At 36.4% G+C, this 72,089-nt stretch overlaps 1 non-coding gene across 1 annotated transcript; it reads left to right on the top strand.

Moving 5' to 3' along the window:
- Window positions 1-47,788: 47,788 nt before the first annotated feature.
- LOC131171655 (small nucleolar RNA R71) lies at window positions 47,789-47,895 on the top strand. Its single transcript, XR_009142313.1, has one exon. It is a non-coding gene; the product is annotated as a small nucleolar RNA R71 (small nucleolar RNA).
- Window positions 47,896-72,089: the final 24,194 nt, after the last annotated feature.

The following is a 72,089-nucleotide window of genomic DNA, read 5'->3' as shown; positions in this document are numbered from 1 at the left end:
GCCATCTGTCTGTGGGTGGAATGTTGTGCTAAAGTTCAATCTAGTTCCTAAGGCTCTCTGAAGACTACCCCAGAATCTAGAAGTGAACCTAGGATCTCTGTCTAATATAATCGATACTGGCACTCCATGCAGTTTTACAATCTCATTTATGTACAATCTGGCCAATCTCTCCAAACTATAATCCATCCGGACTGGCAAAAAGTGAGCAAACTTGATCAGTCTGTCAACTATAACCCATACTACATCATGACTATTCTGTATCCTCGGAAGTCCCATCACAAAATCTATAGTTATCCGTTTCCATTTCCACTCTGGTATTGGCAATGGATGTAATAAACCAGTTGGCACTTGATGTTTTGCCTTCACTTGTTGACAAGTTAGGCATTTGGAGACAAAATCAGCTACATCCCTTTTCATACCCATCCACCAGTAATGCTCTTTCAGCCCTCTATACATTTTAGTTCCACCTGGATGCATAGAAAAAGGAGACTCATGTGCTTCCTTCATAATAATCTGTCTCAATTCCACATCATTAGGAATGCACATTCTGCCCTGATGTAGTAGTAAACCATCATCTCTCACAGAAAATTCAGGTTTCTTGCTCTGCTGGACTTCTTTCAATAGCTTCTGATATTTTTCATCACTCTGAGCAGCCACTTTGACCTGATCAATCAACACTGACTGTATATGCCATGCAACTACTGTTTGTCCCTCATCATCAATCTCCAAACTAGCATGCTGTGCTTTCAACTCATGTACCATGGATAAAGGAGAAACTCTGAGACTTGCCATAGTCTTGCGACTTAAGGCGTCAGCCACTACATTTGCTTTCCCTGGCTAATAGTCTATTAAGCAATCATAGTCATTAATCAATTCTAATAATCTCCTCTGCCTCAAGTTCAATTCCTTCTTAGTGCCCAAATACTTCAAGCTCTTGTGATCTGTGTAAATGTAGCATTTCTCCCCATACAAGTAGTGTCTCTAGATCTTCAGAGCAAAAAAAATAACTACAAGCTCCAAATCATGTGTTGGGTAGTTCCTCTCATGCAGTTTCAGCTGGCGTGATGCATAAGCAATGACATTCCTATCTTGCATCAGTACACAGCCTAACCCATTGTGAGAAGTATCACTATAAACTGTGTATTCTTTACCCGGGGTAGGTAAAGTAAGGACTGGAGCTTCAGTTAAACACCTCTTCAACTCATCAAAACTCTGCTGGCATTTATCTGTCCACTGAAATTTTACATCTTTACGAGCACTTAGTCGGTGGAGAAGCTAACATAGAAAACCATTTCACAAACCGTGATAATATCGGCTAAACCTAAAAAGCGTGAATTTACGTGATATTCTGGTGGCTTCCAATTAAGGATAGCTTCTATCTTGCTGGAATCTACATTGATCCCTTCAGCTGACACAATATGTCCCAAGAAAGAGATTTCTTTTAGCCAAAATTCACATTTCGACAATTTGGTGTATAGCTATTTCTCCCTCAAAGTCTGCAGTATAATCCGCAGATATTTGTAGAATGCACTACTGAACATAGGGGTGTTACAGTCACACCTTATCCCTCGGTAAGGCATAACATGATCCCGTAGTATACCTAATGAATTATCAAACTTCGTCTACTGATAACCCATTAAATATACTACGAGGGATTTTAAACCTTTTCTTTTTTCTTTTTACAGTGGTAAGCACTTTTAACAAGTGTTAAAAATTTTCTTTGACTGAAGTGAAACCAAATAACAAATCTGAAGTATCAGTAATTTTTATAAGAATTTCAGCAGAGTGCCATCTGTATTTTGAATAAAACAGTCCTTCAAAAACCTGTTAAAATACTTCCAATATATTTTTTCAATCCCAAACTCCAATACGGCTCAACACAAATCAATTTTCTCAACATTTGTCAAACTCAATTCAACATCAATTTTTAGTATTTCCAAAGATATACTACAAAATGACTGAGTAGTTCAAAAGCTGAGATAAGAAATAAATATATTACAACTTTAGTTTACAACTGCTCAAGACCAAGTACAATATATACATACAGTGCACATACATTATAACAAAAATTACAAAAAGGTGGTATACTCAACATACCCGGATGAATCCCAAAATGTAGCACAAGCAGCCTACTCTGCTGCTCTGTCTGTCTGTCTACCTGTGACAGCAATGAAAAAGCTATCGTTAAGCCAATGTCTCAGTGGTGCACAACATTAAGAAAATGCAATTTAAAACCATAAACCATAAATCATATAAACTATGGATACTTAAAATCATATTTAAATTCAAAAGACAAAGAATTTCATAAAGAATTAAACTCCATTTCACAATGTCTCAATGAATATCAATAAATCACACACACAGCTTAATCATGTTTCCAAAGTCCAATTCGTCCCAAAAGCCAATGGCTAATAAGGAATAACATAGCTAGCTAGCAATTATATGAGTACTCATCCTATTTGTCCTCAACTGACACACACCTCAACACTTCAGCCAGAGAGGGAATTCAAAGCCAATTCATCCCACTAGACAAGCTAGCGAGGAATTCAATCAAATATACATGATAGCTGTGATTTCAAACCATTTACAATATTTTTCAAGCAATAAGTATCCATCAAATTCCATTCAAACAATTTTTTTACAATTTAAGCAATAACATATAATTTGTCATAATTTATTTCAATTGAAAATTCAAAAGAAATAACTGTTGTGTACAAACCTCTGATGAGTAGCCTCTTGACCTTGACTCAGTGGTTCTTTGCCCTTCTCTGAGTCTTTGCTAACTGAAACACACAATTTAAAGTGTTTCAGTACTCAGTTAAATTGTTTCTAACAATAAGGTTCAATAATTAAATTTATTTAATACTATTACTTTCATTAGTCAACTTATAATGTTGACCTTTAATGCACTCTAGGGGAATAAATTTTAATGTTACCAATGTATCACATTTTAAAGTCCTTTAGTGTTGGTATATGTTACCAATTTCATTTTCAAGTGTATTGCATTTTATTGCAATTTATCGAATTTTGGTATGCTGTTTTGACCAAGCCGGATGATCTAGTTCCCTCGACTTTCGGGTTCTGGTCAGAATTGCAAACTTGTAGGTCTATGTCTTAGTGAAATTTTGCCATAAATTTTAGGTCATTTGGAGTTTACGAGACCAAGTTATGGTCATTTTACTATTGCTGAACAGATTGCACTAAAATGGCAAACTTAGGTCATTTTTAGGTCATTTCCGATTCTGGCAGTTTTTATACCCGAAATTGTGCAAGTATTTTGACTTGCTTATGGTCATTTCTGGGTTTTATGATCTCTACAAAAGATGTATCCCTATGTCTAATCTTTCCAACCATATAAATTTCAGGTCATTTGGACCTGGTTTGAGTGAGTTATGGCCAAAATACTGACTGCTGTTCAAATGGTCAATTTTCAGGTTTGCAAAGTCACTAATCCAGATTTGGTCAATTTTCATGTCACTTTTTCAACAGAATTTAGGTAGGCTTTCAACATGAAAGTTGGCACATTTTGTGCCTAGTTTCACCTCCAATTAGCCTCATACCAATTGGAGTCACACACTTAGTGTAATAGGCTCATTTCCATACTACCCTTTACATGTCTCTCAAACACCAATCCAAATACACATTAACCTTGTTATAAGTCCACTTCTCTACCAAATTCTAAATTGGTACTAACCATAATCACTCAACACATCACATTTAGGTCAAATTGGGTAGAATATAACAACTCAATATACCAAATGCAATCTTAATTCACAAAGTCCAAACCCAACAATATATACACATAAACACTCCTAATTATTACATATAATTTCCACTACCAAATTACATACATTTTCACTATTATATCATATACATAAGCTACCACTTTTAGTACCATAATTCAACAACTTTTCATGAATTTAAACACTTCCAATCTTCACCATGAGGCTGCCCAAGTAACACATATGCATCAAGCTTCCATTTTAACTTTTCAAACTTACAATTCAAACTATATACATGGTAAATCATTCCTATACATTTAAACACTTAATTCAACACCTCAAAACACCATTTACATGAAGAAATAATTCATTAACCTTGATATTCCATGGCTGCCAAAAATAATACCTTCCAATAACTCATTAAAACCTCAAAGTTTCTTCATAAATCAACTCACCATAACACCCACACAAACTTTAACAAAGAAAGGATGAAGAAATGGTTACTTACCTTTTGTGAGCTTAGTTAAACTTCACCTATTCCTCTTAAAATTACTATTAAATTCTTCCTTGTGATGTTGTGAACAACTTTAATGAAAGAACTTAGTGGAAAAGATGGCTTAAAGTGGATTGCATGAAGCTTGTGGGAGGTTCGGCCATGGAGGATTTGGGAGCTCTAGTTTCGGCTGGTTGGTCCAAAGGTTGAAGATGATGATATCTTATGTCCCAAATGTTGTATTTTAATGTCCCTTAATTCCCCTTAGTGGAGCACTAACTTAGTTTTAAGATTTAATAATCCAAAGTTTCACAATTCACACATTTTATCTCAATTCTTTTACTATTCCTACAATGTACCATAATTTTAATTTTCATGATATTTTCAAACTTTAATATCATTTATTTTTAAAGGAAATTTAGGTCAAAAGGCAACTCGGGGTATCAAATGATCAAAATGCCCCTCTTCGGTTTGTATTCCTAATTTTTCGGTAACACCGATTTTTGTCGATTTCTTCATTTTTCATTTTTCTTTGTACTAATTAATTAATTTTTCTTTGACATTTCCAATGTCATTTATACTTCAATAGATGTTTATTTAAGTCTTAAAAATATTTCCCAAGGTTCCTCACGGTCTAGGGCGACTCAACGGCCCACGCCGCAACTTCCCGGTGTGTTCACCCATCGCTACGGTTTTTGGCTCGTTTAACTTATTTACATTTGATTGCTCTTATTTTTCCTTTGTTTTACTTGTATTTTCCTCTATTGCATTTCATTATTTCATGTCTCCTCACTACTATTTAAGTGTAGTTCCAGGCATTCTAGCTATCCAGACAGACACTGGTCATCGGAACGGTAGAACGCACTATCAAATATAGGGGTGTTACAATTCTCCCCCCCCCCCCCCCCCCCTTAAAAATAAATTTCGTCTCGAAATTTTACCTAGTTTTAGTCTCTAAACAGCTATGGGTGCTATCTCCTCATGTCTTCTTCACGTTCCCAAATAGCTTCCTGCCCTGAATGATGGTTCCACAACACTTTAACCAGGGGTATCTATTTGTTCCTTAGCTAATTCACCTCATATGCCAGAATCTCTATGGGTTCTTCTTCATATGAAAGGTCTGGATTTACCTTACTCTCTTTAACTGATAGAATATGAGATGGGTCAAATCTCTCCTTAACATGGACACATGGAAGACACTATGTATCCTTTCTAGCTCTGGAGGTAATGCCAACTGATATGCCAAAGGACCCACTCTTTCCAGAATCTCATATGGTCCGATAAAGCGAGGACTCAGTTTCCCCTTTTTGCCAAATCTCATAATCCTCTTCCAAGGAGAAACTTTGAGGAATACCTTATCACCCACTACATATTCAATATCTCTTCTCTTCAGATCAATATAGGACTTATGACGATGCATCGATATTTTCCTCTGTCTGTGAAACAATTTTTACCCCAATCATCTTTCTTTCACCTACTTTCCCGATGCAGCCTTGAGTCGATCTCTGATCAATCTGATATTTTCCTCTGTCTGCTGAACAATTTCTGGCCCAATCATCTTTCTTTCACCTACTTCATCCCAATATAGGGGAGTTCTGCACTTCCTGCCATACAAAGCTTCAAATGGAGGCATCCCAATGCTTGATTGGTAGCTGTTGTTATAAGCAAACTAAATCAGAGGCAAGTGTGTATCCCAGCTATCTTCAAACTCAATCACACAAGCCCTTAGCATATCCTCTAATATCTGAATTACCCTCTCAGACTGGACATCTGTCTATGGGTGGAATGCCGTGCTGAAATTTAATCTAGTTCCTAGGGCTCTCTGAAGACTACCCTAGAATCTAGAAGTGAACCTAGGATCTCTGTCAGATACAATCGATACTGGCACTCCATGCAGTCTTACAATCTCATCTATGTACAATCTGGCCAATCTTTCCAGGCTATAGTCCATTCGGACTGGCAAAAAGTGAGCAGACTTGGTCAGTCTGTCAACTATAACCCATACTGTATCATGACTTTTCTGTGTCCTCGGAAGTCCCATAACAAAATTCATAGTTATTCGTTCCCATTTCCACTTTGGTACTGGCAATGGATGTAATAAACCAGCTGGTACTTGATGTTCTGCCTTCACTTGTTGACAAATTAAGCATTTGGAGACAAAATCAGCTACATCCCTTTTCATACCCATCCACCAGTAATGCACTTTTAGCCCTTTGTACATTTTAGTTCCACCGGGGTGCATAGCAAAAAGAGACTCATGTGCTTCCTTCATAATGATCTGTCTCAATTCCACATCATTAGGAATGCACATGCTACCTCGACGTAGTAGTAAACCATCATCTCTCATAGAAAATTCAGGTTTCTTGCCCTGCTGGACTTCTTTTAGTAGCTTCTGATATTTTTCATCATTCTGAGCAGCCATTCTGATCTGATCAATCAACATTGGCTGTACATGCCATGCAACTACTGTCTGTCCCTCATCATCAATCACCAAACTGGCATGCTGTGCTTTCAACTCATGTACCATGGACAAAGGAGAAACTCTGAGACTTGCCATAGTCTTACGACTTAAGGCGTCAGCCACCACATTTACTTTCCCTGGCTGATAGTCTATTAAGCAATCATAGTCTTTAATTAGTTCTAACCATCTCCTCTGTCTCAAATTCAATTCTTTCTGAGCGCCCAAATACTTCAAGCTCTTGTGATTTGTGTAGATATAACACTTATTCCCATATAAGTAATGTCTCCATATCTTCAGAGCAAAAACAATAGCTGCTAGCTCCAAATCATGTGTTGGGTAGTTCCTCTCATGCGGTTTTAGCTGGTGTGATGTATAAGCAATGACATTCCGATCTTGCATCAGTACACAACCTAACCCATTGTGAGAAGCATCACTATAAACTGTGTATTCTTTACCTGGGGTAGGTAAAGTAAGGACTGGAGCTTCAATCAAACACCTTTTCAATTCATCAAAACTTTGCTGGCATTTATCCGTCCACTGAAATTTTACATCTTTCTGAAGCAGCTTGGTCAGTAGAGAAACCAACATAGAAAACCCTTTCACAAATCGATGGTAGTATCCAGCTAAACCCAGAAAACTGCGAATTTCAGTGATATTCCTAGGTGGCTTCCAATTAAGGATAGCTTCTACCTTGCTGGAATCTACCCTGATCCCTTCAACTGACACAACATGTCCCAAGAAAGAGATTTCTTTCAGCCAAAATTCACATTTCGACAATTTGGCATATAGCTGTTTCTCCCTTAAGGTCTGTAGCACAATCCGCAGATGTCTGTCATACTCCTTTGCATTCCTCGAATATATCAAAATATCATCAATAAACACCACCACAAACTGGTCGAGATATGGTCTAAAGATAGTGTTCATCAGATCCATAAAAGCAGCTAGAGTATTAGTTAGCTCGAATGGCATTACCAGAAACTCATAGTGGCCATATCGAGTTCTGAAATCAGTTTTTGGAATACTCTGCTCTTGTACTTTCAACTGATAATAACCAGATCACAAATCAATTTTGGAGAACACAGCTACACCCTTCAACTGATCAAACAGATCATCGATGCGAGGCAATGGATATCTGTTCTTTATTGTCACTTTATTCAACTGCCGGTAATCAATACATAAGCGAAGAGTGCTATCTTTCTTCTTAACAAATAATACTGGTGCTCTCCAAGGTGACACACTAGGGTGGATGAAGCCCTTTTCAAGTAGTTCTTACAATTGTACCTTCAACTCCTTCAATTCTGCTGGTGCCATTCTATATGGTGTTATGGAGATTGGATCCACACCAGGCATAACATCAATCTCAAACTGCACTTCTTTTTCCGGAGGTAATCCTAGTAACTCATCAGGAAACACATCTGGAAAGTCATAAATTGTAGGGATGTCCCTCAATGCTGGACCTAGTTTGAGTGAGTTATGGCCAAAATACTGGCTACTGTTCAAATGCTCAGTTTTTAGATTTGCAAGGTTGTAAATCTGGATTTGGTCATTTCTTTAGGTCATTTCTAGGCAAAATTTTGGCGCATGAAAATTGGTCCATTACAAGTCTAATTTTACCTCCAATTGGCCTCATACCAATTGGGGTCACACATTTTTATTTGTGGCTTAAATTATCTACTGTTTTCAACACAACACAACCTGCACATGAAATAACACTTCCAATTGTCATTCCTCCTCCTCCCAAAACTACAATTCTGAATTCATAGCACTTCTATATCATTCATCACGTCTCAATTTTGTCATTTTGGGCAGAATATACCAATCCACAATACACCAAATACAATCCTAATTCACAAAGTCAAAGTTCACATAATTTACACATGAAATCACCTAACTAATACATGAAATTCCCATAATAATTTACATACACCTACATTAATCCCTTAGTACCATAATTCATCAAATAAATTCATGAAATCAAGCACTCTTCCATGAACCACAAGGCTACCCAATTGTACATATGCTTCCATCTTCCATATACACTTCACAACCTTACTTCAAAGTACCCATTCCAAGCATACACATAACACCAAACTATTAATACATGTAATAAGCCTAATCAACTTCATTACCCATTAATTACATGTAAAAACAAATTAAACTCCTTTAAAATCCATGGCTGCCAAATTTATGCTTCATCATTAATCATCAATTTCTCTCAAATTTCTTGTCAATTCAATTCATCACAACCTTAAAACAAAGTTTAATGAAGCAAGGGATGAAAAACTAGCACTAACCTTATTTTGAGCTTGATCAAACTTCATCAAATGCTGCCCTTTTTGCTCCCAATGTGTTGCCCATGATGTGTAGAACAACTTTAGTGAAGAAACTTAGAGGAAAAAATGGCTTGATCATGGGTTGATGAAGCTTGCTTCATGGACGTCCATGGAGGAAAAATGGAATTCATTTTCAGCCATGGTTGTGCAAAATGAAGAAACTGAATATTGAAGTGGTCATTGCTGTCCACTTATGGGTATTTATACCCCCACTAAGGTCCACTAATTGTCCACTAATAATAATTAAACATTAGTTTAATCTAAGGTTTCAATATTTGCAAACTAATCCCCCATTTCTCTTTTAATTGCACTTCATTTTTAATTTCATTTTTCATGGAGTTCCAAAAATTTAACACCAATTATTTTTAATGGACATTTAGGTCAAAATTCTATTCTAGGTGTCAATGACCAAAATGCCCCTCTTCGGTATATATTTCGGATTTTTCGATACTACCGATTAACTCCTTGTACCGCCAATTTCTTTAATTTTCGTTTTTCGTTTATACTGACTTACTAACTTTTCTTTGACATTTCGAATGTCAATTACATCTCAGTAAACCTTTAATTATGTCCCAAAAATATTTCCCGAGGTCCCCCGCTGTAACACCCCGAACCTCCGAGTTATGAATAGTACCATTTTTGGGTGGCTTCCAATTAAGAATGGCTTCAACTTTGCTTGGATCCACCTGGATACCTTCTGCAGATACAATATGCCCCAAAAATGAAATCTCCTTTAGCCAAAACTCACATTTCGACAGTTTGGCATACAACTGCTTCTCCCTCAAAGTCTGCAATACTATCCTCAAGTGCTTATCGTGTTCCTCTGCATTCTTTGAGTACACCAAAATATCATCAATGAACACCACAACAAACTGGTCCAAATATGGCCTAAAGATAGTGTTCATTAGGCCCATAAAAGCAGCTGGAGCATTAGTCAACCCGAATGGCATTACCAAGAACTCATAGTGGCCATACCAAGTCCTAAAGGCAGTTTTAGGAATACTTTGCTCCTGCACCCTCAACTGGTAGTAGCCCGATCTCAAGTCAATTTTGGATAATACAGTTGCATCCTTCAACTGGTCAAACAAATCATCAATCCATGGCAGAGGATATCTATTCTTTATGGTCACCTTATTCAATTGTCTGTAGTCTATGCATAGGCGGAGAGTACCATCCTTTTCTTCACAAATAATCTGGTGCTCCCCAAGGTGACACGCTAGGCGGATGAAACCCTTATCTAACAATTCCTGCAATTGTACCTTCACTCTTTCAACTCGAAAGTGCCATCCTATAAGGAGTGATGGAGATTGGCTCCACACGGGCATAGTCTCAATTTCAAAGCGCACCTCTCTTTCCGGAGGCAATCCCGGTAATTCTTTCGGAAAAACATCCGGAAAATCCCATACTGTAGGAATATCTTTAAGATCTGGACTCCCCACCTGGGTGTCTATCACATGAGCTAGATAAGCTTCACATCCCTTTCTAATCATCTTTCTAGCAAGTGCAACTGAAATGATGTTGGATGGCAATAACTGCCTCTCCCGTGTATCACTACATCGCATACTCGGGAAGACCAAAAGTGATTTGTCTTGATACTGATCGATCTTGGCGTGATGCCTGGCTAACCAATCCATGCCCAAGATGATATCATAATCTCGGAAGGGCATGTCAATTAAGTCTGACAGGAATGTATGTCCTTGGATCACCAAAGGACAATCCTTATACAATTTGTTCACCCTAACCTCTTGTCCTAAAGGACTAGTCACTAGCACATCATAATCCAATTTCACATAAGGAATAGCAATAGAGCATGCAATACTGGCACTAGCATGAGAATGTGTAGAACTAGGGTCAAATAGCACATATACATCTCTATCAAAAATGGAGAAAGTACCAGCCACAACATCTGATGTCTCAGCTTCATCCCTCTGGCACATGGTGTACACCCTGACTGGTGCACCACTCTGCTCTGGTTGGCTCACTGTGCCCTGACTACCAGAAGTGTTACCTCTACCCCTGCCTCTGCCTCTACTAGTTGTCTGTTGTCCTCTAGAAGCAGAACCTTGAACAGATCCCTGAGTGGTAGTAGGCGGTCCAGATCTGCGGGCACTAGTGCAATCTTTAGCAAAATGCCCACTTCCACCACAGTTGTAACAGGCTCCTATGGCCTTATAACATACTCCTCCATGAGTCCTGCCACAAGTTTCACAAGCACGGGTAGGAAAGGAACCCCTAGATATCTGCTGTCCGGATCTAGGTGGCCTCTGCCCTGAGAATCTTCCCCTACTAGATCCTCTGTTACTTGGACTTTGACCTGTAGGCTTACTGCTATCCTCTTTTTCAGTGATTACCTTCTCAAATGCCCCTTCCAGTTCTATCATTTCCAATTCAAGGGCCTGTGATATCAACCCAGAGAAGTTGTCATGTCGAAACCCAACCACTTGTAATCTCAAACTAGGCCTCAAACCAGCCTCAAACCGTTTGCATCTGTCTCTACTGGTAGTGAGTAGGCTTCCAGCATAGTGGCTGAGGCGAGAAAAGTCTCTCTCATACTCGGCTACAGTCTTGTTCCCTTGCTTCAAACTAAGAAACTCCTGTAGCTTCATATCCACATAGGCATCATGAACATACTTCTGTCTAAACTCCCTTAAAAAGTCATCCCATGTCAAGACCTTTGGCGGCTCGAAAGCGTGGGAATGGTCTTCCACCACTCATATGCATCTCCATGTAGCAAGGAAACTGAATATTCAAACTTCAACTCATCTGTGCAGTGCAATTTCTTGAAAACCCTCTCCATCCATTCTAACCATTGCTCAGCTTCCAATGGGTCTACTGTACCCTTGAACTCTGTTGCCCCATACTTCATTAACTTGTCATATTGTGCAGTGGGGATGGTGGTTGCCTTTGGAGGTGCTTGCATAGGAGCTTGGACTGGTATATTGCCAGCCATTTGCTGAAATAGTGCAGCCATCTGCTGAGCAAACTGAGCAGGAAACTGCATGGGTGGGATGGGTGCAGTCGATCCACTGGCATTCTGAGGAGCTGGGGCTTCCCCTTGTACCTCAGCTGCTACTGATTGCTCTACTGTGTGATCACCCTCTTCCATATTGAATCACAAGGAATTCTACTCCCTGAGCAACCAACACAAGGAGATTTCCTTCCATTAGTCCATATTTATGATGTAATGCACTATATGTATCAATAATGACAATTGAGCAGTTGTACTTATCAAAAATTTTCAAACATGCAATTTCAAAACTTGTATAAAAACCAAAGCTCTGATACCACTAAAACATGTCACACCTTATCCCTCGTAAGGCATGACAGGTTCCCGTAGCATGCCTAATGAATTACCGAACTCCACCTACCGATAACCCATTATTTATGCTACAAAGGATTTCAAAACAAACCATAGCTTTTTATCTTATCAATTCTTTTGCGGAAAACTGTATGTGAATAGTTAAAATTCCATGCAAACATTCATTGGAAATAATGATACAAAATAATTACATATTGCAAAAGTTACATTTTCATAAGTCTCAAAGTAAAATACAAAATAATTACAAACTCAAAATGTGATAGCAATGCAAGGTTTTTAAATACAAATTGCTCAACGTCCGTACATCCATGCATATAGGTATAAAATACATCAAAAGGAAATTACAGGGGTATGACTACAATATATACCTACAAACAATACCAAAATACTGCTTCCAAGTCTCTCACTTGGCAGCCTTCTCCTTTCCCTTACCTGCGACAGCATAAAAAAGCTATAGCTGAGTATATCACTCAGTGGTGCACAACTAATAACTTTAAAACTTAAAGTAAAACATAATTTGTCAAAGCATAATAAATCACATTTTTCTTAAGCATGAAAACTTCACAATAGTTCTAAGTTCATAAGAGCCATTTATTGGAATAACATTTCAAATGAGAAATCACACTTCATAAATCACAATTCACAAAGCATTAGTGTTGCCAACATCAACACATAGTTCAGGCCATGACACAAAATTTCACGATCAGTGCCGTGTTGTACACCACGACAAAGCAATCTCAACCTCACTAACCGTTATTAATGAGGGAAGGGCTAGCTAGCTAATGAGTACTCATGTAGTCTTATCCCACTAACCATTATTAATGGGAGACATAATCAATATCAATTATAAAACCCCAAGTAGCCGTTACTACTGGGGAGTTCCGAAGGGACTGTCATGCTAACTGTGGTTTCAAAACAACTTTCAAGAGTTTCTAAATCAATAATCATGTTTGCAAAACAATAGCATATTCAAATCATCATAAAATCCATAAAAGGGGTGGCAACACACAAATTCCTCAAATACAAGAGAAAAACATACCTCATTCAAAATAAACTCATTTCAAATCAAACTCATTCAAATAAACTTATTCAAATCAATTTACGAAGCTAAAACAAAGAAAAATGTTAGTTGTGCACAAACCTTCAATGCTCTCCTTTATTGTTACCTACTTCTCCTTGTCAGCTCCAACTTCTTTTTCTACAGAAAATACACAAATATAATAACTCAATACCAATCTCAATTGCTGCCAAGAACTCATTATATGCATGTCTAATGCATCCCAAGTTAGCTTTGAAAATTTTAGAATATTTTGGTTTTGGGACAACTTGGTGCCCCAATCTTTGAAACCAATTTTTACCTAGTTTCGATCATAATTTGGTGAGGTGTTCTTCATGAAAATTGTTCATTTAGGTCTTAACTTTATTTTTCTTTTTGAATCGCCTAATTCGGAGCTGTGTAGCTCAAGTTATGCCCAAAAAACCATTACTGTTTACGTCACTGTTCATGCTGCAGATTTTGTTCTGGCAGATTTATCTATCCAACTTCGTTCAGCAATTTGACCAAGTTAAGTCCATAATTTGGTCTAATGTTCTTCATATGAAAAATTCTACTATGTCTTAGGTTTCCATCGGTTTAAGAATTGCCTAAATCGGAGTTTTCTAGAGAGAGTTATAGCCTTGCAAAGTTTACTGTTCATTTGGTCAATTTTAGGTGCCCAGATTCTGGCAGATTCGGTGACCCGAATTCGTTTCGCAATTTGATTGAGTTAAGTTCATAATTTGGCCTAACATTCTTCATATGAAATATTATACTATGTCTTAGGTTTCTATCGGTTTAAGATCGCCTAAATCGGAGTTTTCTAAAGAGAGTTATAGCCTTGTAAATTCTACTATTCATTTGGCAATTCTGCAGTTTTGCAGATTCAGTAACTCAAATTTGCTCAATAATTTGATTGGGTTAATGGCATAATTTGGGTTTGTGTTCTTCATGAAAGTTTTAGGTCTATATCTCATCTAACTACTGGTAAAATTTCAGGTCATTTTGACTTGCCTAGCTCGAGTTATGACCCAAACACAATTACTGTTCATGTGTACTGTTCATACTGCAATTTTTAAGTTTGGTCAGTTTGTTCACTAGGTTTTGGTCACTTTTTGGGCATGCTTCCTAAATGAAAATTGTGTCATTTAGTGCCTATTTTCAGTCTCAATTGGTCCCATACCAATTGGACTTGTAAAATTTCATTTTTGGTCCCTCAAAGTTGACTTTTGGTCATGCTTCATACCCAATCCGAATTTGGCTTTGATTTAAACACTTCTCACACACTTAATTAGGTCACAAATGGCCATTTATTTCCTTAAACTATGTCAAAGACATCATTTAGCACTTCTTCACATTTTTGGTCTCTAAACCCTAATGTTCAAAACCTTAATTTTTCTCCCATTTGGCCAAAACCTTAGTTTAGGTTCCATATAAGTTTTCTTTCATTTTCTTATGAAATTTCATCATAAATTAACTTCATTCCAAGCTTATACAACTAATCTAACATGAAAAGAAAATTACCTCTTGTTGATTTCTTTCCAACTTCACTTTTCTTCCATTTCTTGTTCTCCTTGCTTTTAATCTCTTAATCAAAGATCTCTTTGATGTTTTCTTTTAGTGGGCTATGGAATTTATGAAGGAAATTTAAGGGAATTAAAACTTGGGAGGGGAAATCAATGAGGGGAAGAAGTGGAAGAAGAAGAGAAAAAGAGAGAGAGAGAAAGAGAGAGGAGAGAGTGGTGGCCTCTTATGAAAAAAAGAAATGAAGAAGACATTTGTCTTCTTATTTGTATATATATATATATATATATTTATATATATATATATATATATATATATATATATTTATCCCCAAAATTAGCTTATTAAAATTATAAATTTTAATTGTGCCATAAGGATAATTAAACTTAAATTTTTATTCCCCTTTTTTTTTACTTAATTTTTCCGTTTAATTAAATAATTAAATTTAACTATCAAAAGCCCATAAGTCTTTCATTTTAATTTTGTCATAATGGAAATGAAAGTTTAAGTTTTCATTTCTTAAATTTTCCCTTGCATATTTTTACTTGAATTTTTCTTCAATTTTTACCCCATAATTCATTTCATTAATTTTATTTAATTTAATTGACATTTTGGTCAAAAGTCAACTCTTGAGGTGAATTGACCAAAATGCCCCTCATCGGGTCATAATCCTTCTTTTTATAATACCCGATGAGTCCTTAGCTTTTTTGTTCACTAGAATTTTTATTGTGTCTATCTCAATTAATTTTCTATTTATTTTTGGTCCTCAATGTGTCTTTGAATAGTATTAGTCATGGACCAAAAATGGTACTATTCATAACTCGGAGATTCGGGGTGTTACACCCGTGGTCCAGGACTAGTCAACGGTTCTCGCCGTAACTTCCCGGTGCGGTCACTCATCGTTACGGGTTTAGCTCGTTTAACTTAGTCACATTTTATCTCTTTTATTTTTTCTTAATTTTTCTCATCACATATTTCATTATTTTATACTTTCTCACTATCATTACAGTGTAGTTCTAGACATTCTGACTTTCCGGGGCAGACATTAGCTGTCGGAATAGTAGGACGTACGGACTACGAAAATGAGGATGTTACAACTCTTCCCCTCTAAAAAGGAATTTCGTCCTCGAAATTCATCGAATTTAAACAACTGAGCTTATAGTTATCTCATAATTTTATTCACTCTCCCATCATTGTTTTCTTTTGCCTTTATTATCTCTACTCATGAAAGTCTATTTTTCATTAGTTCTCTGATTTCTCATACTGGAATCCTTACTGGTCCTTCAGTCTCTTTTACTAATTCCAACTCTGTTAAATTACCCTTTGTCTAGGTATTCTGCATTTATCTCATACAAAACTTATATCTTGATATCATCATGCTTATTTAATAACTATCACTACACATGAACTCCATCAGTGGAAGTTATCTATTCTTGCATCCGGAGAGAGTATTAATACAATTTCTAAATGTATTCTCAAATACCTAAATCATTCCTTTTTGACAAAAATATCAAAATAATTATAAGACTCCATATCAATGTCTAGATATCTTTACCCAACTCAGTTCAACGTACTGGTGTTCTGCACTTTTTCCCTTACAGTGTTTTATAGGGTGCCGTTTGTATGCTAGCTTGACACTTATTATTGTATACAAATTCTTTTAGTGGGAGGTATCTGTCCCATCTCTCCTTGGATTCAATGACACAAGTTCTCAGTATATTCTCGAGGGCTTATCACATATTACAGTTTATTATTATCATTTCATTTCATTGTTTACAGGAACTCAATGAGTTTCAGAATTTACCTGAATTACTCATTTCGACTGTCAATCCGTCTGAGGATGATAAGTCGTACTGATATCTTTAAGCTTATAGCAATTACTGTGGTATAGGGAATTCACATTAATGTAACCGAGTCACTGACTCTAGCCACCTTACAAGTGTAGTCTTTCGATAGCCTAGTTCTGAAGTTTTAAATTTCTGGCTCAAATTTTCACATTTATTTCCCGTAATAGTACTCTATTCGGGTGTAACTATATCAATTTATAGATTACTTACAAATATTCTCATTTTATTGTACCACAAGGAAGCACGTAGCTCTATACAATAATCCCATGTCGGTACTGTAATTTGCAGCTTACAATACAAACATCAAGAATATTGCATAGTCACTACGTTATAACCTCGTGGACTAGGTTTTCTACTTTTTTTTCCAATGCCCTCTGCGACTCTGAGTCCGTATCTTAACCTTGAATAATCAAAAGTAAACATATCTGCATTAGTGTCACCTCAACTCTTTTGAATGTAATGCATGTATGCACACTCGTTCTTTTTACTTATCTGTGCCTAGGAATGCCCAAACCGTGCTCTGATACCGCTAAATGTAACACCCCTCACCCGTCTACAGTGTAGCCGAGCAAAGTGTGTCACACGGAGTGCTGGAGCACCTGATCTTATCTGATTTCATTACAGTTCTTGATTTATTTATTCAAAAACTTTATTTAAGGTTTAGGCTATTTTTTCTTTTATCAAAATCCAACTAATTTGGAAATTTCAAAAATTTTAACAACAATCCGGCAGAGTGCCGGCTGTAATTTGGACTAACAGTTCTTCTAAACCTGCCAAAAATAATTTTAATATATACTCAAATTCATAACTCAGATTATCTCAAAGCATTCTCATCAGTTTCTCAAACTCAGATTCATTCTCAAAATTTCGCAAACTCAATCTCATTCAGAATCATTATGATTAGATACTCAATTCAGATATCAGAATTATTATATTTCATTAACTTATATAATTTGCCAATTAAGTATATTAATTTATCAAGTACAGGATATACAAATGAAATTACAGTTACTAATTCACATTATAATATAAGCAGTAATTATAATGTACATATTAGAAAACATACTTAAAATGAGCCCTATCTACATGCATTACTGAGGAGGTGACAACCTTGTACTCTTCTGACACTTCTACAGATCTGGACTCCAAAAATTCCGGTCGACAGTCTATTGGTTTTACCTTCAGTACCTGTGCGAGGAAGCAATTCCATCGCGCTAAGCATTTCTGCTTAGTATTATAATAATATAATAAGAAATAATATATACAAATAAAGAAAGAAATAAATCATAATTCGGATACTTAGGAATTAATTTAATTTAGTATGGTATTTCTAGTATCAACTATCTTATATACTAGTTTGTTCCTCTTTGGAAGTGCTTAGTTTATAACCTTTTAGTAAATATACTCAGTATACAAATTATTCTAACTATATTGTATTTTAAGTGTCTATGGTTCTGCAAATTGTATTTTTGTTATATTTCTATTGCTAATCTCTTTTTCTCATTTCATTCAATACTTAATTTAATTGTACTAAATTTCATTATACTTAACTGTTTGAATTGAATAATGTTTTAATTGACTGCCCGTGTAGTCTATACACTGACCAGACTGGATAAACGAATATACTGGCACTGGGTACCTAGTACCTCGGGCCATCACACCATCGATCACAAAGTATCTCCTGGTGTGTAAACAGTGTGGCCCAAAAGCCATATAATCAATCAAGTATTAAGCCAAGTATAATAACACAATCCATATAGTCATAGGCTATTAAAATCATAGTATGGCACAATAAGCCAGAAAACACAGTACGATGTGAAGCCATTTACAGAACAACTATCAGAATCCTATTGGCATACCAATCTATCCAAACTAGTCAACTAGGCAAACTAGGGCATATTATAAGATTAAATATTTATTTCTTTATTTTTAGGGTTTACTGGTCATTATACAATTCACTGGTCAATGAAAATGTTGACCTTTTTATACGTCATGGATAAGTTGATTCTAGTATCAACATGTTACAATTTGCATTTCAATATGCTACCAATATAGCGCAATTTACAATTCTCACAAGTTGGCATTTATTGCCAAATTACTTCAAGGCTTCATTGTATGTTAATGTCAAATTTTCAGTTTTAGTATGCTAGATTGGTCTAGCTTAATGTCCTATTTCTCTTGATTTTTAGCTTCTGGTCAAAGAAGCAAAAGTGTAGCTCTATGTCTTATAGAACTTTTGGCACAAATTTTAAGTCATTCTGAGTAGTATAGACCAAGATATGGTCAATTTACTAAAGCTAGACAGATTACATCTTTAGTGCAAAATTTGGTCAATTAGGTCAAATTCAGTTTTGGCAGTTTTGGTATCCTAACTTGGGCAAGCAATTTGACTTGGTTCTGGTCATTTCTGAGCTTTGGTGTCTTCATAAGAATTGTAGCTCTATGTATAAGCTTTCCATGGTATAAATTTCAGGTCATTTGGACTTGGTTTGAGTGAGTTATGGTCATTTTAGTGACTACTGTTCATATGGTAAAATTCTGGGTTGCAATGGTTCTAGATAGTTTTGTTACCTCAAATTCTGTGATCTTCACCAAAGTTGTAGCTCTATGTCTAACCTTTCCATGGTATAAATTTCAGGTCATTTGGACCTGGTTTGAGTGAGTTATAGCCAAAATACTGGCTACTGTTCAAATGCTCAGTTTTCAGATTTGCAAGGTTGCAAATCCGGATTTGGTCATTTCTTTAGGTCATTTCTAGGCAAAATTTTGGCATAACTTATACATGAAAATTGGTCCATTACAATTCTAATTTTACCTCCAATTGGCCTCATACCAATTGGGGTCACACATTTTTATTTATGGCTCAAATTATCTACTATTTTCAACACAACACAACCTGCACATGAAATAACACTTCTAATTGTCATTCCTTCTCCTCCCAAAACTACAATTCTGAATTCATGGAACTTCTATATCATTCATCACATCTCAATTTTTTCATTTTGGGCAAAATATACCAATCCTCAATACACTAAATATAATCCTAATTCACAAAGTTAAAGTTCACATAATTTACATATGAAATCACCTGACTAATACATGAAATTCCCACAATAATTTACATACACCTACATTAATCCCTTAGTACCATAATTCATCAAATAAATTCATGAAATTAAGCACTCTTCCATGAACCACAAGGCTGCCCACTTATACATATGATTCCATCTTCCATATGCACTTCACAACCTTACTTCAAAGTACCCATTTTAAGCATACACATAACACCAAACTATTAATACATGTAATAAGCCTAATCAACTTCATTACCCATTAATTACATGTAAAAACAAATTAAACTCCTTTAAAATCCATGGCTGCCAAATTCATGCTTCATCATTAATCATCAATTTCTCTCAAATTTCTTGTCAATTCAATTCATCACAACCTTAAAATAAAGTTTAATGAAGCAAGGGATGAAAAACTAGCACTAACCTTATTTTGAGCTCGATCAAACTTCATCAAATGCTTCCATTTTTACTCCCTATGTGTTGCCCATGATGTGTAGAATAACTTTAATTTAGAAACTTAGAGGAAAAAATGGCTTGATCATGGATTGATGAAGCTTGCTTCATCAACGTCCATGGAGGAAAAATGGAATTCATTTTTGGCCATGGTTGTGCAAAATGAAAAAAATGAATATTGAAGTGGTCATTGCTGTCCACTTATGGGTATTTATACCCCCACTAAGGTCCACTAATTGTCCACTAATAATAATTAAACATTAGTTTAATCTAAGGTTTCAATATTTGCAAACTAATCCCTCATTTCTCTTTTAATTGCACTTCATTTTTAATTTCATTTTTCATGGAGTTCCAAAAAGTTAATTCCACTTATTTTTAATGGACATTTGGGTCAAAAGTCGATTCTAGGTGTCAATGACCAAAATGCCCCTCTTCGGTTTATATTTCGGATTTTTCGATACTACCGATTAACTCCTTGTATCGTCGATTTCTTTAATTTTCGTTTTTCATTTATACTGACTTACTAATTTTTCTTTGACATTTCAATTGTCAATTACACCTCAGTAAACCTTTAATTATGTCCCAAAAATATTTTCCGGGGTCCCCCGTGGTCCAGGGCTAGCCAACGGTGCTCGCCGTAACTTCTTGGTGCGGTTAGCCATCGCTACGGGTTCGGCTCATTTAACTTAGTCACATTTTATCTCTTTTATTTTTCCTTAATTTTTCTCATCACATATTTCATTATGTTATACTTCCTCACTGTCATTACAGTATAGTTCTAGACATTTTGACTTTCCGGGGTAGACATTAGCTGTCGGAATAGTAGGACGTACGGACTACGAAAATGAGGATGTTACAGTCACCTCAGGCTTTTATATTTTCTTGGTAGGGCCATGTATGTCTAGATTTTGTCTCTTTGTTCATTGTACATAAAAACATGATGTATTTCATTTTGAATTGTAATTAAACTTTGAGATTGTAATGAAAACTTGTAATTTATTATCTATAAATTTCTATATGAATGCAATAGATGATACTTTTTGAGATCTCATAAATAATTGTGAATGACATGATAAAGGATAATATGATATGGAAATATGTGAAATGAATATGAACATGTTAACAGGTGATTAGTGGAACGCACCAGATGCTAATAAAATAGAGGAAACTCTGTCCAAGTCTCCATAGAAATAAGTTATATAAAAAAAAAGTCTACACATGGATTACATGCCTTTAAATGATATTAAAAGTTTACAATGGACATGATAAGTCAAGATAGGGTGCTCCAGCACCGAATGTGGCACTTCTTGCTTGGCTATATAGTAGACGGGTAAGGGGCATCACATTTAGTGGTATCAGAGTAGAGGTTTAGGCGGTCCTAGACCTGATAGTTAGAAATAGATAGAGTGCATCACATGCATAGGCCTTTAAATATAGTCGAGGTAACACTAATACAGATATGTTCTTTGTCTATTTTATAGGATCGATGGTATCTAATCCTTCAGAGCACGGACCTCCAGGACTGATAGAAGAGGAGGTAGAGTGTCACGCATCTGCACCTGCTCCTAGTAGGGAGCGAAGCAGTAGAGTCGAGTCATCCCATGGTATTACAGGGAGAGCACAGTAGGCCTTCTTGGAACAGATGACTCAGCTGCTCCGTCAGGTCACCGGAGCCATCCCACAGCCATAGCCACCTCCACCTCCATAGCCACAGCCACCACCATCACCACCACCTGTACAGCCACCATCGCCCCCACAGCCATAACCTATACATAGATCCCCATTAGAGAAACTGCGAAAGTATGGGGTAGTTGACTTCAGGGGTAAGAAAGAGGATGATCCAGCCGTAGCAGAGTATTGGCTGGAGAGGATATAGAGCATATTGTAGCAGTTGCACTGCACCCCAGAGCAGCAGTTGGAGTGTGCTCTGTCACTGCTATAGGAGGATGCTTATAGATGGTGGGTGATAGTATCGAGAGTGGTACAGCCTGCACAGATTACTTGGGAGTTCTTTCTGGCTAAATTCAGAAAGAAATACATCAGTCATGTGTACTTGGAGGCTAGAAGAAGAGAATTTCTGGCACTGAGATAGAGGTAGCTTATAGTCTCTAAATATGAGCAGGAATTCATGAGACTTAGCAGATATGCATTGGAGTTGATGCCCACAGAAACTAATAAGTGCAAAAGGTTTAAGGACGGACTGAATGACAACATCAGGCTGATAGTGACATCTCACCACTTCATCGATTTCTCTCTATTGGTAGCATTAGCCCTTGATGTGGAGAGAGTCAGAAATGAAGAGCAGTCTAGAAAGGACAGGCAACGCAAGAGGGGTTCTAGATCTGGTCAGTCCGATTTAGCAAACACTAGTATTAAGAAGCCCAAGGAGTCTCAGGGTCAGACTCAGCGCCGAGGTAAAAGGCAAAAATTTTATTTTGCTCCACGAGGAGGAGGACAGTCTGGTGCATCAGTGGGTAGTTCTCTGGGTTTAGCTACACGGGGACAGCCCCACCACCCACTTGTACACATTATGAGAGGCCCCACAGGGGAGAGTACAGATTATTGACTGGTGGATGTTTCAGATGTAGGTCTACGGATCACTTCCTGAAGGATTGTCCACAGAGGAATACTAGTGTTCCCATTGCTCCACCTCAGATGGAGAGGTCTGCCCCAACAGCACAGAGGGGTAGAAGACCTGCGAGGCCTGATACAGCTGGTACATCACAGAGGCCTATTGCAGAGACAGTTCAGAGGCAGGAGACTAGGGTAGCACCTCGTGCTTATGCTATGAGAGCTCGAGATGAGCCAAAGCCAACTGATGTCATTAGAGGTACATTTTCTCTTTATGATCTATTAGTATGTGCATTGATTGATCCGGGTTCCACACATTCATATGCGTGTATCACACCGCTAGTTGATAGAGGGGTACAGATAGAGGAGTTAGAGGAGGACATACAAGTCACAAACCCTTTAGGCCATAGTATCATGGTGAAAAAGGTCTATAAGTGTTATCCCCTGAGGATATAGGGTTATGAGTTTTCAGCTGACTTGATTAAGCTACCATTCCATGAATTTGATGTGATATTGTGAATGGATTGGTTATCACATCATCAGGCGATGGTAGATTGTCGACTAAAGAGGATGTCACTATAAACAGTAGAAGGGGATGAGATTACAGTTGTGGGTGAAGGAACGGGTTGTATTTCTACTATCATATCAGCCATGGCAGCTAGAAGAATGATAAGAAAGGGCTGTGAGGCTTTCTTAGCACATGTGGTTGACAACAGGAAGACTAGCCCAAGCATGCAGGAGATCCCCATAGTATGTGAATTTCCGGATGTTTTTCCAGAAGAGTTACCGGGTTTACCACTTGATAGAGAAGTAGAGTTTGTTATAGAGGTTATGCCGGGTACTGCAGCAATTCCCAACGTTCCACATAGGATGGCACCCACTGAACTGAGAGAGTTGAAAGTTCAGTTATAGGAGCTAGTAGACAAGGGCTTCATACACCCTAGTGTGTTACCCTGGGGAGCGCCAATGCTATTTGTGAAGAAGAAGGATGGTACCCTTTGGCTATATATAAACTACCGGCAGCTGAATAAGGTGACTGTGAAAAACAAATACCCTTTACCTCGGGTAGATGACCTGTTTGATCAATTGAGGGGAGCTAGAGTATTCTCTAAGATAGATCTCAGATCAGGCTATCACTAGTTGAGAGTGAAGGAGACAAATGTTCCTAAAACTGCTTTCAGGACCCGGTATGGACACTATGAGTTTCTAGTAATGCCATTTGGGCTGACAAATGCACCAGCAGCTTTTATGGACCTAATGAACTGCATCTTTCATCCTTAATTGGATTGCTTTATTGTGGTCTTTATAGATGATATTTTGGTGTATTCTAGGAACCGGGAAGAACATGATGAACACCTAAGAGTAGTGCTACAGACACTGCGGGAAAAACAGTTGTATGCCAAGTTGTCCAAGTGTGACTTCTGGTTAGATGAGATATCCTTCCTTGGACACATTGTGTCAACAAATGGGATCAGGGTAGATCTAAAGAAGATTGAAGCAATAGTTGAATGGAAGCTTCCCAGAAATGTAACAGAGGTTAGAAGCTTTTTGGGGTTAGCTGGATACTACAGGAGATTTGTGAAGGGATTCTCCCTTATAACAGCCCCACTGAGTAAGTTACTGCATAAGAATGTTAAGTTTGACTGGAATGATAAATGTCAAACCAGCTTTGAGAAGCTGTAGGCTATGCTTAGAGAAGCTCCAGTGTTGACACAGCCAGAGTCAGAGAAAGACTATGTGATCTACAGTGATGCCTCTTATAATGGGCTTGGGTGTGTTCTGATGCAAGAAGGGAAAGTAGTTGCCTATGCTTCCAGACAACTAAGGCCACATGAAAAGAACTACCCAACTCATGATCTGGAATTGGCGGCAATAATATTTACATTGAAGATATGGAGGCATTACCTATATGGTGAGAAATGCTACATCTATACGGATCATAAGAGTCTGAAGTATTTGCCAACCCAGAAGGAACTCAATCTGAGACAGAGGAGATGGATTGAATTCCTTAAAGATTATGACTGTGTGATCGACTACCTCCCGGGAAAGGCAAATGTAGTGGCTGATGCGCTGAGCAGGAAGTCCATGATGGCTTTGAGAGCACTGAATGCTCGGTTGTCTTTAGCACAGGATGGGGAAATTTTGGCTGAGTTGCTTGTAAAGCAAAGCTTATTACAACAAATACAAGAAGCACAGCTAAGGGATGAAAAGTTGCTAACTGTTATAGGCAGAACTCAAGAGGGGAAGGAGACTGACTATTAGTTGAAAGGAGATGGGTGTCTGTATTATAAAGGCAGAATATGTGTATGAGCAAATGAGGAACTAAAGAAGAATATCTTGAAAGAGGCGCACAGTAGCTTCCATGCTATGCACCCAGGAAGTACCAAGATGTACTAAGACTTGAAAACACATTATTAGTGGCCTAGAATGAAGAAAGAGGTTAGTGATTTTGTGACCAGATGCTTGACATGCCAGCAAGTTAAGGCTGAGCATTAGGTTCCATCAGGGTTGTTGCAACTTATATCCATACCAGAGTGGAAATGGGACTGCATCACCATGGATTTTGTCACTGGACTACCATTGACACAGAGGAAGCATGATACTATATGGGTGATTGTGGATGGATTGACCAAGTCAGCTCACTTCCTACCAAATAAAGCCGACTATTCATTGGAGAGGTTAGCAAATATTTACATAGATGAGATAGTCCAGCTACATGGAGTGCCAACATCAATCATATCTGACCGAGACCTGAGATTTACTTCAAGGTTTTGGAAGAGGCTACAGGAGTCTTTAGGCACTCAACTGCACTTTAGTACGGCTTTTCATCCATAGATGGATGGACAGTCAGAAATGGTGATTCAGGTAACCTTTAGAACTTAATGAATTACTATAATTGTTAAAGGAATGATAATAATAACCTGACACTAATAACATGAATGATATGATAGGTATTGAAGGATATGTTAAGAAGCTACATCATTGATTTTAAAGGAAGTTGGGAGAAGTATCTTCCTTTGGTAGAGTTTGCTTACAATAACAGCTATTAAGCCAGCATAAAAATGGCTCCATATGAAGCATTATATGGGAGAAGATGCAAGACTCCCCTATGTTGGACAGAAATGGGGGAAGAGAAAGTAGTGGGCCCAGACTTGATGAGACAGATTGAGGAAAAAGTGAAACTCATCAGAGATAATTTGAAAGTTGCCTCAGACAGACAGAAGTCATATGCTGACCTGAGGAGAAAGGATATAAAGTATGAGGTTGGCGATAAGGTGTTTCTCAAGGTATCACTTTGGAAGAAAGTGCTGAGATTTAGTAAGAAGGGTAAGTTAAGCCCTAGGTTTATTAGTCCATATGATGTCATTGAACGTGTGGGTACAGTAGCCTACCGGCTCGCTTTATGTAACACCCCTATTTGCATAGCCTGGTATATTTTACTGTTCCGGTGACCGATGTCGGTCCAGACAATTAAGGGAATTAGAACCTCGTCTAAGACACCTAGATAAGCCCTGAATGTAAATAATTAGTAATTGCTAAATAGTTAAGTATAAAGAAGAAAAATAGAACACAAGAAGTTAAATAAGCTAAGAGTCATAGCGATGGATGACCTTATCGGGAATGACTGCGAGGTCAGTTTGAACTGAAATTTTGATCCGTAAAATGTGACACTACGGTCCTTAGGACTATTGCGAACACATTGGAAAAGAGAAAATCATAGAAAAGAACTGTTAAACAGGTCGAATAATTAAGTTAGGGATTCAGAAGAAATATTGAATAACTTGCAAACTAGATCGAACCAGCGAGGGGCGATTTGTTCAACTCACCCCTAGAGCTAACACCTGACCTAACTGTCCAATAAAATTGGAGAAAAGAAAAATTTAGGATTAAGAATTAAATTAAAAAACTAATGAAAAAATAAATACAAAAGAAAAAAAAAAAGAAAAGTTTATTAAATCATTAGATGGCATCATCATGATGTCAAAATCCATTTTAATTTTCCTACATAATTGACCAAGTCAATTCTTGTTAAATGAGACATAAAATAACAAAAAAGAAAAGAAAAAAAAATCATTTTTGGTCTTCTTTTTCCTAGTGTACCGCCCACCTCTCCCTCAGCTCTCCATTGCAAAACCTCTATTAAAGCTTGATCTCAAGCTTTTGTTCCCTCACTTAACCCTACTTTGCCCTCAAATTATTCCATTAAAGCTTGTTAACTTCACTTGGGAAGGTGATTGAGCAAGAAAGAAAGAGGAAAAAAGGAAAAGAATTGATGATTGAAGTGCAAAGTGAAGGTAAGCAAATGAACAGTAGTTACGTAAAATGACCATAACTTGGTCTAGGAAGGTCTAAATGACCTGAATTTTTACCAGTAGAAAGTTGAGACATAGCCCTACAACTTTCATGAAGAAAAAAAACCCAAATTTTGACCATAACCTATTTGAAAATCTACCTGCATTCAACCATAAAAACTGCCATTAACCAGTAAATGCCCAAAATTCTGGGTAACCTCAAATCCGGCCAACCATGTTCAAATGGCTATAGCTTAGGCTAAAAAACTCTAAATGGAGTGATTCAAAAAGGGAAATAAAGTTAAGACAATAAGGAACAACTTCTGTGAATAAAACTTAGACAAATTATCACAGCAACATGACCAATGGAACAGTGCAAAACTAAACACCAAATCTGAAAATTTAAAATTTGTGCCTAAGGGACTTGAAGTTTGAGAAAACAACTAAAACCAATAATTAGGTAACCAAAATGTGGTATGTGGGTGAAATTAGAATTCCCATACCTATTAAGCATTAGAAAGTCAACAAATTGACTTGAATAGTACTGTGAATAGTAACCCCGAAATACAAATTTCAAAGAACGTCAAATTAAGCATATTAAAGTTAGATTTGAAATTATTTTTGGACTTATGATAATTTATGGTACTGAAACACTGTGAAATTATTTGTTTCAGTGGAAAAGAATACTGGGAAAGAACCTAAAGCATCGAGTCAAGGCCAAAAGGCGACTTGTATAAGGTTTGTGTACAACATAGAATTTCTATAAATTTTCTTCTATAAATTGTTTTTAATGAATTGAGATATTAAATTGTGACTCAATTGTATTGAAATGTTTATTATGCTTTTGACTTAAATTGTTGAAAGTTTACTTGTATGTGTTTGAAATGACAATAAATGTTTAGTAAATTGCTAAGATAGTTTTGAAACCACAGTGTCATGACCATATATTTGAATGTCGCACTAGCATGACTAGTGGGAGATATTGGTTTTCAATTTTGATTCCTTCTCTGGCTGAAGTGTTAAGGTGTGTGCCAGTAGAAGAAGAAATTGAATGGGTAACCATATATTTGAGCTAGCTAGCCTTGTGAATTCTCATAAGCCTCCGGCTATTGAGATGAATATGTTTCGAATGGCATGATATAACTGTGTGTTTTTATGAAATTGATTTGAGAATTCCTAAGTGAAATTGTTGGACTAAAAGTTTATAAATCATGTTTTGCATATGTCTTCCATTTTCAGCAATTTGTTTGAATAAGTATGATTTAAATTATGCATAAATGTTATTTTAGTATGTTGTGCACCACTGAGTCATAGTACTCAGCGATGGCTGTTATTGCTGTCGCAGATATAGAGACTAGAGGAGCAGCAGAGTGAGTTGCTGAGGATCTTCCTGAAGTTTTGTCGGGTATAAATTTATACCCTGAATGTAATGTTTATATTTGTCTATGTAACTGTATGTATATGTAAAAACTGGTCATGAGCAGTTGTATAAAGTTGTAATAATATCATTTTGGATTTGCTAATGTAAAGTGGTTGATAAATGTAATTTATTTTTAGTTTAATGAAAAATGAATGGAAATATTGAGTTGTGAATTATTGATTTGAATTTTGGAGTTTGAGAAATGATATTGAATTGTGTTGAGGTAGTAGTGAGTTTGATGAAAAAGAATTATTGGAAGTGTTTTTGCAAGTTTTTGAAGAACTATTTTTTTAAAATACAGACGGCACCCTGCTGAAATTTTTCAAAATTTGCGGACGAATAAAAATAGACAAAAATTTTAACTAGCTTTTAAACTTCTATTAAATGTAAGATAATGCTCACCACTTCTAAAAAAAAAAAAGAAAATGGTTTTAAAATCCCTTGTAGGGTACTTAATGAGTTATCGGTAGGTAAAGTTCGGTAGTTCATTAGGTATTCTACGGGATCATGTTATGCCTTACAAAGGGGTAAGGTGTGACACTTTACCACGTGAGCTGGACAGGATTCACAATGTATTCCATGTGTCGATGCTCAGGAGATACAGATCAGATCCTTCACATGTCATTTCAGCAGAGGAGATAATTGTGCAACCTGATTTCACATATGAAGAAGAACCAGTCAGAATGTTGGCACAGAAAGTGAAAGAACTCAGAAACAAGAGGATCCCCCTAGTGAAAGTTTTGTGGAGACACCACAACACAGAAGAAGCGACATGGGAGAGCGAGGAGATGATGAGGCAACAGTTCCTTCAGCTCTTCACATCAGGTAAATTTCAAGGACGAAATTTCTATTTAGAGGGGAAGAATTGTAACGCCCTCACCGTAGATAGTCCATACATTCTACTGTTTTGATGACTAATGTCTGTTTGGACAGCCACAATGTCTGGAACTACACTTAAACTATAGTGAGGAGGCATAAATTGATGGAATAAATGTTAAGAAAATATAAGAAAAATTTACAGAAAATAAAATAAAATTTAGAGAATTTATTAATTGGTACAAAAATAATAAAAATAACCAGATACGCACTATGAAGGGCATTTTGATCATTTCACCCCCAGAGGTGAATTTTGATCTAAATATCAAATTAAAAATTTAGAGAATGAAATAATTAACATAAGTTAAAATTTTTGAATTGAATTAGGAAGAAGAAGAAAAGAAAAGAAAAGAAAAGCTTATAACAATTTAAAAAAAAAATTAAAGTACACAAAAATAGAATATATATAAGACACAAGATGACAAATCCTACCAACCAAAGCTTTATTCTCTACTCCCTCTTCTCTCTCTCTCCTTGGCCAGCTGGTTGGTCTCTCCCTTCCATCATTGTCGTCAAGCTTAAAGCTTGATTTCTTCTTCATTTACCCATCAAAACCTTTAGCACCCTTCACTAAAAGTCCTCCTCACTCCATAAGGAAGCTATTGATAGTAATAAGAATAGGTATAAGGGAAGTTTAATGAGTCACCAAAAAGATTAGTGCTTTTCTTCCCTCACTTTTCTTTTAATCCTTGAAAATGACTTGAGATAAGTAGAAATTTTAAAAAAATTTAGAAGAAAACCATGAACCCATGATGTCACTATTTTCGGTAGCCATGAAATGAATTGGGCTTTGATGTGTTCAAATGATGTAAATGAGTTTAAAGGTGATGATTGATATAAGTCTATGTATGAGAAGTGAAAGGGAGTGAATTGATTGAGTTTGAAACTTTGAAACTAGGGTTTGTGTACATGATTTGAGGATTTTGTGTAATTATTGAGATTAACTTGGTTGAGATTATTTTTTGCCTAATTGAAGTGCTATGTATGCAAATTGAAGTAAGAAAGTTGGAGGAGATTGAATATTTGAGAGTGCCATTTTCTGCAGGTTGGGACTCAATGAGTCCAGTGTGTTTGTTGAACCATAACTGAAATTATGTGACTCCAATTGGTATGAGACCAATTGGAGGTGAAACTAGACCCAAAATAGCCCATTTTCTATGAAGAAACCACACTCAAATTTTGTCCAAAACTTGACCTAAACACTCTCCAAATCCGGATGACCCTGCATAAAACCTAGAAAATAACCAAATGAACAGTACATATTCATTTGGTCATAACTCCTTCTATACTGGTCCAAATGACCTGAATTTGATACCATGGGAAAGCTTAGATATAGGGCTACAATTTTTATGAAGACCACTAAACCCAGAAATGCCAAACCAAACCAAATTACTAGCCCAAGTTGGGTCACAAAACTGCCCAGAATTAGGTTGTCTAGAAACTGTTGGACATAAACTTACCTGATCAGTTTTGGCAAAATGGCCATAACTTGGTCTACAAGAACTCAAATGAAATGCAACCAGTGGAAAAATGTCCACAAGACACAGACCTACAAAATTGGTATTTTGACCAAAACCTAGAAATTAAGAGAACTAGGTCAAATAGTTAGAAAAAATCACTACATCAAAACCTGGAATCTGACCAAACTTCTCTTGACCCTAGAATAGTCTTTTAGTCATATCTCCCACTAGAAAAATTCAATTGAGATAAGCCATACCTTTCCAGAAACCTAATAAATAGGACTAAAACTTTTTTTCAGGAACATTCCTCAAATTATGAATTTAAGAACCTCAAAAAGTGACCTACAATCACTGACCTGAACTGATCACCTATTGGCACAAGGTACATGAGCCTAGGTAAGTTAATGGCCATAAATAATTCCACAAAACTTGAAAAATTATGATTCAAATTTCTCAATGATCATAAGACATAGGACAACAATTTCTATGAAGATCACCATGCCTTAAAGTGACTATAACATGTTCCATTAATTAGGTAAACTCTAAGTCCAAAAGCTGCCTAGTTAAGGAACCAGAATCTAAAAATGAGTCAGTTATGGTTACTCAACCATAACTTGAGTTCTAAAAATCAAATTGACATGATTCAAAAGTGAAAATAAAGATAAGACATAGAGGAACAACTTCCATGAAGGAAATGTGGCCAAACAGTGGCTACAAGCTGATCAAATGAATAGGTAAATGTGAGACACAAAAACTGAACCTAAACAAAGGTTCATGAGATAAATTATCTTATGGTAGGAATTTAACCCTAACAAGCCATTAAACATTAAATCACATGAAAGGGGTATGTGGGACCTATTTTCCCACTATAAAGTGACATGAATATTTCAAGTAAATAAGTAATAATGTTTAATTGCCCATAGTATACCTAGACTATTTATTTAGTTTGGATCAATTGGTATACCAATTAGGGACTACAGATAGCAGTACTGCCCATAGGAATAATCATTAACAGATAAAATATGTCTGGCATGATTGTTCTACAGGCTTTATGCTTGCCCGTTGGCCAATATGCCTATATTATATCTGGCTTAAATGCTTGCCCGTAAGCTTCACGCCTAGCATGACCGATGTATACTGGATAGATATATGGCCGTCTAACTAGTATACTCCCGTGTATCCAGCTTTTATAATTTGTTATAGGTTTCTTGGGCACTGATAATAATTAATTAAAACTGAATATACAATAAGTAAATAGAAAAGATCCTAATAATTTTAATTATTTTCAAAGTGCAATGAAAATGTTAAAGACCTAAAAACTATGAATTGCCATTATTAATTCAATTGTTTAGTTATTGTTATTATAAATTATGCACCACTAAGCGTTATGCTTAGCACGTTGGTTTTCCATCGCGTAGGTATTGGGGACCAGTCTGAGCAGCTGCAGTAGCAGCACCAATAGTGCCCTGATAGAGCTCTGACCAGATCTGCCATCATCCAGAGTCACCTCAGTCTTTAGTATTTTGTTGGTAGGGCCTATGTATGTCTAGATTTTGTCTTTTTGTTCATTGTACATAAAAACATGATGTATTTCATTTTGAATTGTAATTAAACTTTGAGATTGTAATGAAAACTTGTAATTTATTATCTTTGAATTTCTATATGAATGCAATAGATGATACTTTTTGAGATCTCATAAATAATTATGAATGATATGATAAAGGAGAATATGATATGAAAATGTGTGAAATGAATATGAATATGTTAACAGTTGATTAGTGGAACTCACCCAATGCTAATAAAACAGAGGAGGCTCTGTCCGAGTCTCTATAGAAATAAGTTATATAAAAAAAATTCTACACATGGATTACATACCTTTAAATGATATTAAAAGTTTACAATAGACATGATAAGTCAAGATAGGGTGCTCCGGTACCAAATGTGACACTTCTTGCTCGGCTATACAGTAGACAGGTAAGGGGCATCACAGTAGAAGCCTTTTTTCACCAGCAGCTTTTATGTCAAAATTTAGGGTCTGAATTTCCCAGTAGGCTTTGTGTTTAAATTTAATAGGAAGGTGGCATAATTCTCCATAAACTAGGCAAAAGGGTATTGTTCCAATCAGAGTTTTATATGCAGTGCGGTATACCCACAGTGCATCATCTAACTTCATAGACCAGTCCTTCCTTGAGCGATTGACTGTTTTCTCAAGGATATGTTTCAGCTCCCTGTTTGAAATTTCTACTTCACCACTAGTTTTAAGGATGTTAAGGTGTTGCCACCTTCTGAGTCACTCCATATTTCTTCAATAGTGTTTCAAATTGTTAATTACAGAAGTGACTTTCTCCATCACTGATTATTGCTCGTGGTATGCCAAATCTTGTGAAGATGTTCTTCTTAAGGAATTTTGTGACCACTCTGGCATCATTTATTAGTGTGGCCATTGCTTTTACCCGTTTTGACACATAATCAACACCAACCAGGATATACTTATTTCCAAAGGAAGATGGGAATGGACCCATAAAGTCTATTTCCCACACATCAAATAGTTCTATTTCAAGTATACTGTGTAGTGGCATTTCATTCCTTATTGAGATGTTCCTTATTCTTTGACATTAAAGGATCTCACATTCTTAAATAAATTTGGCCAGTAAAACCCTGCTTATAAAATCTTGGCTACCGTTTTTGTGGTGCCAAAATGTCCTCCATATGATGATGAATGGCAGTGCTGCAGAATGTTCTCTACGTCCTCCTCTGGTATGCATCTTCTTATCAACCCATTATTGCTTCTCTTATACAGTAGAGGTTCTTCCCATATGTAGAATCGCACATCATGTAGGAATTTCCTCCTTTGCTTGTAAAACATTTTTGGTGGCAATATCCTGTATACAAGATAATTAACAAAGTCAGCATACCATGGGGCTTGGGAGAATGTTAACAATTGCTCATCAGAAAATGAGTCATCGATTGGAAAATCCTCAATGTCCCCTTTGTCTTCCTATTTCAGTCTTGAGAGGTGCTCATCTACCACATTCTTGGATCCCTTTTTGTCTTTGATTTCAAGGTTAAATTCTTATAGGAGTAAGATCTATTGAATCAACCTTGGCTTTGCTTCCTTTTTGTTCAAAAGGTACCGGATGGTAAAATGGTCTGTGTATACAATGACTTTTGATCCAAGTAGGTAGGATCTAAATTTGTCAATTACAAACACTACTACTAGGAATTCCTTTTTCGTGGTAGCATAGTTGATTTATGCATCATCAAGTGTTTTGCTGGCATAGTAAATGGCATGGAGTTTCTTATCTTTCCTTTGTCTGAGTACTGCTCTGACTGCATAGTCACTTGTATCGCACATCATCTCAAATGGCAGCTCCCAATCAGGTGGTTGAATAATTGGTGCTGAAATTAAAGCTTCTTTAATCCTGTTGAAAGAAACAAGGCAATTTTCATCAAAATCAAAGGGAATATCTTGACTTAACAAATTAGTTAGTGGCTTAGCTATTTTGAAAAAATCTTTAATAAATCTTTTGTAGAAGCCTGCATGTTCCAAAAAGCTTTGCACTCCCATAATTGATGTTGGCGATGGCATCTTTTCAATAATTTCAATTTTTTCCCTGTTAACTTCAATTTCTCTTGGTGATACCAGGTGCCCAAGAACTATACCTTCCCTTACCATGAAGTGACATTTTTCCCAATTTTGAACTAGGTTTGATTCTTTACATCTTTGCAATACTTTGGATAAATTAGCTAGGCATTCATCAAAAGTAGGTCCATAGATAGAAAAATCATCCATAAAAACTTCCATAATATTTTCAATGTAATCAGAAAAAATGGTCATCATGCATCTTTAAAAAGTAGCAGGGGCATTATAAAGACTAAAAGGCATTCTTCTATATGCAAAGGTTACATATGGGCATGTGAATGTGGTCTTTTCCTGGTCTTCTGGGTGAATAGGAATTTGAAAAAATCCTGAATACCCATCTAGATAGCAAAAATGGGAATGTTTCACTAGCCTTTCTAACATTTAATCTATGAAAGGGAGAGAAAAATGGTCTTTTCTGGTGGCACTATTCAATTTCCTATAATCTATGCACATGCGCCAACCAGTGACTACCCTAATAGGGATTAATTCATTGTTTGCATTTTGAATGATAGTTGTCCCACCCTTCTTAGGCACTACATGCACTTAACTAACCCATTTACTATCAGAAATTGGGTATATAATATCTGCATCTAATAGTTTCAGAATTTCCTTCTTAACTACTTCTTTCATATTTGGGTTAAGTCTCCTTTGATGTTCAATAGTAGGTTTGCTGTTTTCCTCCATAGATATCCTATGCATGCAAACTAAAGGACTAATCCCTTTCAAGTCTTCTATTTTATACCCTATAGCCTTGCTATGGGTTCTAAGTACTCTTAATAAATTTTCCTCTTCTATATTTGATAGTCCAGCATTTATAATAACAAGATATTTAGAATTTGAGTCCAAGAATGTGTACCTTGGTGTGGAGGACAGAAGTTTTAGTTCTACCTATTCGGTGTCTTCCTCTGACTTGCTTTTGGGTTGCTCCTCCTTTAGCTCTTCCACCTAGAGAGCTTGAGCTAAGGGTAGGGATGGGTTAGCTTCTAAAGATTTTACACAAGCTGCAATTTTCGTGTTTTCATTATCTGCTGTGTGGTTGTGCACTATGCATGCTTCAAGAGGATCTTCAAAATGTGTTTTGTGAAATTCCTCTTCAACTAGCTTGTCAATTATGTCAACTCTTAAGCATTCATCAGGTTTAAGTTTATGCTTTATTGCTCTGAGAGTTAACCGCCCATTCTTAACATCTATGATAGCTCCAGCAATTGCCAAGAAAGGTCTTCCCAGGATGATAGGAATTTGGACATCCTCTTCCATTTCCAGGACAACAAAATCAACAGGAATGAAGAATTTTCCCACCTTAATGGGGATGTTTTCTAGGATACCAATCAGGTACTTGATAGATCGATTAACCAATTGTAGTGAAATTATTGTGGGTTTGAGCTCTCCTACATCTAGCTTTTAACATAATGATAGAGGCATTAGACTCACACTTGCACCTAGATCACAGAGTGCCTTGTCTATTTTCAGGTTGCCAATAAGACAAGGTATGGAGAAGCTCCTTGGATCCTTGAGCTTTGGTGGCAGCTTGTTTTGCAATATGGCTCTGCATTCCTCTGCAAGAGCAACAGTCTTATAGTCTTTCAACCTTTTTGTCACACCCTACTCCTCGTAAGATGTAACATGCTCCCACAGTACACCTAATGAATTACCATACTTCGCCTACCGATAACCCATTAAATATACAATAAGAGATTTTTAAACAATTTCTTTCATTTTTAAATTAGTGGGTAAAAGTTTTTTTTTAGATTTTAAAAACCTTTATTTAAAGTCCAAACATAAATTAAATTTTTAGATATTTAAAATCTCCGTAATTTTTACAAAAATTTTGGCAGAGTGCCGTCTATATTTTGAGAAAACAGTTCTTCAAAACCTGAAAATAAAGACACTCCCAATATATTTCTCAATCACAACTCCATTAATCAATTTCATTTAACAAATTAGCACAAGCAACTCAATACACAGTTTAAATTAAATCAAACATTGAAACCTCTCATTAAGGTAACAAAATTAATATTTACATTCATGGGATCATAAAAAATTTAATAGTGCATAACTTTATAAATACATAAAATCTCAAGATAACCTTATAATAATTTGTATTTCTTTACAATCTAAAAATATATTACAAAAGAGTTGGTACAACTGCTCAAAGTAAATTTCATACATACAATTACAGAATTACATCAAAATCTAAAGTACAAGGGTATACCTATGATATACCCGAAGATAGTCTCACTATGCCTTTCAGTAATCTTGCTCAGTTGCTTTATATTTTCTTTCACCTGCAACAGCATACAAAGCTATCGCTCAGTGGTGAACTCAGTGGTGCACAGACTAATAATTTAAAACTTAATACAATTTATGCTTGACAATTTATAACAAATAAAAATTTAAAATTTCTAAATTCTTCAAAATTCATAACATTCAGAAATCAATATTTTCTTTCATGCAATTTATTATTTGAATAACATTTTGATCAAATAGTAACTATTTATCTATATTTCTTTTAAATCCCGAAACAATACAAAAATATTTTGAATCACTGACAAATTATTTATTTCAACCACAATTTATCAAACTATGCATAATTTAAAGGGCGTTGCCAACAATTCACACAGTTGAACCCATTACCCAAAATTCAAATAGATGTCGTGTTGTATACCACGACATTTCACACTCTCCCAATAACCGAGGCTAAAAGGGAGGAGCAAAGATTAGCTAGTATATATGAGTACTCATTCAAACTCTTCCCCAACTGGTAAGCCAAAGAGGAAGGAACTCGCCCATCTAGTGGAGGAGATATCTCACTAGACAAACTAATGAGAATTCATAACATATTTTACCATGTCAACTGTGGTTTCAAATCATATTCAAAACAATTTCTATTTACAAAGTGTTTACAAATCATTAACATATATAATCATCATAAATTCATGCTCAGGGTTGGCAACACATCAAACTTAAAATTTACAATCCTCAAAACCATGCAATATATCCTTAAATGCATAGGAAAATTTACATTTAATTTATACAATTTCATTCAACAAATTAAAATCCTCAACACAAAAAAATTATAAATCATAAAATAAACTTTTTCAAATCAATTTAGAAGTGAAAAGTAACAAAATAGTTAGTTGTGCACAAACCTTAAGCGAGTCGCCTCTTGGCCTTGACTCGATTCCTCGGGTTCTTTCTCGGTGTTCTTTTCAACTGAAACACACAGTTTCACAGTGTTTCAGTATCATAACTCATCGTAAATCCAAAAATAAATTCAAATTCACTTATACCTAGCTTTAATATGCTAAACTTTGCGTTCTTTAAATTTTGTATTTCGAGGTTACTATTCACGACACTATTCAAGTCAATTTGTTGACTTTCTAAGGCTTAATAGGTATGGGAATTCCAACTTTACCCACATACCACATTTTTGTTACTAAATTTGTTGGTTTGGTTGTTTTCTCAAATTCCAAGTCTTTTAGGCAAATTTGCAAATTTTCAGTTTTACTGTCTTATGTTGCACTGTTCCATTGGTCATTTTACTGTTAGAATTTGGCTAAGCTTTCTTCATAGAAAATATTCCCTATTGTCTTAAATATATTCTACTTTTTGAATCACTCTAATTGGAGTTTTTTAACTCAAGTTATAGCCATTTGAATCATGGCTGCCGGATTGGACTCAACCCAGATTTCTAGGCACCAAACTGGTTCTGGCAGTTTTAAGTCACCAAATTTAGGTAGCCAAATGACTTGGTTAAGGGCATAATTTGGGTTTGTGTTCTTCATGAAAGTTTTAGGTCCATATCTTGGCTGTCCATTGGTAAAATTTCAGGTCATTTAGACCTGCCTAGCCCAAGTTATGGCCAAATGAACAAAAGTTCATTTGGTCATTTTTGTACAGGTCAGACTGTATAAATCCATATTTGATCAATTTGTTCACTAGGTTTTGGTCACTTTTTGGGCATGATTCCTAAATGAAAATTGTGTCATTTTGTGTCTGTTTTCATTCCCAATTGGCTCCATACCAATTGGACTTGTAAATTTTCAGTTTTGTCCCCTCAAAGGGACCTTGGTCCTGCTGCCTGCAGCATGACCCTAAGCAATCCAAATTTGCATTTGGTTCCAATACTTCTAACATGCTCCAATTGGTCACAAATGACCATTTCTCACCTCAAACCAAGTCCAACACACCATTTAACAAATGCTCACATTTTTGTCTTCTAAACCCTAGGTGCCAAACCCTAATTCACCAATATGTTGCATTTAACTACTACAATGCATCCCAACATCACTTCCATACTCATACCCACTTACCTACACTTTGAATTCAATCAAATTCATGCACATACACATCAAAACCCTAGCTGGCCAAATTTTCCTCTTGTCCTCCAACAATTATTTTCTTTTAATTTTAAGTTAAAATCTAAGCTACTTGAATCAAAAACATAGAAATTAAACTAAGAAATGGAAGTTTGCTTACTAACCTTACTTTGAATTTTCACCTCTTAAAAACCTCTTCTTTTCTTCTTCTTTTTGTTGTCAAGTTTTCTATCAAAGCTTGAAATCAAGATTTAATGATGGAAATTTAACTTTCTATGGTGGGATTTAAGGTTTGATCAAGCTCAAAATGAGCTTCCATGGAGTTTTGGTGAGGGAGAGGTGAGAGAGAGATGGTTCACGTTTTTGAAGAAGATGAAGCCTTTTTTTTTTCTTTTTCTTTTATAAATTTATCCTTTAGGAAGACCATAAATTAAATTAATTAAATTTTAATTATAATATTTATTGCATCATACATGAGGTCATGCATGATGTCATCACTTTTTACTTTTTCTTTTTTTCTTTTTTTTTATTTTTCTATTAGTTCTTTAATTTAATTCTCGATTCTAAAATTTTCTTTTCTCTGATTTTATTTGATAGTTAGGTCAGGAGTCAGCTCTCGGGGTCAATTGACCAAACTGCCCCTCGCCGGTTCAACCCGGTTTGCAAATAATTCAATATTTCTTTCGGCTCTCTAACCTAATTATTTGATTGGCTTAACAATTCTTTTTCATGATTTTCTCTTTTCCAATGTGTTCATAATAGTCCTAAGGACTGCAGCGTCACATTTTACGGTTCGAAATTTGAGTTTAAATCGACTTCAAAGTCCTTCCCGAGAAGGTCACCCATCGCTGTGACTCTCGGCTCATTTAATCTTTTATATTCTGTTTTTCTTATTTTTATTTTTCTATTTGGTAATCACTATTTATTTTCGATCAGGACTTTTCTAGGTATCTTAAACATACTTCTAATCCTCTTAATTGTCCAGACCGACACCAGTCACCGAAATAGTAAAATATACCAGGCTATGCAAATAGGGTGTTACAATTCCCCCCCTCCCCCTTAAAATAATTCCGTCCTCAAAATTTTACCTGGTATCAGTCTCTGAACAGTTGTGGGTGCTGTCTCCTCATGTCCTATTCATGCTCCTAAGTAGCTTCCTGGCCTGAATGATGGTTCCTTAGCACTTTAACCAATACTATTTACTCATCGATTGCTCACCTCGTGTGCCAAGTTTCTTGTGAGCTTCTATCATAAGTTAGATTCAAATTCATTTCAATTTTAGAGGTAAGCAAATATGTGTGCTAGTGGATCCACTCTTTCTAGGACCTCGTACGATCCTATGGGTGAGAACTTAGTTTTACTCTTTTCTTATCAAATCTCTTGATCATTTGATGCAACCTTCAGTTTAGTTTAGAATATTTTAGTTTTTTCTTGTTGTTGTTTTAGCAATTATTTTCCTTTGTAGTCTTTTTTTTTTTTTTATATGACCTTGTTGGTCATATATGAATTGCTTATCTCTTTATTAGCCATAGGTCTATAACCATTATCTTACCATCTCCATTTATGACCAAGGCCTATGTGCCATTTTGCACTATCTTGTTTGCTTTTGTTTAACTTATTTCCTTCTTGATAAAATAGTTCGGGATATCGTTATGCGTCTTAAGTAGGTTGTTTACCCTGGTGGCAATTCCTCATTTAGTGTTTTTCTCTTTTTTTTTTCATTCAACAACTTAACTTTAATTATTTTATTCCTTAATCTTATCTTCTTCCTTAACTTAACTGTCGAGTCATGATTTAGCACCTCTTATCATCCCTAATAAATTCACTATACTTCAATATTACTTTGATTTGGTCCTCTGACCATTCTAGTCAACACTTTAACTAATATTTATAACGTTTCTTTATTACATTTACACCAACTATTCTAATTTTTACTTTCACAACTCTTTTATTTATCAATATTCTATATCTTATTTTCCACTGGTTTGTGATCATTATCCTTTTTTTTTCAACCATAAATAATTCTTTAATCTTAAGAAGGGAGTCTACCGGACTCTCCTGTTTCCTATGCTATTCAAAAGTTTCGCTTTAATTCTAATCTAATCCTTATGATCCGCACAATAAAATTGTGCTCTTCCTAAAGAATACCTAGCCAACTAGTTCCTATCAAATTATTGTTATCAGTAGAACATCATTTCTTAACTGTTTTATAAGTTATAATTATTATCCATAGCATCCTGTCTCTTCCAGGGGAACAAAATTATATTTTATGTCTCACTGCTACACAAATAGAATACTGTTCCTTACTAAACTTTGAGCAAAAGAACCATTGCAATACCAGAACAACTACAAACCCCATATCGGAGACTGGATGACTTAGCCCTATAAGTGTTATTTCTAGTTTTTGACCATACTAAAATCTCTAGTCCCATAACAATTCTTGATGTATTGTAATTCATGCTAGGGTAACGGAGTCTTTAACTCTCACTCACTTGCAAGCATGATCTTTTGATATTCTAACTATAGAGTTTTAAATCCCGAATTAGGATTTTCAAACTCAGTTCTAGTAATAAAACTCTATTCTGGTATATTTGTACTAGAGCGAAAGTCATTTATAACTATTCATATCCTTATGTACTATTGGGTAGTACGTAGCTCTACACAATAAATCTCGAGTCAATACTGTAATCTGCAGCTTACAGCACAAACATCAAGAATATTGCATAGTTACTACAATACATCCCAATAGATCAAACTTCCCTATGTCTTATTTCTTTCAAATCCACTAATATCTTAAATTTATTTTGTTTATGGTATTTACTGACATCTATCAACAGTAATACCTTTACTTCCATCTAGGGCAAATATATTGCTATAACTTACTTTTTGGTCCTCTTGCCTTACCTAATTAGGCTTACTAATTAACTTTATAATTTATCATAATCTAGGAGATGTCTCTCACTAGAAGCTTTTCCAAAATTAATTCCATTCATGCTTATTATCGTAATTCTTATCCTAAAAGACTAATTACTAACACATTTAAATTTATCTCCATGCAAGGGAATAGTAGTAGAACATATAATTTTGCATTAGCATATAAATAAGTAGAGCTGGAATCAAATAGTACATAATTATTCCTTTCACAAGTTAAGAACATATCGGCAACTACATCTGAAGTCTCTGCTTCTTCCCCTCGATGCACGACATTCCCTCTTTCTAGTGTATTCCTCTACTCGGGTTGGTCCATTGTGCAAGGATTACCCGAAGTGTTGTCTCTACTTCTGCCTCTGCCGCTACTGACTATTAATGAGCCTCTAAAATCAGAACCTTGGACTGATTCCTCTAGTGTAGTATGTGGCATAAATCTACGTGCGCTAGTACAATCTCGGGCGAAATGTCTAATTCCACCACAATTGAAGCAGGCTCTAGTGACCCTATGGCAAATACCCCTATGAAATTTTCCACAAACGTCACAGATACGGATAGGGTAGGAACTTCTGGCTCTTTGACGAATGGTTCTTGATTGCTTCCGCCTTGAAGATCCGCCTCTGTTATACTTAGGAGCTCGGGGTCCCTCAAAATCTTTTCTCTTTCCCAAATTACTACTCAAACTTTGACCGATGGGTTTTCCACTTTTCTCTTTTTTGTGCTACTCTTGAGGGGGTTGGGTTTGTACTTGGGCACGATGTGATTATCACCATTTGTGAAAGAACATGACCATTTGTCGGGCCGTTTGTGCAAGAATTTGTATAAGAGGGACTGTGCACTGGACCTCCAATGCTCAAATCTGGGCCTCTCCTTGTAGTTAGATTACATCGCTTCTACCGTTTTATCCCCCTCGTCCATATCTATTCACAGGAATTTTTTTTTTCTATTTCCAGTACAACCAACACGAGATTTCTCCCCGTTAGTTCATATTTATGATGTAAATGTACTATATGTATGAAACATTCGAGCAGTTGTACTTATCAAAAAATATTTCAAATTCACAGTTCAAAATTTACTTTAAAAACTAGCTCTGATACCACTAAAACATGTCATACCCTACTCCTCGTAAGATGTAACATGCTCCTGTAGTACACCTAATGAATTACCGTACTTCGCCTACCGGTAATCCATTAAATATACTACAAGGAATTTTGAAACAATTTTCGTTCATTTTTAAATTGGTGGACAAAATTTTTTTTCAGATTTTAAAAACCTTTATTTAAAGTCCAAACATAAATTAAATTTTTAGATATTTAAAATCTCCGTAATTTTTACAAAAATTTTGACAGAGTGCCGTCTGTATTTTGAGAAAACAGTTCTTCAAAACCTGAAAATAAAGACACTCCCAATATATTTCTCAATCACAACTCCATTAATCAATTTCATTTTACAAATCAGCATAAGCAACTCAATACACAGTTTAAATCAAATCAAACATTGAAACCTCTCATTAAGGTAACAAAATTAATATTTACATTCATGGGATCATAAAAAATTTAGAAGTGCAAAACTTTATAAATACATAAAATCTCAAGATAACCTTATAATAATTTGTATTTCATTACAATCTATAAATATATTACAAAAGAGTTGGTACAACTGCTCAAAGTAAATTTTATACATACAATTACAGAATTACATCAAAATCTAAAGTACAAAGGTATACATATGATATACCCGAAGATAGTCTCACTATGCCTTTCAGCAATCTTGCTCAGCTACTTTCTATTTTCTTTCACTTGTGACAGCATACAAAGCTATCGCTGAGTGGTGAACTCAGTGGTGCACAAACTAATAATTTAAAACTTAATACAAGTTATGCTTGATAATTTATAAAAAATAAAAATTTAAAATTTCTAAATTCTTCAAAATTCATAACATTCAGAAATCAATATTTTCTTTCATGCAAATTATTTATTTGAATAACATTTTGATCAAATAGTAACTATTTATCTATATTTCTTTTAAATCCAGAAACAATACAAAAATATTTTGAATCATTTACAAATTATTTATTTCAACCACAATTTATCAAACTATGCATAATTTAAAGGGCGTTACCAACAATTCACACAGTTGAACCCATTAACCAAAATTCAAATAGATATCGTGTTGTACACCACGACATTTCACACTCTCCCAATAACCGAGTCTAAAAGGGAGGAACAAAGAGTAGCTAGTATATATGAGTACTCATTCAAACTCTTCCCAACTGGCAAGCCAGAGAGGAAGGAACTCGCCCCATCTAGTGGAGGAGATATCTCACTAGACAAACTAATGAGAATTCACAACATATTTTGCCATGTCAACTATGGTTTCAAATCATATTCAAAACAATTTCTATTTACAAAGTGTTTACAAATCATTAACATATTTAATCATCATAAATTCATGCTCAGGGTTGGCAACACATCAAACTTAAAATTTACAATCCTCAAAACCATGCAATAAATCCTTAAATGCATAAGAAAATTTACATTTAATTTATACAATTTCATTCAACAAATTAAAATCCTCAACAAAACAAAATTATAAATCATAAAATAAACTTGTTCAAATCAATTTAGAAGTGAAAAGTAACAAAATAATTAGTTGTGCACAAACCTTAAGCGAGTCGTCTCTAGGCCTTGACTCGATTCCTCGGGTTCTTTCCCGATGTTTTTTTCAACTGAAACACACAGTTTCACAGTGTTTCAGTATCATAACTCATCGTAAATCCAAAAATAAATTCAAATTCACCTATACCTAGCTTTAATATGCTAAACATAGCGTTATTTAAATTTTCTATTTCGAGGTTACTATTCACGACACTATTCAAATCAATTTGTTGACTTTATAAGGCTTAATAGGTATGGAAATTCCAACTTTACCCACATACCACATTTTGGTTACTAAATTTGTTGGTTTTGGTTGTTTTCTCAAATTCTAAGTCTTTTAGGCAAAGTTGCATATTTTTAGTTTTGGTGTCTTATGTTGCACTGTTCCATTGGTCATTTTACTGTTAGAATTTGGCTAAGCTTTCTTCATAGAAAATATTCCCTATTGTCTTAAATTTATTCTCCTTTTTGAATCACTCCAATTGGAGTTTTGTACCTCAAGTTATAGCCATTTGAATCATGGCTACCGAATTAGACTCAACCCAGATTTCTGGGCACCAAACTGGTTCTGGCAGTTTTAAGTCACCAAATTTAGGTAGTCAAATGACTTGGTTAAGGGCATAATTTAGGTTTATGTTCTTCATGAAAGTTTTAGGTCTATATCTCAGCTATCCACTGGTAAAATTTTAGGTCATTTAGACCTACCTAGCCCAAGTTATGGCCAAATAAACAAATACTGTTCATTTGGTCATTTTTGTACAGGTCAGACTGCATAAATCCGAATTTGATCAATTTGTTCACTAGGTTTTGGTAACTCTTTGGGCATGATTTCTAAATGAAAATTGTGTCATTTTGTGTCTATTTTCATTCCCAATTGGCCTCATACCAATTGGACTTATAAATTTTCAGTTTTGGCCCCTTAAAGGGACCTTGGTCATGCTGCCTGCAGCATGACCCTAAGCAATCCGAATTTGCATTTGGTTCCAATACTTCTAACATACTCCAATTGGTCAAAAATGACCATTTCTCACCTCAAACCAAGTCCAACACACCATTTAACATATTCTCACATTTTTGTCTTCTAAACCCTAGGTGCCAAACCCTAATTCACCAATATGTTGCATTTAACTACTACAATGCATCCCAACATCACTTCCATACTCATACCCACTTACCTACACTTTGAATTCAATCAAATTTATGCACATACACATCAAAGCCCTAGCTGGTCAAATTTTCCTCTTGTCCTCCAACAATTATTTTCTTTTAATTTTAAGTTAAAATCTAATCTACTTGAACCAAAAACATAGAAATTAAACTAAGAAATGGAAGTTTGCTTACTAACCTTACTTTGAATTTTCACCTCTTCAAAACCTCTTCTTTTCTTCTTCTTTTTGTTGTCAAGTTTTCTATCAAAGCTTGAAATCAAGATTTAATGATGGAAATTTAAATTTCTATGGTGGGATTTAAGGTTTGATCAAGCTCAAAATGAGCTTCCATGGAGTTTTAGTGAGGGAAAGGTGGAGAGAGATGGTTCACGTTTTGAAGAAGATGAGGCCTTTTTTTTTTCTTTTATGAATTTATCCTTTAGGAAGACCATAATTTAAATTAATTAAATTTTAATTATAATATTTATTACATCATGCATGAGGTCATGCATGATGTCATCACTTTTTTCTTTTTCTTTTTTTCTTTTTTTTATTTTTCTATTAGTTCTTTAATTTAATTCTCGATTCTAAAATTTTCTTTTCTCCGATTTTATTTGACAGTTAGGTCAGGAGTCAGCTCTCGAGGTCAATTGACCAAATTGCCCCTCGCCGGTTCAACCCGATTTGCAAATAATTCAATATTTCTTTCGGCTCCCTGACCTAATTATTTGATTGGCTTAACAATTCTTTTTCGTGATTTTCTCTTTTCCAATGTGTTCGTAATAGTCCTAAGAACTGGAGCGTCGCATTTTACGGTTCGAAATTTGAGTTTAAATTGACTTCGCAGTCCTTCCTGAAAAGGTCACCCATTGCTGTGACTCTCGGCTCGTTTAATCTTTTATATTCTGTTTTTCTTATTTTTATTTTTCTATCTGGTAATCACTATTTATTTCGATCAGGGCTTTTCTAGGTGTCTTAAACATAGTTCTAATCCTCTTAATTGTCCGGACTGACACCGGTCACCGGAATAGTGAAATATACCAGGCTATGCAAATATGGGTGTTACACTTTTCTTCTATGATAGAATTTCTTTAAGGAACTTAGCATAGGATGGCATCTGAAAAAGTGCTTCTGTGAAGAGAATGTTAATGTAGAGTATCTGTAAAACTTCTAAAAACTTTCCAAACTGTTTATCTAGTTTAGCCTTCTGGAATCTCTGGGGAAAAGGTAGAGGAGGTCGATATAGCTCTGGTAACTCTTTTTTCTTCTTTGTTTCCTCTTCTTGTTCCTTTGTAGCTTCTTCCTCCTTCTCCTCTATTTGATTATTAGATTCATCAGAGGTTTTCTCAGTTGATTTTTCCTCCAATGGTAGTTTTTTTAATGTTCTGTCGCTCCTCAAGGTAACTACCTTGCAGTTTTCTTTGGGATTCATCTCTGGTTGACTTGGCAGTTTACCAGTAGCCTTGCTTGAAGAACTTGTCTGCTGAGCAATTTGGTTTTTAAGCATCTTATTATGGGTGGCTAGTTGGTCCATTCTGGAAGCTAACTACTTTATTATTTCATTCTGCTATTGTTGGGCTGCTAGGAAGCCTTCCATCATGGATTCCATAGTTAACTTTGGTTCAAGCTATTGGGGTTGAGGAGGTGGTAGCAGCTGTTTAAGGTTTTGTCCTCTGTTCTAAAAACCTGGGGGAGCTGGTGGTTTGTACCCTTGCTGCTTGTTCATGGGTTGATTCTGCGAGTTGGATCATGAGAAATTAGAGTGGTTTCTCCATTCAGGATTGTAAGTGTTTGAATATGGATTGTTGAGCTACCTCTGGTTGAAGTTTCCTCCATTATTCACATAGTTTAGCTATTCTATAGAGGGTTCATTGAAGTTATTGCACTCTGAAGTCATACACCCTCTTCCACAGCTGTCGCAGTGCTGGTAGCTCATCCCTATAGCATTGGCTTGCATTCTGCAAGCCTTTTGGTGAGCTGGTCAAACTGAGCATTTATCATGCTTAGGGCGTCCACTTCCAGGATCCCTGCTAGTTTTCTTGTATCTCCCCTTTCATTTGACCACTCATAGTTGTGATAAGTGACCCTTTTTAGAAGTTCAAGGGCTTGTGCTACTGTTTTCTCCATCAATCCTTCTTCCACAGTTGAATCTACTGTGGTCCTTGTAGAGCGCAATAATCCATTATAGAAATTCTAAACTAGGAACCAATCTTCTATGCCATAGTGTGGACATTCGCTCTGTAAGTCTTTATATCTCTCCCATGTGTCATAGAGTGATTCACCTTCCTTTTGCCTAAAGGTGTTAAGTTCAACCCTCAACTTTACAGTTTTCACAGGTGGTAAATACCTTGCTAGAAAAGCTTGTGAGAGGTCTTCCCAAGTGGTGAATGCTCTAGCTGGTTGAGAAAGTAGCCACTTCCTTACTCTATATTGAAGGGAGAATGGGAATGCTCTGAGTCTTATAGCTTGATCAGAGACTCCATTCATCTTGAAAGTGTTATATAAGGCAAGAAAGCACTGGAGGTGGTAGTGTGGATCTTTTGTAAGTGAACCTCTAAACTGGGTATGTTGAATCATCTAGAGCCATGCCGGTTTGAGTTCAAAATTATTGGCCTCCACTGTGGGTCTTGTAACGCTGGGCTTAAATCCTTGGATAGATAAGGCTTCATAGTCCCTCAAGGGTCTTAGCTAGTTGTTGTTGTTGGCCATGACTGGAGTTTCTAAAATTTCTTGATCTTGTTCTTGGTGTCTCCTTTCTCTCCTAATGGTTCTTAGAGTCCTATCTATATAGGGATCCAAGTCTAAAACCTCTTTCTCCGGTTTTGTTCTGGTCATGTACCAAACCAAATACCTGAGAGAAAGTAAAAGAATAAAAAAAACAAATTAAATAAATTTAAATAGTAAATGTAAATGCCTAAATTAGCTAAATTGCCTATCGCCTAATATTACTAGAAATACATTTCCCAGCAACGGTGCCAAAAACTTATTTGCTGGTTTTACAACACCGTATGTGCATGGATCGCTAACAAGTAATAAAGTAATGAGTAGAGTATCATCCCATGAGGAATTTAATTAGCAAGTACCAAGTTACACGGCAATTATGACTATCTAGGCTACCAAATATAATGGGAGAGTGAATCTAATTTATCTTAAGTGCTAAAAACTAAGAGAACAATGAACTTAAAATGAAACAATCTATTAAAACAATTCCAAAATTAAGATTTCACACTTTAATCTTATTATGGATTCAATCTTGTCTATTCATTAGATTGAGGATCGTTGCTTTGATGGAAATTAATCGTAAGGTATCCTAGGTTCTCTCTTAAGGAACCTAAGGCATATTTCAATTAGAGCTAAACCCAATTTTCATTGGTGATTAGTCCTAATAAAACCCCTTTATGATCTGTGATTAATTATGGAATTCCACGAAGGATTTCAGCCTATCTCTAGGTCAAATTTCCTGAGTTCAATACTCCGATTTTCCAATACTAACCTTCACCTTTCAGTTCTTTAATTAGTATCTTATATCATGTCTAAGTAGGTATTGGCACATTGCATGCATTAAGAACACAAAACATTAAATCAAAGGACAAAACTCAAATCCAATAGATAAAACTCAATATTTTGCCATAATAATGATTACAAGCGTTACTCTCCTAATTCCAGAATAAAGAAACTACTCACTCATAGTGAGTTTAGCAAACAAAAAAAAAAAGTAAAATAAAAGAACATAAAAGCAGCCTAAAGAAATAGAACAAAAGAACCGAAGAGAATTCTTTATAACCTTGAACTTGTGGAACTTCGGCTGAGGGATCCTCTTTGATGCTAATGCACTTTTCTTCAAGATGGCTTTAAGAGAATGATGAAGATGTGTGTATGAAGATCGGTGATCGGATCCTTTCTCTATTTTTTGCCGCTTCTATTTATATTCAATGTCCTAGGGTTAGGTTTTTAGAGTCCCAAAGGCATCAGAAGTCTGTTCTGAGTGTAAAAACTAGAGCTAAAATCAAATCAAGAAACTAGTTGTCGGCTGATACAAGGCCCGTGTGTCTACATGGCCCAGGGCCATGTAACTTACAAGAACTTAAAGGCTACATCTTGTATTTGGGCAGAAGTTTTTACACAGGCATTGGCTAATTGCACGGGTCTAATTACATGGCCCGTGTTCTGTTTTTCTTCTGGAAATTCTTCGAGCTTTGCCAGGCAGAATCTTACACAGGTCTCTGCAAGTTACACGGGTAACACGACCCGTGTACTGTGTCTCTATTTTGCTTCTTTGATTTTCTCCTGGTAGCAAGTTACATGAGTCTGTGGTATATTTATATGACCTGTGTAAAGTGTATCAGTAACAATGCTCTTCTTCTTAAGTTTTTCCAAGCTTCCTTCTTTACTCCTATGCTTTGGAACTCCCTCAAAACACCTGAAAATATGCAGAAAACATAGAATTCAGTGTAGAGTAATGAAATTTACAAAAGTTAATGAATTTGATGATTATGCATGAAATTACCTATCTAAATGCTATGAAATGTTATACAAATGTGCTTAAAAATATTTATATAATATAGGTGTATCACCTTATCTCTAAGTCCATAAAATATTGTAGGGCTTCCATTAATTTATGTATACAATAAAAGAACATGGAAAATAAAACATTTTCTAAGTTGCAGGAAGTTTAACTACCAAACCTACTTTTGGCTACTGAAGTTCCCATGCACTGTATACATTACTGTTTACATGACTGTTCATGCATAATTTGGCTATCGAAGTATAGTTTAGCCGTCGAAACAAGGCTTCCAAGCCTGTGATTCTAAACCTAGGTTTTATATCATTTTGCCATATCAATACCCAAGCAAGCTCCATTTGTTTCTGTGACACCCCTTACTCGTCTACAGTGTAGCCGAGCAAGTTATGCCACTCAATGTGCCGGAGCACCAATTTATGTTTATATTACAATTTATCCCTTTTAATTCATTTATTTTCAAATTTTTGATAAATCTGAATTTTTTTCGCAAATTTTATAAAAAATCCGGCAGAGTGCCGGCTATAAATTGGAAAAACAGTTCTTCTGAACCTGTTTAAAAACACTTACAATATAATTTTCAAATCCAAACTCCATTATACACATTTCAAGTCCATCTCAAAATCTCAATCTCAAATCACAGTACTATTTTTAAAACTTTTCTGTTCACTTCATCACTTGAAGCATATTCATAAATATTTCTCAACATTTCATTTATCACCATACATTATGCAAAAAATTTCAATAATATGAAATTTCATATATTTACATTAATACATAATTACAAGAGTTTATAGTCACAATCCAAACTAATACAAAATGCCAAAATACAAAATGCTCCCAAAATCCTATGTCCTACCATATGCACTGCAGGTGTAAGGTGACTCGGGACTCCGGATGCAAATCTGAAGGCTCACCCTGTCTGATGTCTGCTGGGCTCCCCAGCTAGGTCTCTAGTACCTACGCGTGGCAAAAGCGATGCGCTAAGCAATTATGCTTAGTGGTGACAATATAAAATAAAATAAAATAAAACAAAGTATGCAGAATGTATGTTTACATTTTTTAGTTGACTTAATTTCTGATATTATTTGCAATATTATTCAATTAAAATTTAGTAAGGTTTATTATCATTGCCTGAGTAACCTATATCAATCGACTGGACTGGATAAATGGGTAAACTAGCACTGGGTACTAAGTATCTTAGACCATCACACCATCGGTCACATTGTGTCTCCGCAGCAAATGTAACAACTAATAAGTCAGAATAATTGTCAGGGTTAAAAACCCAAGTATATCAACTCAAATAACATAGCCAAAGGCTATTATTTCACAGAATGGCATGGGAAGCCATGAAACACAGAATGGCATGAAGCCATATGCAATACTGCTAACAGAACCCTATTGGCATACCAAGCTATCCAAACCAATCTTGTTAGGTATACTAGGGCATACTAAACTTTTAAATTTTAAAATTTTTGAATTTCAAGTTTGAATGTTACTATTCATTTCATTAGTCAACTAAAATGTTGACTTTTGCATAGACAATAGGTACATTGGTTTTAATACTCCCAACATACCACATTTTGCATTCAAAATTTGTTGTATTGGTTGCTAATACCATTTCTAAGCTTAATGTTAGTTGGGCAGAATTTTCAGTTTTTATGCTTTGCTTTTACTATTCCATTAGTCAATTTTCTAGTGGGAATTTAGCAAAATGATCAACATGAAAGTTGTTCCTTATTTTGTCTAGTTGCATTTCCTTTTTTGAATCACTCCATTTGGAGTTTTGTAGCTCAAGTTATGGTCCAAAAACCACAGCTGGCCGGATTGGAATTTTGTCCAAAATTTCTGGACTGACCATATCTACAGTGTAATGAATAGTGACTGCAACTCACTTGTTGAATATGTTCTGGTCATAATTTGGGTTAGTTTTCTTCATGAAAGTTTTTGGTCTACATCATTATTGCTGATAAAATTTCAGGTTAATTGGACCTTTCTACACTGAGTTATGGCCAAATGACCAAATACTGTTCATTTGGTCATTTTGCCTAGGTAGACTGCAGGTCACCGGGATTAGGGCAAGCTTTTGGTCCACTTGTTTTGGTTTTATGGGCATGGTTTCTTCACCAAAGTTGTGCTATTATGTGTCTAGTTTCATGTCCAATTGGCGTTGCACCAATTGAACCTCTACAGTTCAAGTTATGGCGGCCCAAACCTGCTGGACTCATGTCCAATTCTGCAGGTCACCAAGGGCAGCCACACCAAACCCAAATCCCATCACTCAACACACTTCATTTTTATTTAAACAGAACTAAATGGTCACTAATTGACCATTAAAACCTATTTTCATCATCACATGGCCAAGGTCTCATTTTCCACCCCAAACCCTAACTCACACACTACCATTCATTCATTTACATACCTTCCATTGTCCTAAGCATTGTATTAATGTTAAAGGCAGCCAAATTACAATTTAACTGTAAGAAATCTTCAAAACTCTACTAGGTTCAAGGCTGCCCAAAATTTTGGGATGGACATACACAAGATATTTAGCAAATTTCTTTGCAATTTTGCACTCAATTATACTTATTCAACATAAATTTGAAGAGAAACATAAGTTTAAGTCAATAACCTCTTAGGGAGCTAATCCAAAGCTTGTAAGAACTCTTTCTTTTTAATTCTTTTTGCTCCCAAAAGACTCACCAGGATGATAGAACAATTTTTTGTGTTGCTAGGTTAGGATTTTGTGGTGTGGAAGCTAGGGAAAATCAAGCTTTGAAAAGCTTGCAAATGGGTAACAATCGTGGAGGTTCACGGCAAGGAAGAGATGAGGAAGAGAAATCTGATTTTTTGTTTCATTTTCAGCCCATTTTGTCTCTTTAACATAAGTGTAACACCCTCCCTGTAGTAATTTCGTACATTCTACTGTTCCGGTGATCGGTGTCGGTCTGGATAGCTAGAACGTCCGGAAAATTATTTAAACTAAAGTGAGGAACTATAATTAACTCAAATATTAATAAGAAAAATTTAGAAAAAATTTTAGAAATAAAATACAACCAAGCTAAATGAGCCGGTGCCCAACCGATGGGTAACCTAGTGGGAAGTTGCGGTTCTCGCAACTAGGAGCCCTAGACCTAGGGAAAATTCATAAAATAATTTTTGGGACTCCAGAGAAGGGTCATTGAGGTTTCTATGGCATTAGAATGCCAAGAAAATACTTAGAAAAATTTTTCAATCGGTACAAACAATTTTGGTCTGTTAAGCCAAACGGAGGGCATTTTGGTCATTTCGCCTTCAAAGGTGATTTTTGGCCGACTTGTCTAGTTAAGCAAATAATTATTATGACATAAAATGTGAATAAATATTACTAAAAATTGAATTGAAAATGAGTAGAAAAGAAAAAAAAATGAATTAAATGAGAATTTATGACATCACATGATGTCATTAGTGTGCCCTCACCCAATTACATTGTGACACATGTCTTTAAACCACTTAAAATGAGTTAAATGGGCAGAAATGAAAGAAAGCAATCAGAATTTATCTTCTTTTCTACTTCATGCCAAGACCTCACTTCTCCCTCCCTCCATTAAAACTCAACCAAGCTTCCAATTTATCACCCAATTCACTTCAAAACCTTGATTTCCTTTCATTAAAAATTTTCCTTATCACTAGAGCAAACATTGGACAGCAATTTGAAGAGGGAAAAAAGAAGTTTTGCAAACTTGAGAATAGCTCCAACAAGGTTTGTGTCCAATCTTCTACCCTTTTTACTTAATTTATGTTTATTGCCATGAAATAAGTAAAAAAATGTAAGAAAAACAAAATAAAACTTATGTGTGTCCATCCCTATAATTTTGGCAGCTTAGGGGTGAGTTAGGGTTTGATGAAATTACTTGAAACAAAGTGGTTATGAGCTGCCCTTAGCATGAGATAAGTGATTGAACATGTAAGAGTAAGTGAAATGCAAGTGTAATGCATGAATGAACCTTGAAAATGTGGACACTTGAACAACATTAGAGTTTGCTCATGTAATGATATATTAAATTTTTAATGGTCAATTAGTGACCATTTGAATGTGTGTGAGAAGGAATTGAAGTGAGTAAGGATGTTGGATTTGAGTTTAGTGTGGCTGCCCTAGGTGACCTGCAGAATTGGACATGAGTCCAGCAGGTTTGGGCAGCCGTAACTTGAATTGTAGAGGTTCAATTGGTGTTTGGCCAATTGGACATGAAACTAGACACATAATGGCACAACTTTAGTGAAGAAACCATTCCCATAAGACCAAACCAAGTGGACCAAAAGCTTGCCCCAATCCGGGTGACCTGCAGTCTGTTTCTGCAGAATGACCAAATAAACAGAAATAGTGTTTGGTCATTTGACCATAACTCAGTGTATAATGGGCCAATTGACCTGAAATTTTACCCACAACAAGCTGAGATATAGACCAACAACTTTCATGAAGAAACCTAACCCAAATTATGACCAGAACCTATCCAAAAATTGAGTTGAAGTCACTGTTCACTGCACTGTAGATATGGTCAGTCCAGAAAAATTTCAATCCGGCCAGTTGTGGTTTCTGGACCATAACTTGAGCTACAAAACTCCAAATGGAGTGATTCAAAAAAGGAAATTCAACTAGAAAAAATAAGGAACAACTTTTGTCTTGATCATTTTTCCAAATTCCCACTGCAAAATTGACCAATGGAACAGTAAATACAAGGAGTAAAAACTGAAAATTCTGCCCAACTAACACTAAGCTTAGAAATGGTATTGGCAACCAATACCAACAAATTTTGAATGCAAAATGTGGTATGTTGATAATATTAACACCAATGTACCTATTGCCTATGCAAAAGTCAACATTTTTGTTGACCAATGAATGGAATAGTAACACTAAAACTTAAATTCCAAAAATTGTGAAATTTAAAAGTGTGAAATGCCCTAGTATACCTAACAAGATTGGTTTGGATAGCTTGGCATGCCAATAGGGTTCAGTTAGCAGTACTGCACATGGCATTATGCCATTCTGTGATTTCATGGCTTTTAGCCATTCTGACATTGTGTTGAGACTTGGCCTTGTGCCTAATGTTATTACAGCTTATTAGCTATTCTGTTGCACACCGGGAGATACATATGTGACCGATGGTGTGACGGCCCGAGGTACTTGATACCCAGTGCCAGTTTACCCATTTATCCAGTCTAGTCGTCCAGTATAGGTTACTTGGGCAACCAAAAATGAAAGTGAATAAATTTAATGAAATAATGAATATAACAAGTACAAAATAAGTAAGTCTACAAATACTCAACGAAAATTTATTTGCAATGAAACATCAATACATTCACTGCATATTTACTTTCTGTTATTTCTTTTTATTTTATTGTTGGCACCACTAAGCATTATTGCTTAGCGCGTTGCTTTTGCCACGCATAGTGTTCTGGAGATACTGACTGAGAGCCCAGTAGACCACAGACTGGGTGAGACCTCCTGCAGCTCTGCATAGTGTCAATGTCACCTCACCATCTTCAGTGCATTGGTAGGACACTAGGTTTCATTTTGGTATTTTGTAATTAACTTTTATTTTCTATTGTGTAATTGAGACTTATGTAATGTATTTTGATGTTAATGTAAATAAATGGAAATTGTGTTTATGAATGGAAAATTGAGTATTTATTTATTGCTTATATATGAATATTATGAGAAATGAATGATTGAGAAATGGAAATGTTGTTAAAAAATATTGAGATTTTGATGATGAAATGGAGTTTGGGATTGGTTGAAAATTTTGGAAGTGTTTTTCACAGGTTCCGAAGAACTGTTTTCTCCATTTTTAGTCGGTACTCTGCCGGATTTTCTATAAAATTTGTGGAACCTCAATAAAATTATGATTTTAATAAATGACTAAAATGAATTATATTTCACAAATTGTACTCCATAACTATGAAAGAAAAAAATAAATTAGGATGAATAAAAATGATTGAATTAAAATAGGGTGTTCCGGTACACTGTGTGGCATATCTTGCTCGGCTACACTGTAGACGGGTAAGGGGTGTCACAATAAGTTGATGCCATGTGTCCATATTGGATAGGTTGAGAAAACATTAATGACATCATTATAATGTCATAATGCTATTTTCTTTCATTTTTTCTCTATTTCTTGTCTAATTAATTTCAAATAAATTTTTGACAACATTTAGTCATATTTTATGTTATATAAATTATTTATTTAACTGGACAAGTAGGCCAAAAATCATCTCTGAAGATGAAATGACCAAAATGCCCTCCGTTTGGCTTAACGGGCCAAAATTGTCTGTACCGATTGAAAATTTTTTCTAAACATTTCCTTGGCATTCTAATGCCATAAGAACCTCAATGACCCTTCTATGGAGTTCCAAAATTTATTTTATAATTTTTCCCCTGGGTCTAGGGCTCCTAGTTGCAAGAACCACAACTTCTCACTAGGTTACCCATCGCTAGCGCACTGGCTCATTTAACTTAGTTGTATTTTATTTCTAAAATCTTTTCTAAATTTTTCTTATTAATATTTGAGTTAATTACGGTTCCTTACTTTAGTTTAAATATTTTTCCGGACGTTCTGGCTGTCCGGACCAACGTTAGTCACTGGAACAGTAGACTATACGAACTAGCTAAAGTGAGGATGTTACACTCTTCCCCTCTAATAAAAATTTTTTGTCCTCAAAATTTACCTGATGCAAATAGTTGAGGGAACTGTTGCCTCATCATCTCTTCACTTTCCCAAGTTGCCTCTTCAATGTTGTGGTGCCTCCAAAGTACTTTCACCAGTGAAATTTGTTTATTTCTCAGTTCCTTCACTTCCCGAACTAGAATCTGTATAGGTTCTTCTATATATGTCAAGTCCAGTTGGATTTCAATCTCTTCCATGGAAATGACATGGGAAGGGTCTGAGCGATATCTTCTCAGCATAGAAACATGGAATATATTTTGAATTTTATCCAGTTCTGATGGTAAAGCTAGCCGATAGGCCACCGATCCCACACGTTCAATGACTTCATATGGGCCAATGAACCTAGGGCTTAACTTACCCTTTCTCCCAAACCTCAGTACTGTGACACCCCTTTACCCGTGTACAGTACATCCGAGTAAGCAATGTCACACGGTGTATCGGCACACTCTAATTTTACCTAAATCAATTTTTTTGTCATATTTATGAATATAATTTATGAAATATAATTTATTTAAGCCTTTTTCAAATTATAATTTATTTGAGGTTAGAAAATTTTATAGAAAATCCGTAAAGTACCGCTAAAAATGGAGAAAACCGTTCTTCTAACTCGTGAAAAACACTTCCTATATTCTTATTCATTCATCTCTACTCAATTTATCTAAATCTCAATATTTTTCAGTTCACATTCATTTCTCAATCATTCATTTCATTTGTTAATCATGTACAAGTCATAAATAGACATTCACTCTTCCATTCACAAATACAATTTTCATTATTTACATGAACATCAAAATATGTTACATACGTTCAATTACATATGAGAAAATAAACATTAGTTACAAAATACCAAAATGAAACCTAGTGTCCTACCAATGCATCAGAGTTTGTGAGGTGACACGCACACTATACGTAATCGTGAACGGCCTTACTCAATCTGTGGTCTACTGGGCCCTCTGCCTAAATCTTCAGCACTCACGCGTTGCAAAAGCGACGCGCTAAGCATAAAGCTTAGTGGTGCAATAATAAAATAAAAGAAAATAGCATAAAATAAATGTGTATTTAATGTATATGCCTTATTTGTTTTGCATTTGTATATCCCCTTTTTTTTTTCTTTTCGTTAACTTTGTCCACTTTCATTCATTTGGTTGCCCAAGTAACCTATACCGACGATCGGATCGATAACGAAGTCGTTGGCACCGACACCGCTGCCTCGCCATCGCGACCGATAATCGCGCGTTTCGCCGTCATACCATGGGACGCAGAACGCCAACCACGTATGCATCGAGATGGCTAAAAGCCATGATATCACATAATCGGGCATAAAAGCCATGAATACGGGAATAAAAGCCATGAATACAATCACAAAGCCTTTCGCAGTACTGCTAAAACAATACCCTATTGGCATGCCAAACTATCCAAACCAATCTTGTTAGGTATACTAGGGCATTTGATACTTTAAAATTCTTCAATTTGTAAATTTCAACTTTTGATGTCACTATTCACTTCATTGGTCAACAAAAAGTTGACTTTTGCATAGAAAATAGGTGCATTGGTTTTAACACTCTCAATGTACCACATTTTGCATTTAAAACTTGTTGGAATAAGTCAACAAATCCATTTCCAAGTTTAAACCAAGGGAAGCAGAATTTTCAGTTTTTGTAGCCCAACTTTACTGTTCCATTGGGCACTGTTGCAGTGGGAATTTGAGGAAATGGTAAACATGAAAGTTGTTCCTTATTTTGTCTAGTTAAATTTCTTTTTCTGAATCACTCCATTTGGAGTTTTGTAGCTCTAGATATGGTCCAAAAACCACAGCTGGCCGGATTTCCATTCTGCAGAAATTACCATATCTACAGTAACATGAACAGTGACTGTGATTGCATATTTGAATAGGTTCTGGCCATAATTTGAGTTATGTTCCTTCATGAAAGTTGTTTATCTATGTCTTAACTTGTTGCTGTAAAAATTTCAGGTCAATTGACCATATCTACAGTGAGTTATGGCTTACTGTTCATTTGGTCATTTCGCAGTCTTGTGCGGTGGTATCCGGATTGGGGCCAACTTTTGGTCCTCTTGATTTCGTCTTTTGGGCATGGTTTCTTCAGCAAAAATGTGCCATTATAAGCCTAGTTTCATGTCCAATTGGCCAAACACCAATTGGACCAACACAGCCCAAGATATGGAAGTCCAAGTGGACTGAAATTTCAGTCACCCTGCTGCTGTCCCTAGGCAGCCTACACATTCTCTTTGCCATGCTATATTTCAGTCCAAATTGTGGTCAACTTACCTAAAATGGTCACTAATTGACCATTAAAATTTTCTCTAACAATTTCCTAAGCCAAGTCAAATTTTCACTTCTCAAAACCCTAGTTTCCATTTCAATTCACCCATACACCTAGTTAAAAACTTTCATTCATTATATATGTGTATATACACCTTAAGCATAATCTTTAATTCATTCTAAGTCCATTAAAACCATCAAAAACAGTCCACCTTTGTTCGTTCCTTAGGGCAGCCGAAATTTATGGCATACATACACATAGTTTTTATTCATTTTAGTTACAATTCCTTACTAAATTCAAGTCCCTAATCATGAAATTAAAGAGTTTTAAGTAGATAGGTGCACTAACCTCTTGTAGGCAGATTTTTCCAAGCCCCAAACTTCACTTTCTTTCTTCTTCTTGGCTGCCAAAAGGTTTTGCAAGGTGCAAGGACAAATTTTTGTGAAAGGTCTCTAGGATTTTAGGGTGAAATGGAGAGGGAAATGGAGCTTTGGATTGGAAATCAATGGAGGGAGATGGGGAGAGGTCACGTTTTTGAGGATGAAGAAGAAGAAGAGCAGAATTTTTTGGTCTTTCTTTGTCTCTTTTATTGATTAATTAAAGGGTTGTTTACATGTGATTTGTGGTGGCTTTTTAGATGACATCATCATATGTCATAAATGAGCCTTTTTCCTCATTTTCTTTTCTTTTCATCACTACTCAATTTTAATTTAATTTTTGGTAATGTTTCTTCATATTTTATGTCATATTAATTATTTACTAAACTGGACAAGTCGGCCAAAAATCACATCTGAAGGCGAAATGACCAAAATGCCCTCCGTTTGGCTTAACGGGTCAAAATTGTCTGTACCAATTGAAAAATTTTTCTAAATATTTTCTTGGCATTCTAATGTCATAGGAACCTCAATGACCCTTCTCTGGAGTCCCAAAAATTATTTTATGAATTTTTACCCGGGTCTAGGGTTCTTAGTTGCGAGAAACGCAACTTCCCTCTGGGTTACCCCTCGCTAGGGCACCGGCTCGTTTAACTTGGTTGTATTTTATTTCTAAAATTTTTACTAAATGTTTCTTATTAATATTTGAGTTAATTATGGTCCCTTACTTTAGTTTAAATATTTTTTCGGACGTTCTAGTTGTCCGGACCGACACCAGTCACCGGAACAGTAGAATATACGGAGTTGCTACCGGGAGGGTGTTACAACTCTTCCCCTCTAATTTAAATTTCGTCCTCGAAATTTACCTGACTTAAGTAATCGGGAAGTTGCTACCTTCTTGTTTCTTCACTTCTTTGTATCGCCTCATCGATTATGCAGGTTTGGCTCTTCCCGAGCTTCCATAACATATACTTGTGGTACCACCGACTTGGGCTTTTCAACCGTCTCAAACAATCTTACGTGAAATGTCACCGTTTACGCTCTACTCGATCTTTTACCCTTTGAACTATAGGGAAGGTCTATCAACTTGTACCGAGCTATTGAACCACTCCTCTGAGGGCAATCTCTTATGAAATGATCCGTAGCCCCACACTTGAAACACTCTCCAGTTAACGATCGACACTCCTCTCGTGTCTTCTACCACAATGCATACATTCAGATCAAGTTAATCCCCTTGTTATTGTGCCCGGGGAACTAGCTATAGAGATTCCAATCTGGCCTCTGTGGCCCTGTGTCTGATCTTGTAAACTAGAACCCTTAAACTTCTTACTATCAGTTGGTATACTTGACTGTCCTGGTCCAAATTCCTCTTACTGTGCCTATCTTTCCTATTTTGTTCATTTATTCTCACTTTCTCCACTTTTAATGCAGCTTCCACTATCTTGGTGAAATCAGTGATTCCCAAGGCAGTGATCATGAGCTTTATATTGTCGTTCAATCCCTCTTCAAATCTCTTGCACCTCTCGGCTTCATTAGGGACTATCTCCCTTCCATAGCGGCTCAATCGGACAAATTCCTTCTCATACTCAGCCACTGACAATTGTCTCTGCCTCAAGTTAATAAACTCTCTTCTTCTCTCTTCCAGGTATACAGTACCCACATATTTCTTCTTGAATTCAGAGAGAAAGAAGTCCCAAATTCTGACTTCCGGCTGCACTTCATCGATACCGTGTCCCACCATTCGTAGGCATCTTCTTGCAACAAAGATATGTCATCTTCCAGTTTTGCTCGAGTGCGTGGAGTTGTTTTAGAACTCACTGCTCTGCATTCAACCAATTCTACCGCAACAGAGTCATCTTCTCTCTTGCCATAGAAGTCCACAGCTCCAAACTTTCTTAGTCTTTCCAGGTGTGATTTCTGCTGTGGAGCTGGTGGTGGTGGTGGTGCTGGCATTACCCCGGCCATTTGTCTAAAGAAATCGGCCATTTGCTGAAACATGGCCTATGGAGGCTGAGCAGGCTCTGCTTGAGCTGGTGGAGTAGGTTCTCCCCTACCCCCAGTCTCAGCTACTGCAGGTGGAGCATGACTCTCCACTTCCTCCTCGACTGCTCTCTGTGATGAAGGGTCCATATCCTATTCAAAATAAGAAAGACAAACAGATCTGCATTAGTGTCACCTCGACTCTTACAAATGCAATGCATGGTATGGACTCAATCTAGGCCCAGAAACGCCTAAACCGTGCTCTGATACCACTAAATGTGACACCCCTTTACCCGTGTACAGTACATCCGAGTAAGCAATGTCACACGGTGTATCGGCACACTCTAATTTTACCTTAATCAATTTTTTTGTCATATTTATGAATATAATTTATGAAATATAATTTATTTAAGCCTTTTTTCAAAATTATAATTTATTTGAGGTTCCGAAAATTTTATAGAAAATCCGGCAAAGTACCGGCTAAAAATGGAGAAAACCGTTCTTCGGAACCTGTGAAAAACACTTCCTATATTCTTATTCATTCATCTCAACTCCATTTATCAAAATCTCAATATTTTTCAGTTCACATTCATTTCTCAATCATTCATTTCATTTGTTAATCATGTACAAGTCATAAATAGACATTCACTCTTCCATTCACAAATACAATTTTCATTATTTACATGAACATCAAAATATGTTACATACGTTCAATTACATATGAGAAAATAAACATTAGTTACAAAATACCAAAATGAAACCTAGTGTCCTACCAATGCATCAGAGTCTTTGTGAGGTGACACGGACACTATGCAGAACTGTGAACGGCCTTACTCAATCTGTGGTCTACTGGGCCCTCTGTCCAAATCTTCAGTACCTACGCGTTGCAAAAGCGACGCGCTAAGCATAAAGCTTAGTGGTGCAATAATAAAATAAAAGAAAATAGCAGAAAATAAATGTGTATTTAATGTATATGCCTTATTTGTTTTGCATTTGTATATCCCCTTTTTTTTTTCTTTTCGTTGACTTTGTCCACTTTCATTCATTTGGTTGCCCAAGTAACCTATACTGGATGACTGGACTGCATAACGGGTCGTTGGCACTGGACACCGCGGTGCCTCGGGCCGTCATACCATGGGACGCAGAACGTCAACCACGTATGCAGTCAGTATGGCTAAAAGCCATGATATCACATAATCGGGCATAAAAGCCATGAATACGGCAATAAAAGCCATGAATACGGGCATAAAAGCCATGAATACAAGCACAAAGCCTTTCGCAGTACTGCTAAAACAATACCCTATTGGCATGCCAAACTATCCAAACCAATCTTGTTAGGTATACTAGGGCATTTGATACTTTAAAATTCTTCAATTTGTAAATTTCAATTTTTGATGTCACTATTCACTTCATTGGTCAACAAAAAGTTGACTTTTGCATAGAAAATAGGTGCATTGGTTTTAACACTCTCAATGTATCACATTTTGCATTTAAAACTTGTTGGAATAAGTCAACAAATCCATTTCCAAGTTTAAACCAAGGGAAGCAGAATTTTCAGTTTTTGTAACCCAACTTCACTGTTCCATTGGGTACTGTTGCAGTGGGAATTTGAGGAAATGGTAAACATGAAAGTTGTTCCTTATTTTGTCTAGTTGAATTTCTTTTTTTGAATCACTCCATTTGGAGTTTTGTAGCTCCAGATATGGTCCAAAAACAACAGCTGGCCGGATTTCCATTCTGCACAAATTACCATATCTACAGTAACATGAACAGTGACTGTGATTGCATATTTGAATAGGTTTTGGCCATAATTTGGGGTAGGTTCCTTCATAAAAGTTGTTTGTATATGTCTTAACTTGTTGCTGTAAAAATTTCAGGTCAATTTACCATATGTACAGTGAGTTATGGCCAAATGAACAGTTGGTCATTTCTGCAGTCTTTGTGCAGGTGGTATCCGGATTGGGGCCAACTTTTGGTCCTCTTGCTTTCGTCTTTTGGGCATGGTTCCTTCAGCAAAAATGTGCCATTATAAGCCTAGTTTCATGTTCAATTGGCCAAACACCAATTGGACCAACACAGCCCAAGATATGGCAGTCCAAGTGGACTGAAATTTTAGTCACCCTGCTGCTGTCCCTAGGCAGCCTACACATTCCCTTTGCCATGCTATATTTCAGTCCAAATTGTGGTCAACTTACCTAAAATGGTCACTAATTGACCATTAATATGTTCTCTAACAATTTCCTAAGCCAAGTCAAATTTTCACTTCTCAAAACCCTAGTTTCCATTTCAATTCACCCATACAAACCATCAAAAACACTCCACCTTTGTTCCTTCCTTAGGGCAGCCGAAATTTATGGCATACATACACATAGTTTTTATTCATTTTAGTTACAATTCCTTACTAAATTCAAGTCCCTAATCATGAAATTAAAGAGTTTTAAGTAGATAGGTGCACTAACCTCTTGTAGGCAGATTTTTCCAAGCCCCAAACTTCACTTTCTTTCTTCTTCTTGGCTGCCAAAAGGTTTTGCAAGGTGCAAGGATAAATTTTTGTGAAAGGTCTCTAGGGTTTTAGGGTGAAATGGAGAGGGAAATGGAGCTTTGGATTGGAAATCAATGGAGGGAGATGGGGAGAGGTCACGTTTTTTAGGATAAAGAAGAAGAAGAGCAGAATTTTTTGGTCTTTCTTTGTCTCTTTTATTGATTAATTAAAGGGTTGTTTACATGTGATTGGTGGTGGCTTTTTAGATGACATCATCATATGTCATAAATGAGCCTTTTTCCTCATTTTCTTTTCTTTTCATCACTACTCAATTTTAATTTAATTTTTGGTAATGTTTCTTCATATTTTATGTCATATTAATTATTTACTTAACTGGACAAGTCGGCCAAAAATTACATCTGAAGGCGAAATGACCAAAATGCCCTCCGTTTGGCTTAACGGGTAAAAATTATCTGTACCGATTGAAAAATTTTTCTAAATATTTTCTTGGCATTCTAATGCCATAGGAACCTCAATGACCCTTCTCTGGAGTCCCAAAAATTATTTTATGAATTTTTACCCAGGTCTAGGGTTTCTAGTTGCGAGAACCGCAACTTCCCTCTGGGTTACCCCTCGCTAGGGCACCGGCTCGTTTAACTTGGTTGTATTTTATTTCTAAAATTTTTACTAAATGTTTCTTATTAATATTTGAGTTAATTATGGTCCCTTACTTTAGTTTAAATATTTTTCCGGACGTTCTAGCTGTCCGGACCGACACCGGTCACCGGAACAGTAGAATGTATGGAGTTGCTACCGGGAGGGTGTTACAAGTACTTTCTTCCACGGTGAGACTTTGAGAAACACTTTATCGCCAACTGCATACTCTATCTCTTTTCTCTTCAAGTCGGCATATGATTTCTGTCTATCTGAGGCAACCTTCAAGTTAGCTTTGATTATCTTCAGTTTTTCCTCAGTTTGTTTCACCAGGTCTAGTCCTACCAGCTTATCTTTGCCCAATTCAGTCCAACACACTGGGGTTCTACATTTCCTCCCATACAGTGCTTCATACGGAGCCATTTGAATTCTAGCTTGGTAGCTATTGTTATATGCGAATTCTGCTAGTGGGAGGTATCTATCCCAACTCCCCTCAAACTCAATGACACAACTCCTTAGCATATCCTCCAGGATCTATCACATAATTCACATTGTTACTATCATTTCAATTTATTAATTGCAAAAATTCAATTAGTTCTTAGGTTTACCTGGATTACTCATTCTGACTGTCCATCCGTCTGGGGATGAAAAGCCGTGATAAAACGGAGTTGTGTGCCTAAGGCTTCTTGTAACTTTTTCCAGAATCTTGATGTAAACCTTGGGTCTCGGTCAGATATGATGGAAAGTGGGATTCCATGCAGTCTAACTATCTCACTGATATACAATTCTGCTAGCTTCTCCAGTGAGTAGTCAGTCCTAACTGGCAAAAAATGTGCTGATTTCGTTAATTTATCCACTATCACCCACATTGCATCATGCTTCCTTTGGGTGAGAGGTAGACCACTAACAAAATCCATAGTGATTCGGTCCCATTTCCATTCAGGTATGCTTATAGGCTGTAACAATCCTAATGGAACTTGATGTTCTACTTTAACTTGCTGACATGTCAAACACTTAGTCACATAGTCAGCTATATCCTTCTTCAAACTAGGCCACCAATAATGAGGCTTCAAATCATTATAAATTTTCGTGCTTCCCAGGTGCATAGCATAAACACTAGTGTGTGTTTCTTTCAGAATACTTGTCTTCAATTCCCCATCATCTGGCACACACACTCTTCCTCTGTAGTACAGACACCCATCTGCTTTCACCTCATATTCAATTTCCTTTCCCTCAGGAATTTTACCCACAATGGCCATTAGTTTTTCATCTCCCCTCTGCCCATCTTGTATCTGCTGTAGCAGGGTTGGCCTCACTTGCAACTCAGCCAAAATAGCTCCATCTTGAGCTAAGGACAGACAGGCATTGAGTGATCTTAAAGCTGTGATGGACTTCCTACTCAAAGCATCAGCAACTACATTTGCCTTCCCAGGATGATAATCTATCACACAATCATAGTCTTTTAGGAACTCAATCCATCACCTCTATCTAAGATTGAGCTCCTTCTGGGTTGGCAAATATTTTAGACTCTTGTGGTCTGTATAGATGTAGCATTTTTCACCATATAAATAATGCCTCTATATCTTCAGTGCGAAGAAAATTGCTGCTAACTCCAGGTCATGAGTAGGGTAGGTCTGTTCATATGGCCTTAACTGCCTGGAAGCATAAGCGACCACTTTCCCCTCTTGCATCAATACACACCCTAGCCCATTATGTGAGGCATCACTGTAGACCACAAAGTCTTTCCTCGACACTGGCTGTGTTAACACTAGTGCTTCTGTCAACATAGCCTTTAGCCTCTCAAAACTGGCTTGGCACTTATCGTTCCAGCCAAATTTCACATTCTTGTGCAACAACTTGGTCATTGGAGCAGCTATAAGAGAGAACCCCTTCACAAATCTTCTGTAATACCCAGCTAGCCCCAAGAAACTTCTGACTTCAGTTATATTTCTAGGAGGCTTCCATTCCATCACTACTTCTATCTTTTTGGGATCCACTCTAATCCCCTCTGCTGATACTATGTGTCCAAGGAAAGAGATTTCACTCATCCAGAAGTCACACTTGGACAGCTTAGCATACAGCTTCTTTTCTCGTAGTTGCAGAACAATCCTCAAATGTTCATCATGTTCTTCCCTGGTCTTGGAATACAGCAGAATATCATCAGTAAAGACCACTACAAACCTATCTAAGCATGGATAGAAGATACGGTTCATAAGGTCCATAAATGCTGCTGGTGCATTTGTTAACCCAAATGGCATCACTAGAAATTCATAGTGCCCATACCAGGTTCTGAATGCAGTTTTTGACACATCTGCATCCTTTACCCTTAACTGATGATACCCTGATCTGAGATCAATTTTTGAAAAAACACCGGCTCCCTTCAACTGATCAAACAGATCGTCAATTCTAGGCAATGGATATTTATTCTTCACAGTTACTTTGTTCAACTGTCGGTAATCAATACACAATCTCAAGGTTCTATCCTTCTTCTTCACAAATAGCACCGGAGCTCTCCATGGTGACACACTGGGGCGTATGAACCCCTTATCAAGCAACTCTTGCAATTGAGTTTTCAACTCCTTCAATTCAGTGGGTGCCATCCTATAAGGAGCAATAGAAATGGGTGCTGTACCCGGCATTACCTCAATAGCAAACTCGACTTCCCTTTCTGGTGGTAAACCAGGCAACTCTTCAGGAAATACATCTGGGAAGTCTCTTACTGTGGGTATATCACACAGGTTCGGCTTAGCCTGCCTAATATCAACCACATGTGCTAGGTAAGCTTCACAGCCTTTTCTCATCAATCTTCTTGCAACTGTGGCTGAGATAACATTGGACAGGAAATTTATCCTTTCACCCACAATAGTGATCTCATTACCCTCAGAAGTTCTCAGAAAAATCCTCTTCAATTTGCAATCAACTATTGCCTGATGACGTGATAACCAGTCCATTCCCAAAATCACGTCAAACTCGTGGAAGGGCAATTCAATTAGGTCTGCCGAGAATTCATCCCCTGAATCCTCAACGGGCAACCTTTATATACTTTATTCACTACCACACTGTGGCCCAGTGGATTTGTGACCAGAATGTCTTGATCACTCTCCTCTACTGGAACTCCCCTCTCAATGGGTTGTTTGATGCAAATGTAGGAATGAGTGGATCCTGGATCCACCAATGCGTGCACAGAAGTGTTGTAGAGGGAAAACGTACCGCTTATGACATCCGGGGCATCTTGCTCCTCCTGACCTCTGATGGCATAGGCCCTGGCTGGTATCCTAGTATCTGGCCTCTCAGCTGACTCGGATGCAGGCCTCAGTGATGGACCAGCTGCCTCAAGTTTACCAGGTTTCCTACCCCTTTGTGGTGCAGGAGCAGGTCTATCAGTTTGTATTGGAGCAACTGTAGTAGTCCTCTTCGGATAATTCTTGATCTGATGTTCTGTTGATCCACACCGTAAGCATGCATCGGTCACTCGCTAATAATCCCCCTTATGCCACTTCTGACAGTACTGACAAGTAGAAGATGCTGGGGCTGGTCCCCTGAACACCATCCCTGGAGAGCTGCCCACTGATGGTGTGGACTGGCCTCTCCTAGGTGTGAATCGTGGTGCAGGCCTCGAGACCGACCACGACTGTGGTGGTCCTAAACTCTGAGCAGGAGGACCCTTACTCTTCTTACTGGGAGTAAAAAATGTACTGGACTGACCCGGACCCCTCTTCTGCTGTCTTTCCTTTCTATTTTGTTCATTGATTCTGACCCTTTCCACTTTTGATGCAGCATCTACTAGCTTAGCAAAATCAGTGATCTCCAATGCTATGATCATGACTTTGATGTTGTCATTAAGCCTTTCTTCAAACCTTCTGCACCTCTCTGCCTCTGTAGGGACTATCTCCCTCCCATATCTGCTCAGTCTGACAAACTCACACTCATATTCCACCACTGACAACTGTCTCTGTCTCAGACTGATAAATTTTCTTCTTTGCTCTTCTAAATACACTTTGCTCACATATTTCTTCCTGAACTCTGTGAGGAAGAATTCCCAGGTGATTCGTTCAGGTTGCACCTCACTGGTTACTATGTCCCACCACCGATATGCATCATCCTGAAGTAGGGACACAGCACCCACCAGGTTCTGCTCGGGGGTGCAGTTTAGCTGTTTTAGCACTCTGATGGTTCTATCCAACCAGTTTTCTACGGCCATGGGATCATCCTCCCTCTTCCCAAAGAAGTCCACAGCCCCATGCTTTCGCAGTTTCTCTAAATGAGATTTCTATGGTGCTAGTGGAGGTTATGGCTGTGGTTGTGGTGGTGGTGGTGGTATTGCCCCCATCATTTGCCGATATAATTCGGTCATTTGCTAGAATAGAGCAAACTGAGGTTGGGCAGGTGCCACAGCTGCTGGTGGAGCAGATTTTCCCCTGCCCCCAGATTCAGCTCTTGGTGGAGCACGACTCTCCACCTCTTCATCGACTGTTCCTTGCGAAGCAGGATCCATATCCTATTCAAAATAAGAAAACAAATAGATCTGCATCAGTGTCACCTCAACACTTACAAATGCAATGCAATGGTATACACTCTATCTAGGGCCAGAAATGCCAAAACCGATGCTCTGATACCACTAAATGTGACACCCCTTACTCGTCTAAAGTGTAGCCGAGCAAGTTATGCCACTCAGTGTGCCGGAGCACCAATTTATGTTTCTATTACAATTTATCCCTTTTAATTCATTTATTTTCAAATTTTTGATAAATCTGAATTTTTCCGTAAATTTTATAGAAAATCCGGCAGAGTGCCGGCTATAAATTGGAAAAACAGTTCTTCTGAATCTGTTTAAAAATACTTCCAATATAATTTCCAAATCCAAACTCCATTATACACATTTCAAGTCAATCTCAAAATCTCAATCTCAAATCACAATACTACTTTTAAAACTTTTCTGTTCACTTCATCACTTGAAGCATATTCATAAATATTTCTCAACATTTCATTTATCAACATACATTATGCAGAAAATTTCAATAATATGAAATTTCATATATTTACATTAGTACATAATTACAAAAGTTTATAGTTACAATCCAAACTAATACAAAATGCTAAAATACAAAATGCTCTCAAAATCGTATGTCTTACCATATGCACTGCAGGTGTGAGGTGACTCGGGACTCCGGATGCAAATCTGAAGGCTCACCCTGTTTGATGTCTGCTGGGCTCCCCAGCTAGGTCTCCAGTACCTACGCGTGGCAAAAGCGATGCGCTAAGCAATTCTGCTTAGTGGTGACAATATAAAATAAAATAAAATAAAACAAAGTATGCAGAATGTATGCTTACATTTTTTAGTAGACTTAATTTCTGATATTATTTGCAGTATTATTCAATTAAAATTTGGTAAGGTTTATTATCATTGCCCGAGTAACCTATATCAGTCGACTGAACTGGATAAATGGGTAAACTGGCACTGGGTACTAAGTACCTCAGACTATCACACCATCGGTCACATTGTGTCTCCCGGTGTGCAACAGAATAGCTAATAAGCTGTAATAATGTCAAGGTTAAAAACCCAAGTATATCAACTCAAATAACATAGCCAAAGGCTATTATGTCACAGAATGGCATGGGAAGCCATGAAACACAGAATGGCATGAAGCCATATGCAGTACTGCTAACAGAACCCTATTGGCATGCCAAGCTATCCAAACCAATCTTGTTAGGTATACTAGGGCATATTACACTTTTAAATTTCAAAATTTTTGAATTTCAAGTTTAAATGTTACTATTCATTTCATTAGTCAACTAAAATGTTGACTTTTGCATAGACAATAGGTACATTGGTTTTAATACTCCCAACATACCACATTTTGCATTCAAAATTTGTTGGTATTGGTTGCCAATACCATTTCTAAGCTTAATACCATTTCTAAGCTTAATGTTAGTTGGGCAGAATTTTCAGTTTTTATGCTTTGTCTTTACTATTCCATTGGTCAATTTTGCAGTGGGAATTTGGCAAAATGATCAACATGAAAGTTGTTCCTTATTTTGTCTAGTTGCATTTCCTTTTTTGAATCACTCCATTTGGAGTTTTGTAGCTCAAGTTATGGTCCAAAAACCAAAACTGGCCGGATTGGAATTTTGTCCAGAATTTCTGGACTGACCATATCTACAGTGTAATGAACAGTGACTGCAACTCACTTGTTGAATATGTTCTGGTCATAATTCGGGTTAGTGTAACACCCCTAAGTTCAGTAGTGCGTTCTACTGTTCTGACGACCAGTGTTGTCCAGACAGCTAGGATGCCTAGAACTACACTTAGATATGAATAAGGAGACATAAAATAATGAAATACAAGAAAATAAAATACAATAAAATAAAGGAAAAATAATAGCAATGAAATGTAACCAACTTAAACAAGCCGAGAACCCTAGCGATGGGTGACCGCACCGGGAAGTCGAGGCGTGGACCGTTGACTAGCCCTGGACCGCGGGAAACCCTGGAAAATATTTTTAGGACTTAAATAAATGTGTATTGAAGTATAAATTCCATTGGAAATATCAAAGAAAAATTATTTAATTATTACAAAGAAAAGTGAGAAATCGAAAAACGGACAAAACCCGGTGTTACCGAAAAATCGGGAATACAACCCGAACAGAGGCATTGTGGTCATTTGACACCTCGAGTTGTCTTTTGACCTAAATGTCCATTAAAAATACATGATAATATATTTGTAAAATGTCATGAAAAATTAAATTAGTGGTACCTAATTCAATTAGCAAAAATTAGGGACTTAATGTGGGAATATGGAAAGTTTAACAATTATTTATTATTAAACTATGTTAGTGGACCATTATACAACATATTATATCATAAGTGGATAGAAATATCCACTAACAAATCTGCAATTCATCTTCTTCACTTGAAAAGTCCCATTAGCCGCATGAAAGCTCTCAAACCTCTCCCATGGCCGCCCACCTTCAAGCCATTACAACTCCATGATCAAGCCATCTTTTCCCACACTTGTCTTCATTAAAGTTTATCCTCACCTCGCAAGGAAGAGTTTGATAGCAATTTTAAGAAGTTTTGGTGAGGTTTTGAAGAATTTCCAAAGTGGTAAGTTTGTGTTTTTTATTATTGTTTCATTAAAGTTTGTAAGGATGTTATGGGTACTTGAATTACGGAGAGATTTTTGAGGTTTGATGTTTAAAGGGGGATGTGTACTTTTGGCAGCCATGGAAACTCCTTGAGGACAGTTTATTCTTGCTTGTAAATGGTAGATTAAAAGGTTGATTAAATGTTTATGTGTGTAGGAATTAATTTGGGTGATGTATACTTAGTATATGTGAATGTGTATTTGAAATTGGAAGCTTGGAAATTAATGGAGTGTAATGTATGAATCGGCAGCTTGGTTTAGTGAACCATAAGGATTTTATTTCATGTTTGGTTTATGAAATATTAATGTTGAATTGAGATAGTTGTTATGGCAGCTTGGGTATATGTATGATGGTGTGAGGTTGGACATGTAAATGA

The sequence above is a fragment of the Hevea brasiliensis genome, chromosome 12 (assembly GCF_030052815.1).
Source record: "Hevea brasiliensis isolate MT/VB/25A 57/8 chromosome 12, ASM3005281v1, whole genome shotgun sequence".
In the NCBI taxonomy this organism is placed as follows: domain Eukaryota; kingdom Viridiplantae; phylum Streptophyta; class Magnoliopsida; order Malpighiales; family Euphorbiaceae; genus Hevea; species Hevea brasiliensis.
The sequence above is the reverse complement of the archived record's forward strand: the minus strand, read 5'-3'. Positions and strand labels throughout refer to the sequence as shown.